This window comes from Lepus europaeus, chromosome 12 (assembly GCF_033115175.1).
Source record: "Lepus europaeus isolate LE1 chromosome 12, mLepTim1.pri, whole genome shotgun sequence".
In the NCBI taxonomy this organism is placed as follows: Eukaryota; Metazoa; Chordata; class Mammalia; order Lagomorpha; family Leporidae; genus Lepus; species Lepus europaeus.
Window position 1 is genome coordinate 41,720,653 of NC_084838.1, and position 64,429 is coordinate 41,785,081.

At 46.1% G+C, this 64,429-nt stretch overlaps 3 protein-coding genes across 3 annotated transcripts; 1 reads left to right on the top strand and 2 right to left on the bottom strand.

The window, feature by feature from the left end:
• Window positions 1–7,716: 7,716 nt before the first annotated feature.
• Window positions 7,717–9,698, bottom strand: LOC133771247 (DNA-directed RNA polymerase II subunit RPB9-like). Its single transcript, XM_062206998.1, has 2 exons — window positions 9,601–9,698; window positions 7,717–8,546 (listed from the first exon to the last, which is right to left on the bottom strand). Exon 2 carries the CDS (start codon window positions 8,164–8,166, stop codon window positions 7,789–7,791), a length of 378 nt encoding a protein of 125 aa, XP_062062982.1. The 5' UTR covers window positions 8,167–8,546; window positions 9,601–9,698; the 3' UTR covers window positions 7,717–7,788.
• Window positions 9,699–9,776: 78 nt separating this feature from the next.
• Window positions 9,777–37,034, top strand: SMU1 (SMU1 DNA replication regulator and spliceosomal factor). The gene is made up of 12 exons (XM_062208090.1): window positions 9,777–9,891; window positions 12,771–12,981; window positions 14,967–15,119; window positions 17,934–18,044; window positions 21,621–21,749; window positions 23,045–23,164; window positions 25,007–25,123; window positions 26,045–26,172; window positions 26,969–27,095; window positions 32,825–32,992; window positions 35,431–35,583; window positions 36,525–37,034. The coding sequence occupies exons 1-12, from the start codon at window positions 9,866–9,868 to the stop codon at window positions 36,621–36,623; spliced, it is 1,542 nt and encodes a 513-aa protein (XP_062064074.1). The 5' UTR covers window positions 9,777–9,865; the 3' UTR covers window positions 36,624–37,034.
• Window positions 37,035–42,004: 4,970 nt separating this feature from the next.
• On the bottom strand, window positions 42,005–53,329 carry DNAJA1 (DnaJ heat shock protein family (Hsp40) member A1). Its single transcript, XM_062208091.1, has 9 exons — window positions 53,214–53,329; window positions 51,908–52,052; window positions 51,614–51,791; window positions 49,823–49,927; window positions 49,054–49,281; window positions 45,549–45,663; window positions 43,880–43,995; window positions 43,481–43,581; window positions 42,005–42,619 (listed from the first exon to the last, which is right to left on the bottom strand). Exons 2-9 carry the CDS (start codon window positions 52,037–52,039, stop codon window positions 42,401–42,403), a joined length of 1,194 nt encoding a protein of 397 aa, XP_062064075.1. The 5' UTR covers window positions 52,040–52,052; window positions 53,214–53,329; the 3' UTR covers window positions 42,005–42,400.
• Between the last annotated feature and the right edge of the window lie 11,100 nt (window positions 53,330–64,429).

The window sequence follows — 64,429 nt, forward strand, 5'->3', positions numbered from 1 at the left end:
AAACATGGGAGACCCAGAAGCAGCACCTGGTTCTGGCTGTCATGGCCATACTCAGCCTGTTTACCCATCTGTCAGATGGGATATTACAGTCTCTACCCACATGGAGTTTTTGTGAGAAGAAAAGCAATCAGAAATCCAGACAGCACACTCTGGCTCTCATCTCCCTTCGCCCTATCCAGCTGGCTCCATTTCTTCTCTGTTTCCCAAGCTCTCAACACAAAGTGATGACTCAGCATATCAGGGCATTTAGAACTACAATGTTTTGGTCCTTGTTCTTTCTTTTTTTTTTAGATTTATATTATTTTATTTGAAAGAGTTACATGGTGAGAGAAAGAGAGAGAGAGAGAGAATCTTCCATCGGCTGGTTCACTCCCCAGGTGACTGTAAGAATGAAGGCTGGACCAGTCTGAAGCCAGGAGCCAGGAGCTTCACCCGAGTCTTCTAAGTGGGTGCTAGGAGTCCAAGCACTGGGGCCATCTTCCACTGCTTTCCCAGGCCATTAGCAGGGAGCTGGGTCAGAAGTGGAGCAGCCGGGACTCGAAGCAGGGCTCATAGTGGCTGCTGACCTCTCAGATGGTGGCTTTACCCACTATGCTACGCCAGCCCGGGTCCTAATTCCTGATACTCAGGAGAGATAATCTAATCACTTACCTTGGTTTAGCCTCCACCCTAGGGTATCCTGCAGGATAGGAAGACAAATGCCTGAAAAAACATGGCTGGGGGGTGCTTGGAGCAACGCCAAAGGGCAAAAGGAGGATTGTGTGCACCAGCCCAAAACTGGCGGGTAGGTGGGGACAACTGCCCTGCTGACATGAGGCATGCGAATTAAGAACTCACAGAGGCCCTGTAGGTTGTCAGAAAGGGGTGGGGGGAGTGCAGGGGAGGAATGCAGAGATGCCATGAAAGAAAAAGGACAGCAGAGGGAAATCCCTGTGGGGAAAGCACAGGAAGTTGCTGGGGCTCCTTGTGGCCCAGCCCTGCGGATTCTGTTTGCACAGATCCCAGATCAAAGGTGTGCTGGAAGAAGCCTCTGGAAACCACAAGTGGGGACAAGTCGTGGTGTGGGGGAATGAATGGCTTTGCATCCAAGCCGCAGCCTTGTGGGAAGAACCTTTTCTGGGCAAATAAAGGAGCTGCTCGTCCCACACTCCATCGTGGCTTCGTGTCACAGAGGCTGAACTGACCAGTGGCCAGCGGGACACAGGGATTCCTGGTGTCAGGGTGTAGATTGCGCCATAGATAAAATTGCACCATTTTTCTAACACCTGGGGTCAGGACAAAGTGGAGGCCCACAGGAAGAGCAGCCGGCTACCACCAGGTGGTGCCGTGTAGGGGATGAGCCTATCTGTGAGAGCAGTGTCACGCTAAAGGGGAGAGCAGTCCCTCACTCCAAAACTAACCAGTGTAGACTTTATTTTGACTTTATGATATGTATTTTCTTACTGTGTTAAGAAACCCAAATAGGGGCCGGCGCTGTGGTGTAGCAGATAAAGCTACCACTTGTGATGCCGGCATCCCATATGGGCACTGGTTCCTGCCCTGGCTGCTCCACTTCCCATCCAGCTCCCTACTAATGTGCCTAGGAAAGCAGCTGAAAGACGGCTCCAATGCTTGGGCCCCTGTACCCATGTGGGAGACCTGGATGAAGCTCCTGGATCCTGGCTGTGGCCTGGCTCAGCCCTTGTCATTGTGGTTACTTGTGTGGTGAACTAACAGGTGGAAGATCTCATGTTCTCTCTGCCTCTCCTTCTCTCTCTGTAACTCTTTCAAATAAAATAAATAAATTTTTTTTGACAGGCAGAGTGGACGGTGAGAGAGAGAGACAGACAGAAAGGTCTTCCTTTTTTTCCGTTGGTTCACCCTCCAATGGCCGCTGTGGCCCACGTGCTGTGACCGGTGCACCGGGCTGATCCAAAGCCAGGTGCTTCTCCTGGTCTCCCACGGGGTGCAGGGCCCAAGCACTTGGGCTATCCTCCACTGCCCTCGTGGGCCACAGCAGAGAGCTGGACTGGAAAAGGAGCAACCAGGACAAAATCCGGCGCCCCGACTGGGACTAGAACCAGCAGTGCCGGCGCCACAGGCGGCAAAACAAATAAATCTTAAAAACAAAACTAAAAAGGAACATAAACAACAGAGGGACATTTAAAAAGTTTATTTAGGGGCCGGCTCTGTCTCTCACTTGGTTAATCCTCCACCTGCGGCACCGGCATCCCATATGGGCACCGGGTTCTGTGGCCCAGGAAGGCAGTGGAGGATGGTGCAAATGCTTGGGCCCTTGCACCCGCATAGGAGACCAGGAGGAAGCACCTGGCTCCTGGCTTCAGATCGGCGTAGCTCCGGCTGTTGCAGCCATTGGGGGATGAACCAATGGAAGGAAGACTTTTCTCTCTGTCTCTCTCTCACTGTCTGTAACTCTACCTGTCAAATTAAAAAAAAATTATTTATTTATTTATTTTTTATTTGAAAGACAAACAGGGAGAGAGCAAGCTCCAGGGCTGGCAGTTTTACACAGTGAGTTAAGCCACCAGCTGTAATGCAAGCAGCACAAATCAGAGTATAGATTTGAGTTCCAGATGCTCTACTTTTGGAATCCTGTTCTCTGCTATTGTGCCTGGGAAAGCAGCAGATGCTGGCCCATGTCCTTGGGCCCCTGCATCCACCTGGGAGACCCAGAAGAAGCTCCTGGCTCCTGGCTCTGGATCGGTGCAGCTTTGGCCATTGCAACCCTTTGGGGAGTGAACCAGCAGATAGAAGACCTCTCTCTCTCTCTGTCTCTCTCTCTCTCTCTCTGTCTCTCCTTCTCTCTGTCTGTAACTCTACCTCTCAAAGACGTAAATAAAATCTTAAAAAAAATAAAAAATAAAAAAGAAACTTGCCTACGCAGGCAATACAGTCTCAGCCACTCTCAGTACTGCTACTGTCTAATGGTGTGTGTGGCGCTCAAACTCTTTCAGAAACAAGAAACAGAACCCCCACAAGCTACCACAAGACAGAAATGGGGCTAAAAGGAAGAGACGGAAGCTGTGGAACTCTGGGAGTAGAGGGTCTCCAGGGCTCAGCGGTCACGCCAGCACCCCAGGCGTCTGCTCCGCACCCCGCGCAGTGCAGGTTCTCGTGCTCGGCATTCCTTCTGTCGGCTCAGGATTCTCTTGGCCAAAGCTTCCTCATGCTTCTCTGTCACTCACCTGTCGCCCCGGGCTGCCCCCTGAGGACCTTTGGGTTGGTTCTTGCTCCTTGATTGCCCCACAGGCTCAAGGGCATCATTCGAGGCAGAGAGAGGAGCTGACTGCCTTACCTCTTTTTCTTTTCTTTTCTTTTCTTTTTTTTTTTTTTGAGCCAGTTCAGACTGCAAGAGGTGCGTCAGTCTATGGTTCACTGCAAGAGGTGGGTCAGACTATGGTTCACCTGTTCTTGGGTTTCATATCCACCTGTGATGCAGTCAGCTGGGACTCCTGGGGATTGGAGTCACCTGGTAAAACACACGGCCTTTTGGGCAGAGAGGCAGTCTCTGTGGACAGTGCCTCTGGGATTGGCCTGGGCAGCTCAGTGCTGTCCGGGCCTGGCATCCTCAGATGAGAACTACCCTCTGTGTTCCCGGCTGGTTTGGTTTCTTTCCCCTTGGGGATGGTGCCTTTCCACTGCCTCCCTCCAGTCCTATGAGGCTGTGTGCTTTCCTCCTCCTTATCCCCTGAGGTCAGGTTCTGTAGCCACGGCTTCAGAAGTTGCTCAGAGAAGGAAGGCAACTGGCTTCCACCGTCTTGGGACTCCCTCGCTAGGAGAACTGGGCGGGGCCCTTCCCATCCTCCTCTTGGCTTTCTTGTCTTCATGATGGGAGGCCTCGCTGTTCCTAGACCTCCTAGACCAGACCACGCCCACACAGTCCTGCCACCTGCTCCACAGCCAGTAATTTGCCATTGTGTGTGGATGCTCAGGGAAGTGGTCCATTCAGAACCCAACATGTGTGTATTCCGGCTAAACACGGTGATTCCATCCCCCTTGCTAGAGATGGCTTCAGCCTGACAGTGCCCATAATGATGCCACCTGGGCCAATGTGTCCACTCAAGTGGGAGGGACTTCCGGGAAAGCTTTTTGTCCTCGATAAAAATCGATCCACGAGGAGAAAATCCTCTTTGGACTGGGGACCGAGGCCACATTGCACTCTCTGAAGGGAACAGGCTTGTTCTTCGGCAGTTACCAGAAAGCTTACGCCATTCCAAGTCGGCAGGTGTGACGTTCGTCCGTGTGGAAATAAAAAAAAAGTGCAGATTCTTTTTCAGGGATGATACCCCGATGCCCGATTCCTGCGCTGGGGTGGGAAGTGGGGAGTAGAGAGAAGAGCTCTCACTGAGGACACTTTGCCTTATGTTCGGTGAATTTGGCCTTGTTTAACAAGAAGTGAAGCCAACCTTTCACCCCATTTCGGCACTCAAACATTGGCCCTGCTATCTCTGAGATCAAGGCTGTCTCTCCCCGCACCTCTCCCCCCACACACCTGCAGGCTGCGGTTGGGATGTCAGCTTTTCTGTGACTGTGCTGCCCTCTGCTGGATTTAGGCGTTGGGTTGCGGTTACATGGACTTCTGGGAAGTGACATCTTACCCAAAAGGGAACATAATCAGGAAACCAGATTTCTCTAGGGGTCACTCCGGGCTGTTTGTTCCCTAGAATTCAGGTCAGGGAGGCTGTGAAGCAGCCTCTGAATGTGGGGAGAGAAGATTCTTGGTGAATACAACTGCCTGGTTTAGTTAGAAGTTGTCTGTATGCCCGTGTGAGTTTCTTTATCCATATATGGACAGAGAGATGTAGTTTTAACAACAAAAATGCCTAGACAAATGGATCTTTAATTCTTGGCAAAATTGATCAACTTGCTGACAAGGGACTGGCAAGGTGGCAAAGGCTTACATTTTTGGGCATGGAAACGGCGTGGTTATTGATGGGATATATGGTTGGGATGCAGATTTATATAAACCAACTAATTTAGGGGAAAAATACAGAATACAGTTTATGCCCCTTGCTTTGTCTTTTCTTTCCTCTTTCTTTTTTTAGTATTTATTTTATTTATTTGAAAGACAGATACAGAGAGTGGTAGAACCAGAGAGGGAGAATGGTTTTCCATTCTGCTGGTTCACTCCCCAAATCACTGCAACGGCCAGAGCTGAGTCGATCCGAAGCCAGGAGTCAGGAGCTTCCTCTGGGTCTCCCACACGGGTGCAGGGGCCCAAGCACTTGGGCCATCCTCCACTGCTTTCCCAGGCCATAGCAGAGAGCTGGATCGGAAGAGGAGCAGCCGAGCCTCGAACCAGCGCCCACATGGGATGCCGGCACTGCAGTCTGGGGGCTTAACCTGTAATGCCACAGTGCCGGCCCCTTCTTTCTTCTTCCTTAGAGGCATTTTTTTCCCTCTGCAACTTGATCAAGGATGGGATTTTTCCACCTAAGTTTACTTTTCATGTAGCTGATATTTGCAACCTTAAGTATGGTGACTTTTTTTTTTTTTTTTTTTTTTTGACAGGCAGAGTGGACGGTGAGAGAGAGACAGAGAGAAAGGTCTTCCTTTTTGCCATTGGTTCACCCTCCAATGGCCGCCACGGTAGGCGCGCTGCGGCCGGCGCACCGCGCTGTTCCAATGGCAGGAGCCAGGTGCTTCTCCTGGTCTCCCATGGGATGCAGGGCCCAAGGACTTGGGCCATCCTCCACTGCACTCCCTGGCCACAGCAGAGAGCTGGCCTGGAAGAGGGGCAACCGGGACAGGATCGGTGCCCCGACCGGGACTAGAACCCTGTGTGCCGGCGCTGCAAGGCGGAGGATTAGCCTAGTGAGCTGCGGCGCTGGCCAAGTATGGTGACTTTTTAAAAAAAATTTTTTTAAGGGAAAAGGTTTATTGATAGGGAAATCCAACAGACCAGAGGGAGAGGGTGAAGAAGGTGGTGGTGGTGGGGGTGGGGGGTCGAGAGAGAGATCAGGAGAGGTCCAGAGAGAACAGGTGTGTGGGAAGCAGGTCCTGTTATACTCTTGCAGGCAGGGAAGTAGGAGAAAGGAATCCCGTTGGGGTGGGGGTGCAGCTGACACTTGCGGTTGGGCCATTTGGTGACTTTTCTATTTGAATTTTAGGACTTTATTTTTACATGCTCTTGAAAAAGAATTTAATGGGGCCAGTCAGTGTTGTAGTGCAGTGAGTTGGGCCACCGCTTGCTATGCCAGCCAGCGTCCCAGTGCTTGTCTGAGCTGTTCTGCTTCCTATCTGGCTCCCTGGAAAAGCAGTGGAGGATGGCTCAAGTGCTTGGGCCCCTGTCACTGATGTGGGAAACCTGGATGGAGTTCCAGGCTCCTGACCTCTGCCTGGCTCAGGCCTGGCCATCGTGGCCACTTGGGGAGTGAACCAGGGGATGGAAAACCCCCCTCTGTCTCTCCCTCTCTGTAACTCTTTCAAATAAATACATTAAAAAATTAATTTTAATGAAGCAGAAAAGTGAAGAGGATAAAGTTTTGGTCCAAATCCCAACACTCAGATGATGTTAACACCATTTCCAGCTATCCTTATATATATATATATACAAAAGATTAGATGGGTGTTTATCTCTAGCCATAGATACCTTGTAACATCTCCCAGCAGGATCCAGCGAATCTATTAACATTTCTGCATATGACCCTTCCCAAGAAGATGTTTAAAAGACTACAAATAGCCTCACTTTTCTTCAGGGGAGGTTTTGTGAAAGCTTATTTATAAAATGCTTTTGCTGTCCCACAGATTTTTACATATTTAAAAACACAGAAATCAGAGATCTTCCATCTGTTGGCTCACCTCTCCTAATGCCTGCAACAGCTGGAGCAGGGCCAGGACAAAGGCAGGATCCTGAAACCCAGTTCAGGTCTCCCATGTGGGTGGAAGAGACCCAGGTATTTTATATTCATTTTCTCAGCTTCTTAAGATTTCAGAATTGCAGGTCAGAAACTGTGGATCTGGGGCAGGCACTGTGGCCTAGCAGGTAAAGGCGCCACCTGCTATGCTGCCATCCCATATAGGTCCTGGTTTGAATCCCAGCTGCTCCACTTACAATCCAGCTTCTTTGGAAAAGCAGAGGAAGATGGCCCAAAGTACTTGGGCCCCTGCCACCCGTGTGGGAGACCCAGATGAATTTTCTGGCTCCTTCCTGGCCCAGCACTGGCCATATTGGCCACTTGAGGAGTGAACCAGTGGGAAGACCTCTTTCAAATAAATAAATATTAAAAAAAAAAAAAAAAAAAAGATGGAAAGAAACTGGGGCTGACACTGTAGCACAGCAGGCTAAAACCCTGGCCTGCAGCACCAGCATCCTACACGGGTGCCAGTTTGAGTCCCAGCTGCTCCACTTCCAATCCATCTCCTGGCTAATGCACCTGGGAAAGCAGTGGAAGATGGCCCAAGTCCTTGGGCCCCTGCACTCACGTGGGAGACCTGAAGCAGCTCCTGGCTCCTGACTTCCGATTTGCTCAGCTCCAGCGGTTGTGGCTATTTTTTGGGGATTGAATCACCAGATGGAAGACCTCTCTCTCTGTTGCTACCTCTCTCTGTAACTCTTTCAAATAAATAAATCTAAAAAAAAAAAAAAGTGGATCTGTGGGTTCAAAAATAGGATCATATATAATACATGCTATTTTGTAGAGAAAAAGCATTTAACTACATCTGTAATTGATTAAAAGGGGACGTAAAACCAAAAGAACCGCTTAACTTCGCACCAGCGTTTATCACGAGATTTTATTATTTTTTTCACAGGAGCTGGGGCTTATTACGCGCGGGGGAGGGCGGGGGTCACTCTGTCCAGCGGTGGCCGCAGTGTGGGGCGGTGCACACGTAGTACAGGCGCATGGCGTCCTCGGCCCGGGCGCTGTGGGACTGGAAGAACACGGCCTCCTTGTGGCCGCACTTCAGGCACGGGTGGTCCTCGGTCCGCGGCAGCGTGGGGTCCTGGGACACGTCGGCGATGATCTGGGTCAGCTCGTCCACCTCGTGCGTGATCTTGTTGACGTAGATGCAGCTGTTGTCGGCCTCCTGCTGGTAGTCGCAGTTACGGCAGGCGTACAGCAGAATGCGGTTCTCCTTGTCTTCCTTGGGGTACAGCATGTTGTTACACTCCTGGCAGAACCGGATCCCCACGAAGCCCGGCTCGTAGGCCCCTTCTGGCTCCATAGCGACTCAACGGCCGTGCCCACCCTCCGCGCAGGCTCCGCCGCACTACGGGTCGCGGCAAGGGTCAGGTCTGGCAGCTTCGCCAAACGAGGGGCGGAGCTGCGCGCACGTCCCCGCCCTCCGGGGCCCTGCGCGCCGTCCCCTTCGCGAGGAGCTTTGAGTGATGGCGTCAGTCTTCACAAAGCCTGCAGCCACTGCTTCCGGTGTCCGGGCCTAGCCGCCTGCGAGCTGTGGGGGTCTAGGACCGACAGCGTGGTCCGCGGGGCGCTGCGCGTCAGTGGAAGAAGCCACTGCTCCTTGGGTGGTGGAAGCCCACGGGGATAATGCTTCGACCTCCGCCCTCCCCAAGAGGTTTTATTTTCAAAAAGCTCTTTCTGAGGCTAAAAGAAAACAGTAAGGAGAAAATATTAAGAAATTGAGGTCGCTATGTGGGAGCCATTTTAGATGGGGATCTCTCCAACTTGCATGTTCTCAGTACTGTTACCCTTAACAATCCTGAGACTCACAGGTCATATGATCTACTTGTTCAGATAATCTCAAAACCCCATAGAATGCCTAATATGTAGGAAAACGAAGTTAATGGAAAACAGCCACATGCATTTCAATGTGGAAATCCCCGCCCTTACACTGGAGGCACGACGAAGCGACACAGGGCTTGCATCCGCATCTAATGAACAGGCTCGGGGTTAGCAGGAGCCATCAGAAGAGAAGCCACTCCATTCAAAATGAAAGCAGAGGTGTGCAAGGCACGAAGAAGACCTGCGTTGTCAATGTAGATGTATGTGCACGAGCAAACCACAGACGTAACTAACAGACTGACAGTGTAACAAGAACGAAGACGTACGATACTGTTGCAAAATACATTTTCAAAAAACGTTGATGGGAGGATGATGAGAAAATGAGCAGTAATTCAGGAGGCTACAGAGAAGCAGTGTGACAGACACTGTGGACAGAATCCGAGGAGACTGGATGCCAACAGGAAATCCTCCCATACGCCATTTGGAAATGTGATTTTATGGCAGATATTTTACTGTGCTGTCAACTTTTAAAATTTACATAGAATTGAAACAATATTTAAAAATAGCCTTTATGGAATGTATTGCTCTATCATCATTCCATGTATCTGTCCTGATTTAATAATGTATGATTTAAAGTCTATTAAAAAGAATATCAAATCTCCTGGTCCACGTTACGTTTGGCTTCATTGCTTTTCCAATAACTGTACCACTGCGGTGAAACCCTTCTGGTTGGAAATGCTGTATGTAATTTACCTTTTTCTAAGGTCCCAAACATTTCATAGGTAGTTTAATCAAACTGTGTTTTGGCTTCAGAGGTTTTTTTTTTTTAAAAAGTCAAATTACTCTGCCTACAAACGTTGACTAGTGTCCCACTGGTTTCGAATATAGTAAATATATACTGTAAATTCAGCCCTACCTTTGACGCTAATGCATCAAACGAGAGCCAAACCTCCACCCCAGCGGTTCGGAGCACACAGGCGCCTCGTGGACCGGAGCAAGTGCACCGACGCCGACTTCGGGCGGCCCCGCCCCACGCAGCCCCGCCCCCCACGCACGCCCCGCCCCTCCGGAGCGCGTCGGACGCCGAGCGGAAGTGACGTGAAGCCACCGGAGGTGTCGTTGCTGTGTTGCGCGACTGGGCCTGAACGTGCAAGGGGGCTTGGACCCGGGAAGCTATCACCATGTCGATTGAAATCGAGTCCTCGGAGTGAGTGCTGCGGCGGCGGATGTTGGCGGCGTGGCGGGGGCCGGGAGGTTAAGGGTGTGGCGTGGCAGGGTGTTCGGGGGGAGGCGTCCGAGAGGCTGGAGTGGAGGGCCCACAAAGAAGCTGCTTGGTTCCGGCTCCTCGGAGGTGGGCCCCCGAGCAAGTAGCAGCCCTGGGAGAGCGGCGGCGCAGGGCGGGGGAAAGGCACACCTCGCAGGCCTTCCTTGCACTCCTCTGCCTAGCCCTCATCACGCGGGATTGTCACCGCCTCCCCTGCTAGCCCGGGTAGGTGTCTAGGGGCTCCTTTCCTTGTAGTCCCAGTGCCCAGCCCCACCGTGGAGCTCAGTTGCTGCTTTTGGGGTGAATGAACCACAAGCAGTTTCATCCTGCCCGATCTGGCGGCGCAGTTTGGTTTTCCTGTGAGCTCTGTGTAGCCGCACGGCAGGGACAGGATCCATAGCCTGGGCCCGAGGAATGATCGGGTGGGAGGGGAGCAGGGCAAGCGGCAGATAATAAAATGCGAAGCGTAACAGGTCAGTGTCGTGAAGAGAAATAAAGCAAAGAAGAATGATAGGGGATGCTGGAGATCCAGATGACTAAGTCCGGGCGGGAGTTGGAAAGGATTCCTGCTTTGGGACTTGAATGGCAGCTCTAACAATCATTCTCTCGGCCTTGAAGACCCTGTCTGTAGCAGCAGTATCGGCTGCATGTTTTTGTTGAGAATAATACCTACTAGTTACTAGGGAATTATTTATTTGAGAGGCAGAGAGACAGAGACAAACAGAGAGCTCCTATCAATTGGTTCACTTCCCAAATGCCCAGAGTGGCCGGTACTAGGTCAGGTTGAAGCCAGGAATCAGGAGCACAATCTGATTCTTAGATGGGTGGCAGAGGCTCAACTACTTGGGTCCTCAACTACTTGGGTGTGCATTAGCAGTGAGATGGAATTGGGAGTGGAGCTGGGACCCACTCTCAGGCACTTTACTATGGGATGCGATAAAGTCCCAGGAGGTGGCTTTGCTGCTCGGCCAAATGCCTGCCCATTCTTTACTAAGGACTGTCTGTGGTGAGCCTTGCTCTAAGTAATGTAGTCAACACTTTAGTCACCCCTACAGGGTGGGCAATAGGCAGGAGATGTTCCCTGACTTGTCTCAAGGTCAGACTGAGTGACAGCTCTGATTCCCATGCCAGCACATCTCCAAAGCTGTTAGCTCGGTGTGTATTTCACTGTGTTGGAAGGCAGTGTTTTGATTTTGGCTGTGACAAGGTCTTTGGGAGGCAAGGAGTGTGTCATTCTGGGCACGCACAGTGGAAGTCGTGGGAAGTGTGCTAAGGCAGATCACACAGTGCTAAGCCTGGGTGCCTCACTACAGGGCTGTGAGAACAAGACAACAGCAAGTAGCAGGAATCAGTTCCCTTTAGCAGGAGTTTTTAAGAAGATTGTGTTTGCTTTCCTGTCACTGCTAGTTTGTTTGTTTTTTTTTTTTTAATTTTTATTTTATTTATCCTGAACGAGTTAAACACAGACAGAGAGCTCTCTTCCATCCATTGGTTCACTCCCCCAGATGGCTGCAACAGCTAGCACCGGGCCAGGCCAAGGTCAGGAGCCAGGAGCTTCATTTGGGTCCCCCTTGTGAGTGGTAGGAGTCCCAACACTTGGGCCATCTTCTGCTGCTTTTCCCAAGCCATTAGCAGGGAGCTGGATTGGAAGTGGATATGGGATGCTGACATTGCAGGCAGCAGCTTTATTTGCTATTCCACAATGCCGGCCCCCACACTCTTCGTTTTAATCCTCACCTGTTAACTGTTATTGGTGAAATCCTCATCTATAAATTGGGGATAATAAGACATCTATGTTGTAGGTTTATTTTGGGCATAATAATCACATCTAAAATGCTTAGAGCAGTATCTGTTAAGATGAAGCACATAATAAATGTTGATTATTTTTTATGATTATTTCTCTGGGAAAGGGAATTGATTAAATTTGAGTGTGAGGTCCCCTACAGCCAGGAGAGTCTGACCCTTTACACTAGCGCTGTCTGTACATATGTGGGTCACATATGTACATTAAGGGAAGAGAAAGAAAAATGTATCACGGCATCATCAAGTGAATTTGTGCAGTTATATAAACAAATTCTTCAACAGACTTATTATTAAGCCCAGGATCAAGAAACTTTAACTAGGAATAAATACATATATTCAGTTATAAATAAATTTTAAAAAATACCTTGTAAGCTTTCTGTCACATGTAGAAAGTGATTGCATAGTGTCTGAATATTTGAAAATTATCTAAAATCCATTTTCCCTTGGGAAACTGACTCCACAATGTTTTTATTTCACTTGTCTTGAAAATTTGATAGCAAAGCCAGTGGGTGAGTGTTTGCAGATGGAGAGGCAGAGCCTTGTATCCTTTTATATACAGTGCAGCTGTACTGTATACCCACTAAGGTGATCTCAATTCATATTTTTTTGTTTGTCATTTAAAAAAGGATGCAACCATCCTGCAATCATTTTTTTTTTTTTATCAATGACTAGACTAGGCTTAAAATATTTCACTGAAGTATGTAACATGCGATCAAAAATTAATCAGAAATGGCTCAGGCTTAGGAAATAAGAGTCACCTTAGTACCAACTCCCTTTCTAGCTGATGGTGAGACATTGGGTAAATGCTTTTCCCCTTTCTGAACCCCAGATCTCCTGTCTTTGGGATGGAGATGCCTTGTAACTTAGATTGTGGAATAATTGGAAAGTTTTACCCACATGATAAGAAATGGAAAGTAGGTAGAGGAAGGTGGATGACTGGGAGCAGTAAGCTGACGGGGTTTTATTTGGGGCTTTGGGTGAGTGAGGATCCCTGAGCTGAATGACTTGCTTTCTTTCAGTGTGATCCGTCTCATCATGCAGTACCTGAAGGAAAACAGTTTGCATCGGGCGTTGGCCACTTTACAGGAAGAGACTACTGTGTCTCTGAATACTGTGGACAGCATTGAGAGTTTTGTGGCTGATATTAATAGTGGCCATTGGGATACTGTTTTACAAGCTATACAGTCTCTGAAATTGCCAGACAAAACCCTCATTGACCTCTATGAACAGGTAAGAGTGGAGGTGATGATGGTCCCCATGGGTTGGTTTATTGTGGGCAGGCCCCCTGACTGGGAAGTATCAGTGAGCATTCCTTCAAGACCTGTAGGCCCATAACATCCCTTCAAGCTTATATTGTCAAGGTGTGGCAGTATGTGTAGAAGTCTCCTCCCTCGCCAGTTGAAAATCTTCTGAATGATCATTACATGAAGGATTCTGGCAATTGGAATTAACCACCTCGAACTGGTGCTCAGTTCTCCACAAGTTGAATGCTTAGTTCTCTGCAAGACGGTCCTGACTTCAGATACTACCTGCAATTTGGAGTCTTCATCACCCACACTTTTGATTAACTGACTACAAATTTGGGGGTTCCCATGGCCCACTGAGGTTTGATAATTTGTCCAGATGACTCAGAGAACTCAGGGAAGCTCTATACTTACAAATTCAGTTTTATTATCAAGAATACACATCAGGACCAGCCAAATGAAGAAAACACAGAGCCAGTTCTGTGCTGTCCCTCAGGAATTGGGGTGTGCTACCCACTTGCTGTGTCAATGTTTTCACCACCCTGGAAACTCCATTGAGGTTTTTACTGAGGTCCATTAGGTAGGCCTGATTGATAATTTGATCTTCAGCCCCCTCTCTTTGTCCCCTCCCCATTCTGCCCTTGAGAACCTCAAAGCCTCAAGCACCTAATCAGATGGGTTGGTGTTTCTGGTAACAAGTCCCTGTCCTGAGCCATCCCCTTACTAAAAACTTGGGTGTGATTCAAGGAATTCATGAATATATAATAGACTCCTGTCACTGGAAAAAATCCCAAGGGTGTTAGGAGCTGCAAACCAGGAATCTAGAAAAAAATTAGATAAATTGGGGCCAGTGCCGTGGCATAACAGTTAGAGCCACCACCTGCAGTGCCGGCATGTATGGAAGCATCCAGTGCCGGCATCCAGTATGGAAGCTGGTTTGAATCGCAGCTGCTCCACTTCTGATCCAGCTCTCTGCTATGGCCTGGAAAAGCCATAGAAGATGGCTCAAGTCCTTGGGCCCCTGCAGCCACGTGGGAGACCCAGAAGAAGCTCCTGGCTTTGGATCAGCACAGCTGTGGCCGTTGCAGCCAACCGGGAGTGAACCAGAGGATGGAAGACCTGTCTCTCTCTGCCACTTCTTCACTCTGTAACTCTGACTTTCAAATAGAAGAAATCTTTTTTCTTTATTTATTTGAAAGTCAGAGTTAAACAGCGAGAGAAGGAGTAGCAGAGAGAGAGACAGGTCTTCCATCCGCTGGTTCACTCCCCAATTGGCCACAGCGGGTGGAGATGTGCCGATCCAAAGCCAGGAAACAGGAGCTTCTTCCAGGTCTCCCATGGGGGTGTAGGAGCCCAAGGACTTGGGCCATCTTCTACTGCTTTCCCAGGCCACAGCAGAGAGCTGAATCGGAAGTGGAGCAGCCAGACTTGAACCAGCACCCATATGGGATGCTGGCACTGCAGGCAGCAGCTTTACCCGCTACGCCACAGCACCGGCCCCAAATAAATAAATCTTAAAAAAAAATTAGATAAATTATTTTTATAAAACAGAAGGGTGAACTTTCTGGAAATAAGATTGTAGTGTAGTTTGAAGTAAAAATAGGGAAGTTAATTTGTGTCTGTATAGTGCACAAGAGTTCAGTAATTACGCAAAGAAAATTTTGGTAACCAGAGAATGGTTTCCCTTGAGCCCGTGGAGATGTTCCCATCTGTTGTTTTCTTCAGTATCTGTGTTCTGAACAAGAGGCAAAAGATGAGGAGAGAGTGGTAGAGAAAAATAAAGGTTAGGGCTTGAAGTTTTAAAGTTATTATTTACAATTACTTCTGTTGTCCACCTGAAATTGCTAGTGAAAAGGAAAAGCATTTCTCAGTATTGGAAATCACTTTGGCAGGACATATACTGTCAGGAGTTTTACTGAAGAAAAAAAAAAAAGAATGTTTTGAAGTAACCATTTTCTTTTCATTGTCCAGGTTGTTCTGGAATTGATAGAACTGCGTGAGTTGGGTGCTGCCAGGTCACTTCTGAGGCAGACTGACCCTATGATCATGTTGAAGCAAACACAGCCAGAGCGGTACATTCATCTGGAGAACCTCTTGGCCAGGTCTTATTTTGATCCTCGTGAGGTATGAGTGTGATACTGAAAAGAAGATTTTCTTAACTTTGGAAATGTGTAACAGTATGATCTTTTTTGCCATTTTGTTGGCCACTTAAAAAGGTTATTGAATTAGTTTCATTTTACTTGAGAGGCAGACAGAGAGTGAGTGAGATCTTCCACCCATGGTTCACTGCCTAAATGCCTACAACAGCCAGAGCAAAACTAGGCTGAGGCCAGGAGTCCTAAACTCAATCGGGGTCTTCCCAGGGTGTGCTTTAGCTGGAATTGGAAGCAGAGCTGGCGCTTGAACCAGACATTCCACTATGGACACAGGTATCACCTGCCCCATTGTTGGACAGATTTTGTTTAGGATAACATTTTTTTTTTAAAGATTTATTTATTTGAAAGTCAGTTACTCAGAGAGAGAGAGAGGTTCACTCTCCAGATGGCCACCATGGCTGGAGCTGCGCCGATCCGAAGGCAGCAACCAGGAGCTTTCCCATGCCACAGCAGGAAGCTGGATCGGAAGTGGAGCAGCTGGGACTGGAACTGGTGCCCAAATATGGGATGCTGGCACTGTAGGCAGCAGCTTTAACCCGCTACGCCACAATGCTGGCCCCTCATTCAGCTTTCTGAGTATTTGAAGGTCTTCTGTACATACCCCATTTTAGAGGATTCTGTATAAATTAATAGAGAATTAGAAATGTTATTCTGATGTCATTTCCACATTAGCCCAATACTTACCTGGCCCTGTAGTACAGCCTGACTGCCTGACATATTCACTGAGCATTTGTGTTCCTTGGCCCTAATAGTTAACAGTTTCATTCCAGTCCTTTGAGTCCCTAGAAACTTGTGCTTTAGTTTGTTACTGAGTATATTTACAAGTAGCTTGTGGTGACTGGTATTCTTTTATTTTTCCAAAGTTTTATATACTTTAATCCATCCATCTTCCTCCCCCTTTTTTTTCTTTTTTAAAATACTTATTTTTTACTTAAAAGGCAGTTACAGAGAGAGATCTTTTATTCATTGATTCACTCCGCAAATAACTGTAGTGGCCAGGACTGGGCCAAGCTGTGAAGCCAGGAGCCCAGAACTCCATCTGTGTCTCCCACATGGGTGGCAGGAGCCCAAACAGTTGGACTGCCTGCTGCTTTCCCAGGCTCATTAGCATGGAGCTGGATTGGAAATGGAGCAGCCAGGACTTGAACTGGTGCTCATGTGGGATGCTGGTGTTATCGGGTGGTGCCTTTTTTTTTTTTTTTAAAGATTATTTATTTATTTGAAAGAGTTACAGAGAAGTAGAGACTGAAAGAGAGAGAGAGAGAGAGAGAGAGAGAGAGTGAGGTCATCCATCTGCTGGTTCACTCCCCAAATAGCTGCAGTGACCAGGCTAGGCCAGGCCAAAACCAGGAGCTGGGAGCTTCTTTGAGGTTTTCTACATGGGTGCAGGGGCCCAAGCACTTGGGCCATCTTACACTGCTTTCCCAGGTGTGTTAGCAGGAAATTGGATTGGAAATGGAACAGCCAGGACTTGAACTGGTACTCATATGGGATGCTGGTACTGCAGATGGCAGTTTAAAATTTTTTTTTTTTTTTTTTTTTGGACAGGCAGAATGGACAGTGAGAGAGAGAGATAGAGAGAAAGATCTTCCTTTTCCGTTGGTTCACCCCACAATGGTCGCTGCGACTGGCATGCTGCAGCTGGTGCACCGCACTGATCCGAAGGCAGGAGCCAGGTGCTTCCTCCTGGTCTTCCATGCGGGTACAGGGACCTAAGCACTTGGGCCATCCTCCACTGCCCTCCCGGGCCACAGCAGAGAGCTGGACTGGAAGAGGAGCAACCGGGACAGAATCTGGCGCCCCGACTGGGACTAGAACCTAGTGTGCTGGTGCCACAGGTAGAGGATTAGCTTATTGAGCCACGGCGCTAGCCTACAGACGGCAGTTTAACCTGATGTGCCACAGTGTTGGCCCCATAACTGGCTTCTTTTTTTTTTTTTTTTTTTTTAAGATTTCTTTTATTTGCAAGACAGAGTTACAGAGAGGTAGAGACAAGAGAGAGAGAGGTCTTCCATCCGCTGGTTCACTCCCCAGATGCCCTCAACAGCTGGAGCTGCGCCGATCCAAAGCCTGGAGCCAGGAACTTCCTCCAGGTCTTCCACATGGGTGCAGGGGCCCAAGGACTTGGGCCATCTTCTACTGCTTTCCCAGGCCACAGCAGAGAGCTAGATGGGACGAGGAGCAGCCAGGATTAGAACTGGTGCCCGTATGGGATGCCAGTGCTTCATGCCAAGGCTTTAACCTGCTGTGCCACTGCGCCGGCCCCCATAACTGGCTTCTTAACTGATAGGCCAAACACCCACCTCAGGAATTAGTTTTTGAAAACTAAATTGAGGGGCTGGCATTGTGGCACAGCAGGTTAAGCCCCTTCTTGCTATGCTGGCATCCCTTATGGGAGCGCTAGTTCAAGTCCCAGCTGCTTTTTTGCTTCTGATCTAGCTTCCTGCTGATGTGCCTGAGAGGGCAGCGGATGATGGCCAAAGTGGTTGGGCCCTGCCACCCACATGGGTGACCAGGATGGAGTTCTTCACTCTGCTTTGGACTGGCCAATCTGGCTGTTGTGGCCATTTGGGAAGAGAACCAGTATATCAAGTCTGTGTCACTGTGCTTTTTAAATAAAAAAAATAAATAAGTCTTAAAAAAAAAAAAGAAAACTAAATTGGGTTAAGCTGCTCTTTAGGTAGTTTCATGTTTGTCTCTTTATTTCTGTTTGTTTTGATTAAGCACATTTAAGTTTTGTGATTACTTCTTGAAAATGATGCTATCTTCTCCCCTTTTTTAGGCATATCCAGATGGAAGTAGCAAAGAGAAGAGGAGAGCAGCAATTGCCCAGGCTCTAGCTGGGGAAGTCAGTGTGGTGCCTCCGTCTCGTCTCATGGCATTGCTGGGACAGGTAATTGAGCACCTGGTACTATGTGTTTAAACCATATGTCTGGGCTAAAGAAACCAGACATCCTAATAACTGTGCTTATACCAACAGCTGGCCAACCTCTCATTTCCCCTGGGAGAGCCTATATAGATGAATGGTTAAGAACGTGAGCTCTAGAATCAGTTAGGATTAGAGTGACCAGGGGTTGCCATTATGCCATGCAGCACATTAAGCCACTGCTTGGGATGTCTCCATCCAATATCAGAGAACCTGTGATCGAGCCCTGCCTCCACTTCAGATCCAGCTTCCTGATAATGCGCTTGAGAGGCAGCAGATGGTAGCCTGTGGAGTTGGGCTCCTGCCACCCACTTGGGAGACCTGGGTGATGGATCCCCATCAACTATTGCAGGTGTTTGGGGGGTAAACCAGTGGATGGGAGCTCACTCTCTTCTCTTTAAAAAGTAAGTAAAATTTTATAAATAGTATAATTACTAATAGATTAATTAAAGATATGGGAGTACTTCAGAGAATTTTTAGGAAAATAGAATTAAAAATACATTTTCTAGGGGCTGGCATTGTGACACAATGGGTTAAAGCTCTAACCTGCAGTGCTGGCATCTCATATGGGCCCTGGTTCACATCCTGGCTGCTCCACTTCAGATTCAGCTCCCTGCTAATGTGCCTGGGAAAGCAGCAGAAGATGGCCCAAGTGCTTGGGACCCAGAAGAAACTCCCAGCTCCTGGCTTTGATCTGGCCCAGCCCCAGCCGTTGTGGCCATTTGGGGATTGAACCAGTGGTTGGAAGATCTTTCTTTCTGTCTCTCCCTCTCTGTAACTGTGCCTTTCAAAAAAATAAATCTAAAAAAAAAAAAAATACATTCTGTGGCTGGCATTTGATTTACCAGTTAAGATGCCACTTGGGATGGTTCAGTTCCCATGCTTGTTCCTAATTCTAGCTTCCTGCTGGTGCATGCCCAGGGAGGTAACAGGTGATGGCTCCAAGTAGTTGGGGCCCTTCTACCCGTGTGGGAGACATGGATTGAGTTCCCTGTTCCTGGCTTCAGCCTGGCCCAGTCCTAGCTGTTGTAGGCATTTGAGGAGTAAACCAGTGTTTGAAAAATCGATCAATCACTCTCTTTCTCCCTTTCAAACACATTTAAAAAAATATTAAAACGCTGTTTTGTTTTGGTGCAAGAATTTTGAACTCTGCATAATAGAAATCTTTGAAAATTTTATGGAAAATACATGTTTTATTTATTTTTTAAAGATCTTTTATTTATTTAAGAGGTAGAGTTACAGAGAGTGAGAGAGACAGACAGAGAGAAAGGTTTCCCTTCTGTTGGTTCACTCCCCAAATGGCCGCAACAGCCTGAGCTGTGTGGATCTGAAGCCATCTTCTACAGCAGAGAGCTGGATTGGGAGAGGAGCAACCATGACTAGAACTGGCGCCCATATAGGATGCTGGCACCACTGGTGGAGGATTAACCTACTACACCACAGTGCCAGCCCTGGAAAATACATGTTTTAAAAAACTATATATGGATTTCAAATCTCTTTGCACCAAAATAAACTTATATTTGAAAAATATCCGGGGCTGGCACTGTGGTGTAGCGGGTAAAGCCGTTGCCTGTAGTCCCGGCATCCCATATGGGAGCTGGTTCAAGTCCTGCTGCTCCACTTCCGATCCAGCTTTCTGCTATGGCCTGGGAAAGCAGTAGAAGATGACCCAAGTCCCTGGGCCCCTACACCCTACGTGGGAGACCTGGAAGAAGCTCCTGGCTCCTGGCTCCTGGCTTTGGATTGGCGCAGCTCCGGCTGTTGCGGCCAATTGAGGAGTGAACCAGTGAATGGAAGACCTCTCTCTCTGCCTCTCCTTCTCCCTCTGTGTAACTCTGACTTTCTAATAAATAAATGAATCTTTAAAAAAAATCATTTATTTTTCTTTTTGGTTGAAAGAGAGAGATCTTCCATCCTCGGATTTTCTCCCCAAATTCCTGCAAGAGCTAGGCTGGGCTAGGCCAAGGCCAGGAGCCAGGAACTTCATCTGGGTCTCCGCCCCATGTGGGTGGCAGGGACCTAGGTTCTTGGGCCATTATCTGCTGCCTCTTAGGGTGTACATTAGCAGGAAGTTGGAACAGGAATCAGAGCTGGACCTCAAACTAGGCACCTTGATATGGGATGTGGATGTTATCCCAAGGGGTAGCTAAAAACTGCTGTGCCAAATGTCTACCCCAAAAACTATCTTTTGTTTTTTCACAAATTTTTTGAAGTACCCTCATATGAGGGGAAAAGATAGCAAGAATGTAGTATATAAAGTGTTAACAGTGGCCTTTTAAGAAAAGATTTATTTATTTGAAAGTTAGAGTGGAGAGAGATAGAAAAGAGGTCTTCCATCCACTGGTTCATTCTCCAAATGGCTGCAATGGCTGGAGTTGGGCCTGCAGGGGCCCAAGCCTTCAGGCCATCTTCTGCTGCTTTCCCAGGTGCATTAGCAGGGAGCTGGATAGGAAGTGGAGCAGCTGGAACTGGAACCAGCACCTATATGGGATGCTGGCATTGCAGGCAGTGACTTAACCCACTATGCCACATGCCAGCTCCAACAGTGACTTGTTTGGGTGTTGGAAATTTCTATGGAAAATTTCTCGTTTCCAAATTTTGTTTCTAACAAAAGAGCCACATCTCCATGGAAAATAGTTACAGATTTATTGGCTTTTGGAGTCCCCTTCTACTTTGAGATCAGCCTGTGTTCTTGAAGGAAGCACAGGTTATGTTGCAATTGTATGATCAGAGATGGTTGGGGTCAGGTTTCTGGATAATTCATGGTTTCCTCTGGATGTCATCCTTTCCAGTTTTTTTTTTTTTTTTTTTTTTTTTTTAATTTTTGACAGGCAGAGTGGACAGTAGAGGGAGACAGAGAGAAAGGTCTTCCTTTTTGCCGTTGGTTCACCCTCCAATGGCCGCTGTGGCTGGCGCGCTGGAGCCAGGTGCTTCTCCTGGTCTCCCATGGGGTGCAGGGCCCAAGCACTTGGGCCATCCTCCACTGCACTCCCTGGCCACAGCAGAGAGCTGGCCTGGAAGAGGGGCAACTGGGACAGGATCGGTGCCCTGACCGGGACTAGAACCCGGTGTGCCGGCGCCGCAAGGTGGAGGATTAGCCTACTGAGCTACGGCGCCGGCCTGCAGTTTGGTTTTTGTCTGAGCAATTATGACCAGATTGGGGCTGGTGCTGTGGTATAGTAGGTAAAACCTCCACCTGTGGCACTGGCATCCCATGTGGGTGCTGGTTCGAGTCCTGGCTGCTCCATTTCCAATCCAGCTCTCTGCTAATGGCCTGGGAAATGGAAGATGACCCAGGTGCTTGGGCTTCTGCACCCATATGGGAGACCCGGAAGGAGCTGCTGGCTTCTGGTTTGGGATTGGCTCAGCTTTGATTGTTGCATCCATTTAGGGTATGAATCAGGGAATGAAAGCTCTCTCTCTCTGTCTCTTCCTCTATGTCTATAACTCTGCATCTCAAATAAATAAGTCTTTAAACAAAAAAAATCACGACCGGATCTTAAAAGCACCTGACTAAACTACTGTACTTTGTTTTTCTGCTAGGCACTGAAGTGGCAGCAGCACCAGGGGCTGCTTCCTCCTGGTATGACCATAGATTTGTTTAGAGGCAAAGCAGCTGTTAAAGATGTGGAAGAAGAAAAGTTTCCCACGCAGTTGAGCAGGCACATTAAGGTAGGATCTTTAGACACTTGGCCAGTCCGTAGTCATTTGTTGAAGACTCATCGTGGCGTTGACCAGGATGTATGCCTGAAACTTGGATACTTGGGAAGGAAAACTCATTCTCCAGCTCCGACAACATTCAGAGTTGCTCTTGGTGTCCGCCAGTGTCCTGCTGTTGCCTAACAGTGGCACAGCTCAGTTAACAGAACTGACAGGTGAACATTTGCCCTTTGGGCCATCATCTGCCCTATACTTCCTCCCAAGAAGCTTGCGTTTGAAAGAATGGGTACTACTTCTTTGGATCAGCCCTGCATTACCTGAACTTCCAATATATTTGTCCTGTTCAGCGACTGTGTTTTTGCCTGCCATGTGTCAGGCAAGGTGCTAGTGATGGATTATAAAGAGGACTCATGTAAAGTTTGGGAAAAATTATTTTTCTATTTTAGGGCTGTGTTTGTTTTTTTTTTTTAAATTTTCAGTCTGAGACTTTTGCAGGAAAAAGCACAATTCAATAATTGCTGCAGTTCCCAGAATTACAAGTATATTTGCTACTTTAGTGTCTCCTTTATATTACAGATTCTGTCAGGGTTTGTGTTCTGATTATACATAGATTTTACAATGTTTGAATTATGTGTTCTAACTTGCAGCATGTTTATTTACCCTGGCTGAAGCCTTGAGACCAATAGAAGTCCATTATAATTGTGCTACTGTTCTCAGCTTTTCTGTTATAAATGCTTTCCTTTTGTTTCTTCCCGTCTGTCTGATTTCCTGTAATTCTCATCTGTTCCTGGGAGCATCCTCACTGGTGAAGGCTTAGGATGCATTACCAGGCACTCTGTCGCTCTGGCTAGTTCTCCTAGATTTGGTCAGCCACATGTTACCATTTGATGAAACAAAGGTTATGAAACAGTTATGGAAAGTTTATTTACAAAATTGTGTGGGGAACATACATTTATTTTTCAAAAATTAGCTTTTTTACCCCCCCCCCCCCAGATGCACAATAAGAGCATACTAGGCTGTATTGGGTGTAAAAGGTGGTTAATTCTATTTGTTCTAAGTCTCTTGTTAAAATACTTCTTTAGCTTTTTTGCAATAGCCACGTCACATTTGAAAAACTGATCTCAGCTACACATAAAACTGATCAGAGGACATGCATCCACCCGCTCCTGTGTCCAGGTGTAGAAACGCTCCTGCAGTCCCCTGTAATAAGGCCAGCTGTGACTATGCCAGGGCAGAGTTTGTAAAAGGGTAAATGGAGCTTGTTTTATGGATAAAATGCATCTATTCCATTGTTTCGTTTGAAACAGTTTGGTCAGAAATCACATGTGGAGTGTGCTCGATTTTCTCCAGATGGTCAGTATCTGGTCACTGGGTCTGTTGATGGCTTCATTGAAGTATGGAACTTTACTACTGGAAAAATTCGGAAGGTAAAGTATTTTAAATACATTAAGTTTCTTAGTGGAAGAATTACTGACTTTGAATTGCTTAATCTTGTCTTATCTCTAAGTCAACTTAGTTAAGGAAGGATCTGTAAGGAACATGTATTACTTTTGTAATTTAAAAACCCATTTAAAGTTAAGCTAAATTCTAATCTATTATTAGGCAAGGGAGAACCCTTATTATTTATTATTTTTATTTATTATTTTCAGGCTTTATTTATTTGAAAGGCAGAGTGACACAGGGGAGGAGAGGGAGGGAGGGAGAGAGATGTCTTCCATCTGTTGGTTCACTGCCAAATGGCCCCAACAGCTAAGTCTGGGCCAGGCTGAAGCCAGGAGCCAGGAACTGTACTCTGATATGGGATGCCAGCGTTGTACGCAGCAGCTTAACTTGCCACACCACAACACTGGCCCCTCTGTTATTTTTATAATCAAAATGTGTTTTATAAAATAAATCCATTAATTAGTGAATGGGTAAATGGTATATGTATGTAACAAACACTAGTTACTCACAAAAAAGGATGAAATCCTGTCATTTGTGACAGCATGGATGGAACTGGAGGTCATTATGTTAAGTGACATAAGACAAGCACAGAAAGACAAGTACCACATGATCTCACCTCATGTGTGAAATCTAAAAAAAGTTGATCTTGTACAAGTTGACAGAATGGTGGTTACCAGAGGTAGGGGAGAGCAGGGAGTGGGGAAGGGTGGGGGAAGTTTGCTTATCGGGTTCTGAATCATAGTTAGATAAGAGAAAGAAGTTCTCATGACCTGTTGCACGGAGGGAGACGGTGGATAACAATACTCTGTGTGTGTGTATTTTTTTAAAGATTTATTTGACTTGACTTATGGTATTGTTTTTTTGTATTGTATTTATCCATCTATTCTCCTACAATTTCTCATGGTACTTTTATGTTTCATTATGTTTAATTGTTGATTCATCTGGCGTTTGTTTAGGAGAAAGTTGGCATGGATCTAACTTAATTTTTTCCCAGACTACTATTTATTGACTATCTTGTCCATGGATTAAAAATGTAATTTTCATCATAGAGAACTAAATTCCACTCAATGATAATGGATTTATGTTTTTTTTTTTTTTTTTAAGATTTATTTATTTATTTGAAAGAGTTACAAAGAGAGAGGGAGAGACAGAGAGATCTTCCATCTGCTGGTTTATTCTCCAGATGGCTGCAGTGGCTAGGACTGGGCCATGCCAATGCCAGGAGCTTCATCTGGGTGATCCCAGGGATGGCAGGGACCCAAACGCTTTGGCTATTCTGCTGCTTTTCCCAGGCCATGAGCAGGGAGCTGGATTGGAAGTGGAGCAGCCAGGACATGAACTGGTGCGCATGTGGGATGCCTGCATTGCAGTCTTTACCCACTATACCACAGTGCTGGCCCCTTAGTTGTCCTTTTTTTTAAACCACGAAGCAGTTTCATAATTAGAATTTTTTATAATTAGGAAAACATTGTAAAGATACTTTATTTTTGAGTAGCTGAGAATTTGAAAAAAAAAATGTTTGCTTTCTAATAATACTTCAAGAAATTCAAATTTATTACAGTTGTAAAATGGAAAACTGTAGAGAAATAGTGCCTTGAAAAGATTAGTGAGTAAAACATCTAAGCTGTTAATATTTTTACACTATTAATTAGAGTTGTGTGAAATTATTCCCAGCAATGTCAGTTGTCTTTAGGAACATGGGAGTGTGTCACTGGTTTCTGCTTTGGAAGTATGCACAGTCCATATCCTGCTTTCAGTGGTTTTTTGGGGCCCTGTGACCTTGGTTTTGTGGTGTCTTGATAACTGCTAACTGTTGTTTCCTGTAGGATCTTAAGTACCAGGCCCAGGATAACTTTATGATGATGGATGATGCTGTCCTCTGCATGTGTTTCAGCAGAGATACAGAAATGTTAGCAACTGGGGCTCAGGATGGAAAAATCAAGGTATGAATTAGAGACATTTACTCTTTTTTTTCTTAACTATTTATTTATTTGTATTTATTTATTTGAAAGAGCTACAGTCGCTTCCATTTGTTAGCTTACTTCCCAGATGGCTGCAGCAGCCAGGGCTGGACCAGGCTGAAGTCAGGAGCCTGGAATTCCATCTTGGTCTCCCACATGGGTGGCAGGGTCTCATGTACTTGGCCATCAACATTTTCTGCCTTCCAGGCACATTAGCAGGGAGGTGGGAATTTGAACCTGCACTCACATGGGATGCTGGTGTCACAGGTGGCAGTTTAACCAGCGCCACGGTGCCGGCCCTGGGACATATGCTATTAGATGTAGACACTTTGAGAGTTCCTGTAATGGAGTAGTTTCCTACAGGTGATATTTGGTATAATAATAGCTAGTGTTTGTTGAACATCAACTTTATACTGATCACTACTTTTTCTCGTTACATCCTAATAATAACTCTGCCTTGGGTGGTCCAGTCAAATGGTTCAGGTCACACCATTGGCGAGTGATAGATCTAGGACTTCAGACCAGGTTTGCTCTCCTCTTTTTCCTGCTGGCTCACTGTATGATGTATTGTACTTTGATTTTAGGGAATGGTCTGTAGCCTGTTAGCTGTGGTTTGTATTTAACTGCTGGTAATACATCCTTGGCTAGATAAAGGACAGAAGTGCTCTCTGCTAAGTGAACTTAGAGTCTGAATATTTGTTTTTAATAATTTACAAGGAAAGAGTTTTAAGTTTCAAAGGATTCGGTTATCATTGTACTGTGTGGGCCAGCTGTATCATATTCATCCATTAGCATGCATTTTTAATGCTATTTTGGTGCATTAGTGAACATTGCCTCTCACTGGGCTTTGTGGGCTATATTGGGACACTGTTATTTACAAGTTTAAACTTTTTTCCTATAAAGGTATGGAAGATTCAGAGTGGCCAGTGTTTAAGGAGATTTGAAAGGGCACACAGTAAAGGCGTCACCTGTCTAAGCTTTTCTAAGGATAGCAGTCAGATCCTTAGTGCCTCTTTTGACCAGACAATTAGGTAAGTAAGAATCCCAAAATTACCCTCACTTGGGTTTGATATAATGAGGCCCCAGAGGGAGGTACTAGTGATTCTTTTATTTATTTGAGAGGCAGAAACAGACAGTTCCCATCCACTGGTTCATTCCCCAGATGTGTAGGGCTGGGGCCAAAGCTGGGAATGCAGTCTGGGTCTCCTGTGTCAGTGGCATTACTTGAGCCATTACCTGCTGCCTCACAGGGTCTGTGGTAATAGGAAGCTGGAGTTAGGAGTCTGAGCTGGAAATCGAACTCGGGCACTGTGCTGTGCGGTACGGGTGTGCTGACTGGGAGGCTAGATGCCCGCTTTCACAGGATATAGAGGATAGGAGAGTGAGGGTATCTGAGAATTCATTTCCCAAAGTGCAGCTGACACAGTGCTGTTCTTCTGTCCCTTTGAGGCTTTGCCCAGAAGAGAGATTAGGAAGGGGTTTTGCAGTATTTCATGTTCTCAGGAATGTAGTCTGTGCACCCACCTACATCTGAATCACCTTAGAGAGCCTCTTCACCAGCCGATATTTGTGACTCTTGTGAACTGATTTTTTAGAGATCCATCCTGAAAAGAAGCTTGTGGTATTATTGATATGTTTTCTTTCAGTCTCTTTCTGTACAAGGCTTTTGTTTGTGTTCCTTGTTTGATATATGAAAATCATAATGTATTCACAACCCTCTCTCTTCCCTTAATAATGTGAGCTTCTATATAATTCATCTAAACTTGATCCTAGCCATAAAATATAGAAGATTAATTGTTCTTTTCATTTGCTTTTGTTTTGTCATAGAATTCATGGTTTAAAATCTGGGAAAACACTGAAGGAATTTCGGGGCCATTCTTCCTTTGTTAACGAGGCAACATTTACCCAAGATGGCCATTACATCATCAGTGCGTCCTCTGATGGCACTGTGAAGGTTAAGTATTTGCTGCTGCTTTCGTTCAGAATGTCTGTTCCATCTTTGTTATTTGAGGAGTTTTTGGTGGTGATAATGGTGTTGATTGTGGTGGACTAAACCACTTTACTATTTTAGACAAAACTGAGGTGAGTTGAGACAGTAATATTCTGTGGGTAATTACTGTTGCTCCAAGTACCCCAAATCTCAAGCCTCTACAGTCCAAACAAACTTTATCATGTGTCAGAAACAGAAAGGACACGGAGTCCTAAACCTAAGTCATGCCCCCTTCACAGATACACCCAGTGGTTAGATCTTACCTTGCCATAGGTAAAGTCCACCTCTAACAGACAAATTCGTAAAGGGCTCAGTGGCCATGTAAGTTGATTCTTTTTTGTTGTGCGTCACTCTCACCTCTGGTCCCCAAATTTAGGGCCTCCGCACGGCATTTATAAAGGGGCGGCAGAAGTGCAGAGTAGAACTAAGCCCCCTCTTATTTACTGCCCGCAGCTCTCAGCCAAGAGTATTGAATCCTCATACTTTCAGAGATTTAGTTAATTGAAGAGTGGGCCTCATTTCCTAGAAAAGACATAAGAAACCCAAACAGAAATTTGTTAGGTGATCTTTGAGACACTCCATTAGCATTCTAGACCTGCTTTTAGAATGCCTTGTGCAAGTGTGTGCTTTGAAGTGCCATTGGGAAATGGCTTGTCCAGGCTTCTTTGCTTTGTGGTCTTTCCCTGATAGGGGGAAGTGGGATGAAGAGGGTAAAGCATCTCACAGATCTTTGAACAGAAAACATTAGAAGCCTTAGAATTTTTTTTTTTTTTTTTAATTTATTTGAAAGGCAGAGTTAGAGAGAAGGAGAGACAGAGATCGTATACCCGCTGGTTCACTGCCCAGATGGTCGCAACAGCTGGGGCTGGGCCTGGCCAAAGCCGGGAGCCATGAGCTGGGTCTCCCACATGGGTGCAGGGGTCCAAGGACTTGGGCCATCTTCCACTACTTTCCAGGCATATTAGCAAGGAGCTGAATGAGAAGTGGAGCAGCTGGGTCTTGAACTGGTGCTCATATGGGATGCTGGCATTGTAGTGTAGTGGGTTAAGCTGCTGTCTGAGACCCCAGAACTCTTTTTTTTTTTTTTTTTTTGAGAGAGAGACAAAGACAGAAAAATAGCTCCCATCCACTGGTTCATTCTCCAAGTGCCTACAGTAGCTGCAGCTGGGCCAGGCCAAAGTTAGGAGCCAGTAACCAAATCCAGGTCTCCCACCTGAATGGCAAGGACCCAGCTACTTGAGTTTTCCATTGCTGCCTCCCTGGGTGCACATTAACTGGAAGCTAGAATCAGGAGAGGAGCCAGGACTCATACCCAGACACTCCTGTATGGGGTGCAGGCTTTAAGCAGTGTCTTAACCACTGTGTCAGACATGCACCCCTTCTTTGGAACTCGTGATCCCTGAGATGTTCATTTTCCTCATAGGCAAATAGGCTTCAGCGAGGAGATGGGGGCAGGTGATTGTTTACATTGGAGCAAGCAATGGGGCCACTGTTTCCTCCTGATAGTGGCTGTTTATTAAACGTCTGTTTTGTGCCAAACTCTGTGGGAAGGTACAGAGGAAACAACAGTATGTGGGCAATGCCATGCAGTGTTTGGTCCATCTCTTCAGTAAGCACATCTCAGATAATCCATGCTGTCTGATTTAACCCCTTCACTTTGTAAGAGCAGAGAAGAATGAGGTGAAAAGCATTAGGGTAGAGAACTACGTCTAGAAGAGATGTTGGGCTAGGGAAAGGAATACAAGTGGCCAATAGTAGCTTCCATTACGCATGTCTGTGTAACACTGTGACTTCTGGTCAGTTGTTGATGGTATAAACTGTGTGTTAGAATCATTTGTGGAACTTCTAAAAAATGCCCATGCCTGTGGTTCATCCCAGACCTACCAAATCAGAATCTCAGGCTAGGGTCCCATGCTAGAAAGCCCCTTTTTAGTTTTTGTTTGTTGGTTTTTAAAAATTTTTTTTGTTTCTTTGAAAGGAAGAGAAAGTAAGAGAAAGTGTGCCCCATTCTCTCGTTCATTCCCCAAAGGACTGCAACACCCAGGGCTGGGCCCGGCTGGGTCCAGGGTCAGGAACTCCATCTGGCCTCCCATGTGGGTGGCAAGGACGCAGGTACTTGTGCCACCATCTGCTGCTTCTCAGGATACGTTAGCAAGAAGTTGGATTGGCAGCAGAGGCACGGCTCTATCCAGCCACTCCGATGTGGGATGTGGGTGTTCTAAGCAGTGGCCTAACCCACTAATGCCACAATACCTGCTGCTCCCCACTGCCCCTCAATTAGTTTTGATATCAAGACAAAGATAGCTTGCTTTTTTCTGTGTTTTATTTATTTACTTATTTAATTTGAAAGGCAAAGTTAGAGAGGAGAGAAAGAACTTTTTTTTAGAAAAAAGATTTATTTGTTTATTTGAAAGAGTTACACAGAGAGAGGAGAGGCTGAGAGAGAGAGAGATGTTTTCCATCTGATGGTTCACTCCCCAGTTGGCCGCAACGGCTAGAGCTGTGCTGATCCGTAGCCAGGAGCCAGGAGTTTCTTCCAATTCTCCCACATCGGTGCAGGGGCCCAAGGCTTTGAGCCATCTTCTACTGCTTTCCCAGGCCATAGCAGAGAGCTGGATTGGAAGTGGAGCAGCCAGGTCTTGAACTGGCGCCCATATGGGATGCTGGCACTGCAGGCCAGGGCAATAACCCACTGCACCACAGTGCTGGCCTTGAGATAGAACTTTGATCTGCTGGGTCACTCCCCAAATGGCTGCAGTGGCTGGGGCTGGGCCAGGCTGAATCTAGGGGCTTTGTCAGAATCTCCCACATGGATGCAGGGGCCTACGGACTGGGGGCATCCTCGACTGCCTTCCAGGCTCATTAGCAGGGAGCTGGATGGGAGGTGGAGCAGCTAGGACTCGAACCATCATCCATATGGGATGCTACATTGCAGGTAGCAGCTAAACCCTCTATGCCATCCTGGCCCCAAGGGTATTTTCTAATTGCTTATGCTGGTAACAGTGTTGATGGGTAGTTTTTTTGTTTTTTTTTAATTGAAAATGTTTTGGGGCCGGTGCCGTGGCTTAACAGGCTAATCCTCCGCCTTGTGGCAATGGCACACCGGGTTCTAGTCCCGGTTGGGGCGCCAGATTCTATCCCGGTTGCCCCTCTTCCAGGCCAGCTCTCTGCTATGGCCCGGGAGTGCAGTGGAGGATGGCCCAAGTCTTGGGCCCTGCACCCGCATGGGAGACCAGGAGAAGCACCTGGCTCCTGGCTTCGGATCAGCGAGATGCGCCGGCCGCAGCGGCCATTGGAGGGTGAACCAATGGCAAAAAGGAAGACCTTTCTCTCTGTCTTTCTCTCTCTCACTATCCACTCTGCCTGTCAAAAAGGAAAAAAAAAAGTTTTTATTTATTTTTAAAGGTTTTATTTATTTGAAAGGCAAAATTAGAAAGAGGGAGAGACACATCTCCATCTGCTGGTTTTATCCCCAGATGACCACAACAGCCAGCACTGGGCCAGGCTGAAGCCAGGAGTCAGGAGCTTTATCTGGATCTCTCTTATGGGTGGCAGGGGCCCAAGCACTCGAGCCATCTTCTGCTGATTTTCCTAGACCATTAGAGGGAGCTGTATTGAAAGCGAAGCAGCTGAGCGGGTGCTGTGGCCTAGCGGGTTAAGCTGCCTGTGGTGCTGGCATCCTATATGGGTGCCTGTTTGAGTCCCAGCTGCTCCACTTCCAGTCCAGCTCCCTGCTAATGTGCCTGGGAAAGCAGTGGAAGATGGCCCAAGTCCTTTGGCCCCTGTACCCATGTGGGAGACCTGGAAGAAGTTCCTGGCTCCTGGCTTTGAAATGGCCCAGCTCCAGCCATTACAGCAATTTGTGGAGTGAACCAGCAGTTGGAAGATCTCCCTTTCTTTGCCTTTGCCTCTCCCTCTGTAACTCCACCTTTCGAGTAAAATAAATAAATCTTTAAAAGATAAAGAAAAGTAGAGTAGTTGAGGCTCAAACCAGCCAAGATGGGATGCCAGTGTCACAGACAGCGGCTTTACCCGCTGTGCCGCAATGCCAGCCCCAACACATAGTTAATTTTAAAGATAATTGGCTGTAATAATAACTGATAGAATTAAAAAGGAGAGAACAATCCAACATGGGAAGCAGGATACACAGCAGATTCATAGAACGGCAGATGCCCTAAACAGCACTCTGGCCTCAGAATCAGCCCTTAAGGCGTTCTGATCTGGCTAAAAAGCCCATGAGAGTTTCTCAGGCATGGAAAGCCAAGACACTGTGGCAAAAAAAAATGACCTAAATGAAAGATCTCTGTGAGTGAGATCCCAGTGGAAAGAACGGGCCATCAAAGAAGGGGTACCTTTCTCTGAAAGGAAGAGAGAACTTCCACTTTGATTATGGCCTTGTGTAAATAAGGTCAGAGTTTGTGAACTCAGGAGGCTTCCATAATCTTGGCAGCTCATGACAAGAGCCTCAGGAGATTACTGACATCATAAATAGTGTGTCAGTTGTTAAATCAACAATGGGAGTCACTCTGCACTTACTCCCCATATAGGATCTCTGTCCTTAATGTGTTGTACTATGTGAATTAATGGTAAAATTAGTATTCAAACAGTACTTTATACTTTGTATGTGTGGGTGCAAACTGTTGAAATCTTTACTTAGTATATACTAAGTTGATCTGTATATAGGCTAATCCTCTGCCTGCAGCGCCAGCACAGCGGGTTCTAGTCCCAGTTGGGGTGCCGGTTCTGTCCTGGTTGCTCCTCTTCCAGTCCAGCTCTCTGCTGTGGTCCAGGAGTGCAGTGCAGGATGGCCCAGGTCCTTGGGAGACCAGGAGGAAGCACCTGGCTCCTGGCTTCGGGTCAGCACGGTGCACCGGCCATAACACACCAGCTGTTGAGGCCACTTGAGGGGTGAACCAACGGAAAAAGGAAGACCTTTCTCTCTCTCTCTCATTGTCTAACTCTGCTTGTAAAAAAAGAAAAAAAAAAAAAAGAATCATAATGAAGAATGGGATGGAAGAGGGAGTAGGAGATGGGATGGTTTGTGGGTGGGAGGGAGGTTATAGAGGGTAAAACCGCTATAATCCAAAAGTACTTTTGAATATTTATTAAATAAAAATTTAAAAAAGATAGTTAGCTATGGTTTTTTTTTTTTTGACAGGTAGAGTTAGACAGTGAGAGAGAGAGAGAGAGAGGAAAAGGTCTTCCTTCCATTGGTTCACCCCTCAAATGGCTGCTACAGCCGGTGCGCTGTGCCGATCTGAAGCCAGGAGCCAGGTGCTTCCTCCTGGTCTCCCATGCAGGTGCAGGGCCCAAGCACTTGGGCAATCCTCCACTGCCTTCCAAGACTAGAACCTGGAGTGCTGGCACCACAGGCGGAGGATTAGCCTAGTGAGCCGCAGCACCGGCCAGTTAGCTATGTTAACTAAGGAAAAAAATGAAAGATCATAGGTTTTAAAAAGCTTTTATTATTTGGTTTGTGACTTTTGTTTTGTTAATGCAAGTTAATCTACAAATAGATGATGAATGTTTACCCATGGCAAGGCTGGTATTTGATTAGACTTAAAATCAAATAAGCAGCTTTTTTCCTCCTCAGTTTTCATTTAAGCAACCTAATTTTATGGGTTTTGCATTTTTAAACTCTAGAAATTTTATGCCCCTCCAAATATTTATGTGTTCAATGTCTTGTGTGGCAGATCTGGAATATGAAGACCACAGAATGTTCAAACACCTTTAAATCCCTGGGCAGCACAGCGGGGACAGATATTACTGTCAACAGTGTGATTCTGCTTCCTAAAAACCCGGAGCACTTTGTGGTGTGCAACAGGTCCAACACCGTGGTCATCATGAACATGCAGGGACAGGTGAGTGTGGAGACAGCACTTGTGGGCCGTTCCTAATCCAGTGTGTCCAGGTCTTGGCTCTCCCAGTAACCAGATATGGGTTCACTACTCTGTGAACTGTGGAAGCTGTATTTATTCCTCAGAGACTTATATAAACCATAACCCTACAAAACATCTTCGGTGTTTCAAAAGTTCCTTCCTTCCCTGGCAGTGCTTACATAGTACTGCTTTTTCTTTCTTATCCTTTGTGTAAATACAGCTCTGCTTGGTCTTTAAGATTCCTTCAGAACCTTGTTGAAGACTTGAAGATAACAGTCTTTGTTTGCTTAGGGAGATACACTGGTGTGGATTTCCAACTTGGGTCATCTCCCAGATAGCACATGAGCTAAACTGGAGCACTACTAATAGGAAAGACAGTGGTGTCCTTGTGAGGTGCATTTGTAATGAGGACACCTGCACGGTTTCCCTGGGAATCTCATTTCTGTGGACTGGGGGCATTCGGAGCGTGCTGGGCATGCATCGCAGTGCGGTGGAAATGCAGGCCTGGGCACTCTCCTGAGCATGAAGAAGACCCGAGGATCGGTGTGCCGAGTTCCCTGCACCTAATGAGCTGGTGGTTCACAGCCCACGGCTGAGACTGCTAGTCTGTAGCGTCCCCTGGGCCACGGCCTAAGAGCCACAGCTGCCTGGTGCATCCTCTAAGCATACCTCCTAGTACACGATTTGAAAAAATAGATTCTTAAAGCCAGGAGCCTACAACGCCATCTGGTTCTCCCATGTGGGTGGCAGAAACCCAGCCATCTTCCACTGCTTTCCCACGTACATTAGCAAGGAGCTGGATCAGAAGCAGAGCAACTGAGACTCCAACCAGTGCTCATCTGGGATGCTGGCATCATAGGCGGCATTGCTGTGCTACAAGGCCAGCCCCACCTTGATATTTTTCATCAGAGTTTTGTAGTTTCTCTCATGTAAAATAAGTTTTTTATACTTATTTGAAAGAGAAGAGAGAGACCTTTATTTCTTTTTAAGATTTGTTTCTTTATTTGAAAGGCAGAGTTACAGAGAGTCTTCCATCCACTGATTCACTCCCCAAATGGCCATAATGGCTGTAGCTAGGCCGGTCTGAAGATAGGAGCTAGGAGCTTCTTCCAGGTCTCCCACGGGGGTGCAGAGGCCCAAGCACTTGGACCATCTTCCACTGCTTTCCAAGGCTCAGTAGCAGGCAGCTAAATTGGAAGTGGAGCAGCCGGGACTCTAACCACCACCCATATGGGATGCCAGCGCTGCAGGCTGAGGCTTAACCTACTATGCCACAGCACCCACCCCTGAGAGATTTTATATTCCCTGGTTCACTCCTCAAATGCTGGCAATGGCTAAGACTGGGCTGGCCAAAGTTAGGAGCCAGGAACTCAATCCAGGCCTCTCATGTGGATAGCAGGAACCCAATCACTTGAGCCAGTATCTGCTGCCTCCCAGTGTCTGCATTAGCAGGAAGTAGGAGCTGAAGCTGGGCTTTGCAGCTGGACACGTCAGTGTGGGATGTGGGCGTCCTAATTGGTGACAACTGCTAGGCTAAATGCCTGCCCTGGTTTAGTGCAACACACAGCTGCTGTTGAGTTTTCTGTTATTGTCATTTTGTCCTTTAGAGACTGGTATTATGTAAATGAAATCATGCAGTAGGTAATCTTTTGGCTTTTTGAAATTAGTTTCTAGGGGAAGTGACACAGTGTGGTGGGGTAAGTTTCCCCTATTGGAGTTCAAGTCACGGCTCCTCTGCTTCTGATCCAGCTCCCTATGAATGCACCCTGGGAGGCAGCAGATGATGGCTGAAGTTCTGGGCCCCTGCCACCTGTGTGGGAAACTAGATGGAATTCCTGGCTCCTGGCTTCAGCCTGGTCCATCCCTGGCTGTTGTGGACATTTGAGGAGTCAACCAGGGACTGGAAGATTGATCTTCTCTGTTCTTTCAAGTTGTTGAAAAATCTTAAAAAAAAAAAAAAAGAAATTGGTTTTTTTTCTCAGGTTGGTTTATGTCTTAGAGACAGTTTGATCCTGCATGGGAAGAATAACTCATTCTGTTAGAGGAAACTGGGTATATATGTGTCCAGAAAGCTTGAGATTGGAAGGATTTTGTGTGTGTGGTAATGAATTTGCTTCAGGGTAGCAGGGCTCAGGCTGAAGAGCAGTATTGATGACTTGGGAATGTATAAATTCAGGATCTCTGCCATTGCAGCTCATGGAGTGAGTATTTCCCAGGCAAGAGAATTTAGCACATGAGTGAAATTTGAGATTTAGTTAGAAATCACAGTGAACTGAAGTACAAAATAAGTGTAAAAATATCAGCTAAAAAAATGTCATCTTTAAGTGTAGTTTGTATTAACAAAGGTTTGAAAAAGCTCCAAGAGGTTGAGTACTGGTCACCCATGTTTTGTTTTCGTCTTGGGGGGTGGTGCAATCTAGATCGTCAGAAGCTTCAGCTCCGGTAAGAGAGAAGGTGGCGACTTCGTCTGCTGCGCCCTCTCCCCCCGGGGTGAATGGATCTACTGCGTGGGGGAGGACTTTGTGCTCTACTGTTTCAGCACAGTCACTGGCAAACTGGAGAGAACTTTGACGGTGAGTACTGCTGACCCAGAGCGTCTAAGAGCTTACGGCCAATGCTTGTGCCTCAGTATAAAAAATCTAACGGATGGCCGGCGCCGTGGCTCACTAGGCTAATCCTCCGCCTTGCGGCGCCGGCACACCGGGTTCTAGTCCCGGTTGGGGCACCGATCCTGTCCCGGTTGCCCCTCTTCCAGGCCAGCTCTCTGCTGTGGCCAGGGAGTGCAGTGGAGGATGGCCCAAGTCCTTGGGCCCTGCACCCCATGGGAGACCAGGAGAAGCACCTGGCTCCTGCCATCGGAACAGCGCGGTGCGCCAGCCGCAGCGCGCTACCACGGCGGCCATTGGAGGGTGAACCAACGGCAAAAGGAAGACCTTTCTCTCTGTCTCTCTCTCACTGTCCGCTCTGCCTGTCAAAAAAAAAAAAAAAAAAAATCTAACAGAGGCCTTTATGACAAATTGAGAGTCCATATGTACTTGTATGAAATTACCTCCTTCGTCAGGAAAAGCCATCCTTCAGTGACCGTGCAGCTGCAGGTGGGTAGGATGGTGCACTGTACACAAAGCAGAGAAGGGAGAACAACCCATCTAGCCAGCTAGATTACGTCTTCCTCGTGGGGGCTGGGGATTGATAGAGGCGCTTTCTCCCTGTCTTTCTAGGGGCAGATTACTTGTACGTTACTCTCTCAAATTGATTAAGATGTTTTTAAAACTTTCAGCTCTATGTATGATAAAAGTACATGGAGTAATTCATGCCAGCTGCTGTAACAAATAATCTGCAGATCTCAGTGGCTTACCACTATGTCACCATGTGACGAGAGTTGGATACAGTCCTCCCTCCTGTCTGCTTAGGAACATGCAGCCTCCCAAGACCTCGTCTCTCCCACCTAGTTCAGGCAGGCTCTTCAGAGGGATTCATTACAGGCCCGTGCCACCTAACGCTGCGCTGTTTCCAGGTTCACGAGAAGGATGTGATTGGTATTGCACATCACCCTCATCAGAACCTGATTGCTACCTACAGTGAAGACGGACTGCTAAAGCTCTGGAAACCCTAACTCTCTCAACCAGCTTGGAAGCATGTACTTAAATGAAGACAGATCCATGAGTTGCTCCCCGCTCCCCAGCCCCTGCCCTGAGGCCAGCTTTTCTAAGTGAACAGATCATCTTAATTAGGTACAAGAATACTTTTGTGAAAATTCGTGTTGCAGTAGCAGTAATCCTTTTTTTAAATGTATTTTTAAGGTATTAGTTTATCTGTTTCTAACTGGGGTTGTCACTTATGTTTTCATTAATCTACCTAGAGCGTAAAATACTGGTATTTCTTAGAAAAAGATTGTACCCCTTTGATTATCTGAAATGCTGATTAAAATGTGCCTCCTATATTAAAACTTGTAAATAAGGAACTACCCCTTAATTCAGTAGCTATTTTTTTTAAGATGTTAATAAACTTTACACCTTTCTGGAGACTTGCTTTAAGTATACATAATACTCACCTAGTTAACATATGAATCAAGGGAAGAGGGGATGTCATCCTACCTGAATCTCAAGTCCAACAGGAAGTGGATTCCTGGGCTAGGGTAGACGAACCTGTGGAAAGGCCAGGATGCATGAATCTCATTTCACTGCTCTCACCCTGCCCTATTCATTCTGAACCGTGCCTCTGCCCATGTGCATGTCAACTCCAGGACTGTCTTCTGGAGGATCATTTATAAAAGTTTCAGCATTTCCCTTTCGCAAGTAGAGGAGGATTTGGCATTGAAAATCAGCTATTGTTCTGAAGGAAAATTAGAAAAGGACCTGGGGATTTCGAAGTCTCTTACAAGGTGCAGAACCATCAGTTGGCTTAAGAAGAAAATTTAAAAGCCAACAAAACCTTTGGAAGTGCTTTGCTCAGTGTCTGATTTTCCATCAAAAGATGTATGAAGGTGCTATGCTATGTGCTATTTCAAGAATGTAAAATCTTATTTCTCTAGGCCTTTAATGCCCACTTTTTAAAGTTTGCAGTCTTTTATAATTTACCTCTGACCATGACTTTAAATACTGATCCTGTGCCTGACACGTAATGCTCCACATTGGCTGAATTAATTCTGAGCAGCACTAAGAAATTCCTGTTATCTTATTTTCCTTCTGCCATAAAACCTGCATAGCTTTTTGACGTTTTAAAAATGCTAGGAGGAGCCGGTTTTCACCCAGATGGCTCTGAAGGCAAAGAAGAAAGCTCTGGGTCCTTCCCACAGCTGCTGAAGCTAAAGCAAAGGCTCTCAAAGCCAAGAAAGCAGTGCTGAAAGGAGTTCAGGCACAGAAATCTACACATCACCCATCTTCCACTCTGTCACATTATCTATTACAGAATTTCCTGATACATAATATTCAGGACCAAACGTTAACTGAAGAAGACACTAGGTTCTGGAGGCAGCCCAAATGTAAGTGTCTTCAAAAGGGAACCCCCACAGGAGAAACAAGCTTGGCTGCTATACCATTAGGAAGTTCCCTGACCACTGGTTCCACCACCAAGAAGATTGAAAATGAAAACGCAGTTGTACCCATGGAGGTGCTCAAGACCAACAAGCACCAGCTCAGACTGTGAACACTGATGTGGCCAAGGTCAGGCTTGATGGGAGGAAAGCAAGCCTGTGTTCATCTGGCTCCTGCTTTGGATGTTGCCAATAAAATTGTGATCTGCGTCCAGCTGGCTAATTCCAATGTATGTGTGTCTAAGATGATATATTTCAAAGGTACACTGAAATTGTTCACCTGCCTAACGGACACGACAGGGCTTGGCCAGAATGAAGCCAGGAGCCAGCCCACTTAAGATATTTTGGCTGGCGCCGGGGCTCAACAGGCTAATCTTCCACCTAGCAGCGCCGGCACACCGGCTTCTGTCCCGGTTGCCCCTCTTCCAGGCCAGCTCTCTGCTATGGCCGGGGAGTGCAGTGGAGGATGGCCTAAGTGCTTGGGCCCTGCACCCCGAGGGAGACCAGGAGAAGCACCTGGCTCCTGCCTTCGGATCAGTGCGGCGCACCGGCCACAGCGCACCAGCCGCGGCGGCCACTGGAGGGTGACCCAACAGCACAAGAAAGACCTTTCTCTCTCTCACTGTCCACTCTGCCTGTCAAAAAAGATATTTCGCACGTGATAGGGATCCTTCTGGTTCCTTCCCAAGTGCATCTGCAGGAAACTGGTTAGGAAGCAGAACAGCCAGGACATCAACTGGTACTCCAGATATGGGATGCTGGTGTTGAATGCCATGGCTTAACCTGCTGTGCCATGTCGTTCCAAAGACCCAAATACTTGAGCCATCTGTTGCCTACCAGAATTAAGTATTAGCAATAAGTCGCCTCAGATATGGGATGTGGGCATCCCAAGCAGCAGCATAAAGGCCGCACCAATGCCTGCTCCAAGATGGTACCCATTAGCTTGCTTCAAATTCTCACATCTTCCCCTAGACTTAATTAACAGTAATTAGTGGTAGGGCCAACCAGGCATGTTCAAGTTTTGAGAACTGATAATCACAGGTAGTTTCCTCAGAAACTAGCTTTATTTCAATTTTTGCTATCAGGTTGCTGAGAAATTTAAATCATAAAGGTTGAAGAATCAGCATTTTGATATTGCTGTAGCTTAACACTCATTCATTGGTTTTAGAGCATTTCCCACCATTTCTTTTTTAAAAAATGTTAAAGATTTATTTGAAAGATAGACTTTCCATCCACTGATTCACTCCCCAAATGGCCACAACGACGGGCTGGACCAGGCTGAAGCCAGGAGCCAGGTGCTTCATCCAAGTCGTCTCCCACATGGGTGCAGGGGCCCAAGCACTTGGGTCATTTGCTGCTGCTTTCCTATTAGCAGGGAAATGGGGCAACCAGGACTAGAACTGGCACCCATATGAGATGCCAGTGCTGTAGGCTGTGGCTTTAACCTGCTGTGCCTCAGTGCTGGCCCCATTTCCCACAATTTTAAGAGAAGAAACTGTCATGAAGTACAGTATACACTGAAGTGGGAGCTTGTTTTAGAACCTGCAATAGGGGCCGGTGCTGTGGTGCAGCAGGTTAAAGCCGCCACCTGCGGTGCTGGCATCCCATATGGGCACTGGCTGCTCCACTTCCAGTCCAGCCCTCTGCTTTGGCCTGGGAGAGCAGTGGAGGTTGGCCCAAGTCCTTGGGCTCCTGCACCCATGTGGAAGACCCGGAAGCAGCTCCTGGCTCCTGCCTTCAGATTGGCGCAGCTCCAGCAGGTGGAACACCTCTCTCCCTGCCTCTCCTTTCTCTGTGTAACTGTAACTTTCAAGTAAAATAAACCTTTAAAAAAAAAAAAAAACTTGCAACAGTGAGTTGCTATTATTTGCCTTTCCATAGGCATTCTCTACAGTGGTAAAAGGAGCACTGTGTTGTCCCAGGTGGTTAATACCTGTGTTCCAGATTTAAGAATCAACGAGTGTATGGAGGAAAACATTTGGGAAGCTAATTTCACTACCGGAAATAGCCTACAAGTATGAATGGGCAGAAGCATTATAGCAAAAACAGCCGGTCATTGAAGCCAGAACTTCACTGGTGTGGAATTTACATGTCTGAGGACAATCTTGCAATACCAGGGGCTATCATTAAATAACAAGCAAGCATACCAGTTTCTGCCTTTCCTGGATATGACTGTTTTTAGTCTCCTTTTGGTAAAACAGGAAATAGAAAATTTCCTTTTTCAACTGAACACCATTAATTCCACTATACTGCATAGCCATGACTGTTCCCAAAACTCTGACCGAAACATGAATTCTGTAACCACTATCAACTAAAATTCCTTTTCTCCTCCCACTAGCCTTTGATGATCTGTCGTCTTGAACTTCATTCAGGAGTCAGACACTATTATGTGCTCTTGTTTAATTTCATTTGGTGTATTTTCAAAAGTGTCCCTGTGCTTTGTTTGTTCCTTTTTATGGCTAGATAGCCTGTGTATGCAAAGAATGCTGAAATATGTATGCATTTTGTTTAACCTTCATTTGCTGGTGGACACATGGACCCCTTACTTTGTGATATTGACTTACTAGTATTTACTGCTAGGTTAGGTGGTAACTGTTTAGCTTTCTGAGGAACTGCCAAACTTCCAGAGGAGCCACAACATCTTATATTGACAGGTTCCATTTTCTCCACGTTCTAGCAAATTTTTGGCATTTTCAATTAGAGCTGTGCATCTCCCTCATGAGTTGTAAATGTTGAAACCATGGATTGCTTCTAAAAAGATGAAAATGTCTCTTAAAGACATTTTAAAAGGTTTCACTGCAGACATTTCTAGAACTTTTAAGTAAAACCAGTGAAAATTAGTATCTTTTTCCAACTCTGCCTTTTAAATCAAAATAATGCTTGTGCAGAGATTTAACAGTTTGATCAATCACTTTCAGAACACGTCTCATAAGCAAACATGTTAGGGTAGCTGACTGAAAGACGGCCCATATTGGGAGAGAGCAGTCTAGAATGGCATATAAAGAACACTTTTACACCAGGTTTGTTTCTTCTTTTAAACTCAAAAGTGTTCCCTGGGGGAAACTAAGATATAGGCCACTTCAGGCTGGCCATGCTGAAGCTTCCCGACTGTACTAGATCCAGAACCAGAGGCAGGCTACACAGCCACGAAGTTCTCTTGTGTTCCACACTCTAGTGTCTGCAATTTTCTAAGCTCCCTTTTCTTGGCTCATTACCCAGTCCTCCATTTTGACTCCCCGCTTAAAGTTCAACAGTTTTTGTATTACTAATCTTAACTAGCTAAAATGAAGTTACATATCTTTAAAAAGTTAGAAGGCAATGCTTTGATGGATCTGGGAAAAAAAAGCCTGCAGTGACACACGTTAGAATGCTTTGTTAATCAGTATATTAAGGAGACATTCATACATTTCAAGAATTGCTTAAATTCTGATACCCAGATTTTAAGCGGTGAACATGACTTTTAAACATACAATTAAAGCTATTCATAATTTGCTATACTACCGGCATTAAATGACAGTTACTTTGGAGCATAAGTCAAATGGTTTAAAATAAGCCTGTAACATCTAAGGAATACCTTCCTATATTATACATGCACATTATTTTCTCCACATAAAGGTCTCTTTAATTTCTAAATTATCCAGCTCTAGAAGTCACTACTCAGGGGCTTATCATGGTCCAAAAAGGGGACTGGTCAACATATTTTATATATATGTTTTATATATATATATATACTTAAAAAGATGGCATAGAAGGGAATGCAATTCTAGAAGTACAAGCCCTTAAGAAGCAGCATATTACAAACCCCTTCTTAGAAAGTGATTTCTGCCACTGATATCGCAGGCTAAATTATGTATTATGCCATCTTTAACAGTTTAGGCAATAGTATAAATGCAGAATTGGCATCACAATGAATCCCACTTAATACAAATAACTAGACAGACCAACACTTCTCTACAAGTTAATTTCTGATTGCCAGTTAAATAGTTTTAATTCCATAAGCTTAACAATGAAGGGTCAGACACTAAAGCCAACACATACACCTAGCATTTCGGTCTAAGCTTGTCCATGTAGACAGCTGAAATCAATTACAATGTATGGCTAACAAATGCTAGGGGAACTTTTTTTAAATTAGGTTTTTACAAGTATTTCATCTTGCGCACTGAAGTCGTCATACATACAGGGCAAAGTCAGAGCTTTTATATTTGCGTTTATTCTTCATTCAACTTTTAAAACACTACTATAGTTGAATATTAAAACAAAAACAATAGCAAGTAGTGAGCATATTACGGTTGTAGTCCTTCACTCATCCTTCCACTGCTGCATACAAAATGCCAGCAGTGCCTTCTTCACTGGCCCCATTAGGAGGTCTGACACTGAACACCCCCTCTGGGATGATGTTCATCATCCTCGTATGCTTCTCCATTATAATGGCGCCGTCTTTCCTGATTTGGATCAAAGTCCACAAGTTCTACCTGATCCATTTCATCAGTCTCTTCTACTTCCTTCCTCTCAGGGAGAAGTTTTTCCAGCAAAGAGAGTTTATCAGGAGATAGAAAGCCATTTTCAGGGAAGTTTACCTACAAAAAGAAATTTCAATTTGTAAGTCCAATTTAATTCATCATTAGCTCCTTAGACAAAGTATCATGGACCCATTTTCCAGAGGGAAAAAACATACCATCTTTACTAGACTTTAAGGACTATGGCAAAAGTCAGGTTTTTAAAAACAAGATCCTTATAAAATCTTTAACATAAGAACCATTCTATACCTTTTCAAGAGAGAAAAAAAGACTTTCTCAAAAAGGTCATCTTCATCCAAAAACATTTTAATTAATGTTGTGTTTGTGGGTGAGAGACCTACTTAAAGACTAAGTGGGAGAGGGGCCAGTGCTTTGGCGTAGTAGGCTAAGCCTGTGCCTATGGGGCTAGCATCCCATATATGGGTGCTGGTTCAAGTCCCAGCTGCTCCTTTTCCAATCCAGTTCTCTGCTTATGGGCTGGGAGAGCAGCAGGATATGGCCAAAGTGCTTGGGTCACTGCAGCCATGTGGGAGACCTGGAGGAGGCGCCCAGCTCCTGATTGGCTCAGCTCCAGAGGTTGTGGCCACTGGGGAAGTGAACCAGTGGATGGAAGACCTTTCTCTCTGCCTCTTCCTCTCTGTAGCTCTGCCTCTCCAATAAATAATAGGGGAAACAGTTGGCTTGCTTTATGAATTACCCTATTAAACCGAGCAGCAGTGTTTCACCAAGAAATCAGCAATAGTTATTGCAAAGGTTTTTCTGAACTTTCTAATGCAATAAAATACCCAGTTTCCATATTTTCAACAGTCAATTAACAATACAAATAAACCTAATCTCAATTTATTGACAAAGAATGTTCAACAGAACAGCAGTATTATATCCATGCATGCTCCCTGCCAGGATCTGGAATATATAACTCACCTTGAATTCAATGATTAGGCGACCCTTTTCATAAGGTCTACGATAAATTGGCATGCCTTCATTTAGCACACACTTGATATCTCCATGCTTGACAATCTGACCTAAAAACAAACCCAAGTTCTTCTTTAAATATGGTCACATTTTGATGATATGGGGAAAATAAAAGAAGGCCCTAGCTCACTACCAGGGGTAAACTTACATCATGAAACGATCCTGTTACCTTTTACCTAGGGGGTGGGTTCCCAGGGCTCCCCTAAAAGAACCAAGACTTTGTGACTTCATCTCAGCCCAGGGAGGACACATTACCGAATAAAACGACAGCTTTCACTCAGTGCCCATCACCTCTTAGTTATCAGGAGACAAGAAAACACTGGAGACACACTTGTCTGGTTCTCGTACCTGGATGAGAGGTGATGACTATGGTTCGGTTGTCAAGAGTGGATATTGGCTTTTGGAAACCACATAATGCTTCGACCAGTTGTATGTCCATACACATAAAAAGGTCTTCTCCTCGTCTATCAATACAAATATGGCATAAGTTTAGTTTTCCAGTCACCAAGGATTGAAAGCACCACAGCACACAACTTTCTTTTCCCATTCTGAAAAACCCAGCGCAGCTGAGAACTGGCAAAAGCAAGTACCTGGAATCTAGCAGCCCTATTTCCTGGTCAGGGCTTTTGGAAGGATTCCAAAGCCTCTATCACTAGCTACCCCTGGATTATTTCACTACATAATTATTAGTCTGGTTTCTTACAGGAGGAAAAAAATCCCCACAGAGAGTTGCTTAAAAGAAAAAGAAAAAAAACAAAAAACAAACAAACAAACAAAAAAAACAAAAAACAAACCCCCCATACATTAGAGATAGAATTAGAGATAGAAGACATTATCCTGTAAAACAAAACAAACCTGGGGCTGTTCTGGATTATTTAGGTCCTATGAAATACAACATTGCGCATACGCCAATTCCAAGGGACAGTAAGACTTTCTCTTTTGATAGACATGAAAGTTATCTGGCACACTGTGACTGAACACAATCTTTTGTACTTAATTACAGCTCACTTCCTGTTATCTTCCTCAAGCTTATTTAACCAGGGAGAGTATGCCCCAGGAAAACTCCTCGGGATTGACCTCAAATAACAGCATCAAATCTCTGAAACTGACAGTATTTCTCAATACGTTTTAGACAACCATGAAATATTCCATTAGTAACTAATTCTAAACAGTTCCTGGTTATGTATTGAAAGTAGCAATGGATATAACAGAACATTCACAGTTAACTCTCATTCCTCCTCCTGCTCCAGTTTTAAGTTTCATTATAAACTCGGTATCAACACACATACTTTTGCAACCCTTGTCACCTGCTACTTATTTATGCTCACACAAACCATCTCCTAATCCAAACACCTTTCAAGTTCCAGAGCAGGTAACAGATTTGAGACAGTAAACCAAAATCTAATCTTGTTTTCAGCTTCTTAAAATTGAGACATTACTAGCACCTTAGACACATTATACACAGCCTAATCTTTCTGATAGGTTTTTCTAGAGTGAAGCCTATGAAATTTGACCATACTTCAAAAAAGTTATTGAAAAATGGCATTAAAATATACTTTTCCCATACCTCTTGTATTAAGACAAATGGAAAGCTCATTAAAATAAAACAAAAATAAACCTCAAATATACAAGCTGTTCATTTTAGAGGCTGATTAAAATCTTTACCGGGTAGGCCGGCGCCGTGGCTTAACAGGCTAATCCTCCGCCTTGCGGCGCCGGCACACCGGGTTCTAGTCCCGGTTGGGACGCCAGATTCTATCCCGGTTGCCCCTCTTCCAGGCCAGCTCTCTGCTATGGCCCGGGAGTGCAGTGGAGGATGGCCCAAGTCCTTGGGCCCTGCACCCGCATGGGAGACCAGGAGAAGCACCTGGCTCCTGGCTTCGGATCAGCGTGATGCGCCAGCTGCAGCGGCCATTGGAGGGTGAACCAACGGCAAAAAGGAAGACCTTTCTCTGTCTCTGTCTCTCACTATCCACTCTGCCTGTCCAAAAAAATAAAATAAAATAAAAATCTTTACCGGGTAAAAACAGCATGGTCCTTCTGATCTAACACAATGATAATATCTCCTGGCTCCAGTCCTGGTTCTTGGTCTCCCTCACCATGGAATGTTATCTTCTGGCCATCTTTCATGCCTAAAACACAAAAGATTAATTTTGTACTCTTATTGAATATCGAAGACTAAGGTCAGAATCACAAAAATAACTGTGTAATAAAATGATAGTCTATGCAGGGACTAAACTATCACAGAAATGACCAAACACACACACACCTAATTACTTCAAGTTGCTACAGAAAAAGACTATCAAAGTGAACACCACAAACTCTACAAGCAAACAGACAAGGCTTCAACCTTCAGAGTTATTTTTTGGCAAGATTACCCTGGAGAATCAAGTTGTACAACCTTCCTTAAGTCTCAGCTTTCTCAGACACCTACCTCATTAGAGCTGTTGAAAGGATTAAAGAAAAAGATCCATGCTGGCACCAATCAATGGCTGGCAAACATTACAACCAATAGATGTTAACTATTTCAACTTCATCAAAGTACTTCTACTCAATCTAATAGCAGTGTAAACTGAGATTTTTTTCCTTATTGTACTAGTTTTGATAAACGGGAAACCCATATAAAGCTGACAAAGTTTAGAAATTTGGGACCAGCGCTATGGTGTAGTAAGTTAAGCCTCTGCCTGTAGCACCGGCATCCCATATGGGCACTGGTTCCAGTTCTGGCTGCTCCACTTCTGATCCAGCTCTCTGCTAATGCACCTGGGAAAGCAGTGGAGGACAGCCCAAGTACTTGGGCTCTTGCACCCATGTGGAAGGCTTGGAAGAAGCTCCTGGTTCCTGATTGGCCCAGCTCTGACCGTTGCAGCCATTTGGGGAGTGAACCAATGGACGAAGACATCTCTCTCTAACTCTGCCTTTCAAATAAATAAATATACCTTAAAAAAAATCAGAAATTTAAGAAGAATCATTCTGTTAAGGGGAAGGTGTTTGGCATAGCAGTTAAGATGCTCCCTGGAGGGGCTGGCGCTGTGGTGTAGTGGGTAAAGCTGCTGCCTGCAGTGCCAGCATCCCAGTATGGGTGCCAGTTTGAGACCCGGCTGCTCCACTTCTGATCCAGCTCCCTGCTATGGCCTGGGAAAGCAGCAGAAGATGGCCCAAGTCCTTGGGCCCCTGAACCCGCATGGGAGACTCAGAAGCTCCTGGCTTTGGGTTGGCGCAGCTCTGACAGTTGCAGCCAAATGGGGAGTAAACCAATGGATGGAAGACCTCTCTCTCTGCCTCTCCTCTCTCTGCTTAACTCTTTCAAATACATAAATCTTAAAAAAAAAAAAAAAAAAAAAAAAAAGACACTTGTTGGAAGGGCCTGCACTGTGGTGTAGCAGGTAAAGACTCTGCCTATCGGGCCAGAACTGTGGTGCAGTACGTTAAAGCCCTGGCCTGCATCCCATATGGGTGACTGCCCCACTTCTGATTTAGCTCTCTGCTAATGAACCTGGAAGAGCAGTGGAAGATGGCCCAAATCCTTGGGCCCCTGTACCCACATGGGAGACCTGAAAGAAACTCCTGGCTTCAAATCAGCTCAGCTCTGGTCGTTATGGTCATTTGGGGAGTGAACTAGCAGATGGAAGACCTCTTTGTCTCTACTTCTCTCTGTAACTTTTCAAGACTTTGTTTGAAAGAAAAAAAAAAAAAAAACTCTGTCTGCAGAATTGGCATCCCATATGGGCACCAGTTCGAGTCTGGCTGCTCCATTTCCAATCCAGCTCCCGGCTAATGTGCCTGGGAAAGCAGCGGAAGATGACCTATGTGCATGGACCTTTGCACCCACTTGGGAGACCAATGAGAAACTTTTGGCTATCTGGGTTCAAGTTTTAGCTCCACTCCCGATTCCAGCTTCCTGTTACTGGGCACCCTTGACAGCTCAAATTCCTGGGTCCTAGCCACCCTTGTGGAAGACTTGATTTCAGTTCCGAATTCCTGTCATCAGCCTGACCCAGAGCTAGCTGCTGCAGGCATTTGGGGAGTAAACCAGTAGATGGAAGCTCCCTGCCTTTCAAATAAAATGAAAATGGAAGGAAAAAAACAAAAAACAACAACCAAACAAAAAAAAACCACAACAAACTCTGGTGGCTGGCGCTGTGGCACAAGTTAGGCAACTGTCTATGATGCTGGCCATCGCATATGGAAGCCAGTTTGATTCCTAGCTGGTCCACTTCCCATCCAGCATCCTGCTAAATGTCCTAGGAAAGCAGTGGAAGATGGCCCAAGTGTTTGAGTCTCTCCACCCACGTGGGAGACCTGGAAAATTATCCTAGCTTTGGCCTGGCCCAGCCCTGGCTATTGTGGCCATTTGGGGAATGAACCAGGGATGGAAGGTTAATCTTTACCTATCTAATTCTGCCTTTCAAGCAGCAGCAGGACTGGACTCGGGAAGAAGCCGAGAACTCAATCTAGGTTTCCTGTGTGGGCAGCACGACCCCAATTACTTGAGCCATTGCTGCTGCCTCTGTTGCATTTGCAGGAATGCTGCAGTCAGAACTTGGGAGTTAGTACTGGAGCTAGGGATTAAACTCAGGCACTCTGGTATGGGATGCAGGGACCTTAACCACTAGCTACATGCCTGCCTTGTATGTATATCTCTTAAATAAGGACTTAAATCACAACACCAGCATCAGACACTAGTAAATAATCTTTCTTAATCACTTAAGAGGCAAACTCTCTTGTTACACCAGTAAAACAATTAAACTCAGCCAGGTTTTCCTGGTTGTTCTGTATTACTGTAAAGAGCATCATGAATAAGCACAGCATACACAAATGGCTTCAGCTGCAACAGAGGTCCTATGTATTGGCTAGTGGCAGAAAAGTAGACTTCTGGAAATTATTCTAAGGACAATGCTACCAAACATAGGCCCAATGAGAAAAATACAGATTTGTGAAACTCAAAAAGCAAATTTTGAGAAAATATGGGAGGGGAGGTGCCGGTATCACGATTCCTATGGGAGAATACAGCCACCCCTTGATATCCTTAGAGACTTGTTCCTAAAGACAACAAAACCCAAGAATGCTCAAGCCCTTATAAGATCACAATTCTTTGCCTAAATCCCTCCTCACTCCCAAATCCTTAGAAGTATGCATATCCTTTAACCTAATAATTCCTAAGAAAATCAGTACAAAGAATTTAATCATATTAAAACGTGTAGAAGAACCATGGTTTCACAGGTGACAAGTTTGAAACAAATCATTTATGGTGCAACTGATATCAAAGTCACTGCTATTACATTAGTCCATTAAGTCCCAAATTTTTAATTTTGTGGACATTCCAATATTTATTTCAAAGTTATTGTTGAGCAATAACACTTAATTTAAGTCTTTATATGTGTCTTATATATAGAATGATGGGACGAGGATTTCTTAGGTTTTATTTGTGGCCTAATACCCAATTAATGACAATTTACATAATATTAATAAACCTGCCATAGTACTCCAAACTTCAAAATGGTAAGTGGTTCAGAACTCACCTTTGTCGATATGAACTTCTAGAATTTTCTTCTCTCGAACTATTTTCCTTCCGTTGCAGCTTTTACATCTATCTTTAGGACTGATGCGTTCCCCATGGCCCTGGCACTCCATGCATACAGACTGAATCTGCTGAACCATTCCAGGTCCTATCTGATGAATCCTTATTTGCATTCCAGTACCTCGGCAATTGGGACAGCACTCTACTGCTCCTTTCTTACCGCCTCGGCCTAAACAGTTTAAAAAACATTATGTATGAATTCAGTAGTAGACAGAATAACGAATTTATAGGACAGTTCTTAAATACGCAATACTTAAATATTTTCAAGGTATGATGGAGAGTTGTCCTAAAGAATATGTAACTCGGGGCCGGTGCTGTGGTGCAGTTGGTTAACGCCCTGGCCTGAAGTGCCAGCATCCCATATGGGCACCGGTTCTAGACCCGGCTGCTCCACTTCCTATCGAGCTCTCTGCTATGGCCTGGGAAAGCAGTAGAAGATGGCCCAAGTCCTTGGGCCCCGGCACCCACGTGGGAGACCGGGAAGAAGCTCCTGGCTCCTTGCTTTGGATCGGCGCAGCTGTAGCCATTGCAGCCATCTGGGGAGTGAACCATTGGATGGAAGACCTCTCTCTCTCTCTGCCTCTGCCTCTCCTCTCTCTGTGTAACTCTTTCAAATAAATAAAAAAAAAACTTAAAAAAAAAAAAAAAGACTATGTAACTCATTTTATTTGATAAGACTAAGAATCTGAAATTTAAACAGAAGACCATACCTTCACATTTGTCACAAATCACATTCTTCTGTAATGCTAGTTTCCTTGTTGCACCATTATATAAGTCTTCTAAGGTTACCGAGAGTTGATGAACCACATTTTTACCTGGAACAAGGTATTGCACATTAAAAATCTAAGATGTTGCATCTTACTTGTGAAGGCACCCCAAAACAGAGCAAACAATTAAAGGAGAATCACAGCATACATCTGTTGAACACTTATACACAGAATATTCACATTACTATATAGTTCTCCAAATGACAAAAACTGGGTCAGAAACTAAGTATCTGCCTAAGCATATAGACACGGCAATGAAATACATCAAAAATATTAGCTGAAAAATCACTTGAGAAAAGTCAGTTTTTAATATGCACAATTCACAATAATCCAAACATGTCTGTCAGGACAGTCTGACTTAGTATGTGGTATTAAGCAACCTGGCCTATTACTTCATCCAAACATTATTCAGCACAGTACATTCCCACTAATCAAAATGGGCCAGGGTAACTGATTTGAATTACCACGGAAGAGTACTGATTCCTTCTGCCTGATTTGGTACGAACAGTACATTTACTGCTGTTCTTATACCACCTTATACCCTTTATATGAAGGGCTGTCCAACTTTCTGTAGTATTTGAAATGTTTTATATCTGTTATCCAATATAGCAGCAATTAGTTACATGTTAGTGAACACATAAATGTGGTTACTGTGACAATGAAATTGCATTATTTTTGTTTTACATTAAACTAAAAGAGACCTGTGTGCCCAGTGGCTAAATAGGAGTGCCATACTTCTGGTCAGGATCACATAACGATATTGAGACTACGGAAGTGAAATCACTATCAATGGTTGGTTAATAAGTTCCTAGCTTGTGATCCTTCCACAAGGACTTTATCCACCACAGTATTGCCTTATGCCTAACTGAAAATAAGTTCAGGCTCCTTTCTGTACAATATGCCTATTTTTATTTATTTTTTTACTTTGTAATGAATATGAAGTACCATCAACTGTATCCTTCTACTCCTAGAAAGACAGTTTGCCACTATTACCTTTCAGGTCAATTAGTTATTTAAAAAAAAGAAAAACTGCAACTATTCTTGGGACCAACCATCCTAATGATTTACTGAGCAAGTGATTTGGACTGCTGACATTGAGATAAATTCCTTAATGCTTTCCTTGAAGACCCTTCAAGAAAAAGCAAACAATTTAGCCTGTTAAACTACACTAGGAACAAAGTGAAACTGACTTCTCTTGACCAGAGCACAACAGGAGACTACATCTCCACTAGAGAGTAAATGCATACGTTTTAACACAAGGCAAATCGAGATTAAACAGGTATAGTGGCTACTTTGGAGACAATAAACCCCCGTTTTCAGTTCCAGCTCTGTTGACTTACTATATTAGCTGGAGGAAGTTTTAGGTTTTTGAACTTTAACACATACAATTCAAAAAGAGCACTGTATCTAACAGTGGGTTCTTGGGGGTAGAAGGGATCAAAGACCTCCGAAAAGGGTCTTGAAAACCATGTTGCTAGGCTTTCTCCCCTTAATTAATGTTTGCAAAATCTATAAAGTTGGATGTATCCAAGGTATTTAAAAGCACTGATTTGTTACCACTTGATTGGCTTTGCCATTTTTAGCTATATCAAATCTCATTCTCCAAAACCAGACCATACAGCAAACAGAGGTACTTTATGGTGGGCTTCTAACTTTACATCATCATGTAAGCAAGCGTTTAAAAGTGCTTGGACCAACAGCTATTTTAATTTGCTGTATGCAGACTATTCTTACCTCTCCGTTCTCTCTGCATCCTTCCTCCTCCTCCAAAAAACATATCGAAGATGTCCATGGGGGAGCCAAAACCACCGCCTGCTCCGCCCTCCTTAATTGCTTGTTCTCCTCCTTTGTCATATAATTCCCTTTTCTTTGCATCAGAAAGAACTTCGTAAGCTTGAGAAATCTGTTTGAACTGTTTAAGAGGGGGTAAATTTCATTTTTGAAAATGTGTCACAAAGCAAAGCCACTCTATTAGACACTCAGTTTCACCTAATACCATATACTATGTTTTAGAGGAACACTACTTGCCTTCTCGCCTTCATTTGGATTCTTATCAGGGTGGTACTTTAAGGCCAATTTCCTGTAAGCCTTTTTCAGTTCTTCCTGGGTGGCATTGGGTTTGACCCCCAAAACATCATAGTAAGTGGTTTCTTTCACCATTTTCTACTACAGCCTGAAAAAAGAAAACTGCAATTTTAACCGGTTTCCAACTGCTAATTCTAAACAGTAAAAATCAGAACCGAGCAAGAGCAGTCTGTTCTTTGCCACATCTGATAAGAGAACAGGGCTTTCACTTCACTTCTCTCTCTTACACACACAGGCTAACAATTCCTGCGGTGCTTCAGCTGCAAGTTCTAAGACTAAATGGAAGCGAATCGTTATCAGGGAATCCAAGAGCCTCCTGCCGGCAGCTTGCTCCCGCTCTCCCACACGGAAGCCGGCGTCTGGAATGCCAACATGTCTTCTCAGCAACGGGATTCTCCCTGTCTCCCCTCCCCAGAGGTAGTGCCCGGCGGCAGGAAGCAAAGGAGCAACCGCTTCAGTCTGCCGGTCACTACATTATCCCTGTCTGGGACCTGATCAACGCCATGCAGACGCTCCCCCAGGAACGAGGCATTTGCGCACACGGGGATGAGAGGGTGCTGTTCGAGTCTCGAGGCTGACCCTGACCTCCAGCCCCCGGGAGCAGGCCCTCCCTCAGCCCTTGGCCCGTAGGGGCCACTTCCCGGGAACACGGTCTACAGCTTCCCCGCTTTCACGGCCGAGGCCGGCGCGGCTTACGTGCCGATGGGTCTCCCCCTGCACTTGGGGCCGGCCCGCTACGGTTTCCTTCCTCCCTCCCTCCGCCCCTGCATCGAAAGGGTGGAAGGGGAAGCCCAGCCCTCAACAAAGAGAAGGAGGGGAGACTGGAGAAGCGAAACCCGCAGCACCGCCCGGCTCCTCCCGCAGCCCCTCGCCCCTGCCTCCCTCTGCGCGTGCGCAGCGTTGCCCACCGCCACCTCCCCCCCCAACACACACTGCGAGCGCGGGCGAGGGGCCGCGGGGGCGCGCACGGAGGGGGAAGCCCAAGGCGGCAGCTCCTTGGAGACCTCAGGCTGAGGCAGGAGTGGGGGAGGTCCAAGAAAGGAAGCCGGGGGCCCCATCTCTGCGCGCCGCCGCTGGGTTCCCGGGGCACCACATCAGCCTAACACAGGGGAATCGTGGATCCAGGAACCGACAACCCTCCCGCCCACGCGGAGCCAACCGCCTTCCCGAAGGCGGCTCCATCCGGCTTCCCGGCGATGCCAATGGCGCCAGCCAGGGGACCGGGGGAAGCGTGAGGGCCGAAACTCACCGGTGAGCGGGCTGAGGCCGGCGTAGGGGAGCGGGAAGGAGCGCGTACTGTGCGCAGCTTGGGCAGTCGCCGCTCCTCCGCTTCTCACCGAGCGTTCTGGAAAGTTCCGCCCGGCGCGCCGCAGCCGTCGTCTTTTGTAGCCGAGCCCGGGCGCGTCACCCGCCGGAAGTCCCGCCCCTCGGGGCTGCTGCCACCGCCCCGTGGTTACCTGGGCAACAGCGCGGGGGCACTCGGGCCGGGAAGCGCGGTGCCGAAGGGCCTTGTGGGGGTGGGCGCTAGGCCGGGTTCCCGATGCTCGTGGAATCTTCTGGAGCCGTGTTCTCGGTGCGGCGGTCTCCGTGCGGAACAGGCATAGCCCAGGAGTGGTGCAGTTCGCCGGCAGCTTGGGGCGCTCAGCTCAGTGGGGCCCTGCGTCGCCGCCGTCGCCGCTCGGGGTGGGGTGGGGGACCGGCTCGGGGACGCGGCCCCCGGTCGGAGCGGTGTGCACCAGGGGAAGCCCCGTTCGGCGGCTCTAAGTGCGTGCGTTCTGAGCGCTGAGGTTCTGGGAACCTGCTGGGCAGAAAACGCTGAGCAAGGCAGGCCTAACCCCTTGGAGCAGTCGCGTAGGCCGCGGGTCCTTGGCCTGCTCGCTCACCGAACCGCCAAGTTACTGGGGCGCTTAGGTTATCGGACTTGATGTGTTGGCTCCTGCGTGTGGAGCGCAGGGAGGCAGGCACTGAGCTAAACAGGGAAATGATTGTTGAGTGCCTGCAGGTGAGCTGGGCCAGGGGCCCCCTTCTCGGGCCGGGCTTTGGCTCAGTTTGGCTACAGAGTAGCGGCAAGAGAGTTTAACATTTAAAAAATTAGTTGACCTCTCTTAAGGCCCATGGAGTCAGCGAACATCTCTCTTCAAAGGGAGACCTTGGGCTTTCTAATGTTGGGGTCAGCACGGGATCAGCAGTGGAATCTGCCCCAGTAAGACAGCGAACAAGTGGCATGGAAGCTGGCCCCATTGCTTAGGTTTGGTGGGGGGAGCGGTGCAACTAGTCCCACAAGGGAACCCCAAGGTAGCTGGCCTCAGCAGGAAGGCGCCTATATGAGTGTTAACCCAAGGTAGCCGGAATAGTTTCTTTGGAAACTGGGAGTTGAGCCGAGCTCCTTACAGAAGGGAGAAGACCATGATATTTTTAGGAAAGTAATTGGTTAGATGCTGAGCTAAGGGAGCTGACAGCTGGTGGTGCGGCTTCAAGGGTAGTTGGGGAGTATCTTTGCCTCTTGATACATCTGGCTAAGCGAAGGGTTTTGAAATTTTTCCTGGAAGCATCTTAGTACTATCGGCCTGTCTCTTACATTGATTCTTAAAAAAAAAAAAAATATGTATTTGAACAGGCAAAGTAGCAGGGAGAGAGAGACAGAGAGCTTCTATTTGCTATTTTACTCCCAGAATGGCCACAACAGCCAGGGCTGGGCCAGGCTGAAGCCAGGACCCTGGAACTCCATTCTGACCTCCCACGTGGGTGGCAGGGATCCAAGTGTTTGGGCCATCTTCTGCTGCTTGCCCAGGCATGAGATGGGAGCTGAATCTGAAACAGGATGACTGGGCCTCCCATATATGGGAGGCTGGGGTCCTAAGGGTGATTTAACCTACTCGAGCACACAGGCCCTGTTTCAGTAATTTAAACTGCATTCCAGTCACATTGAACTATCTTTAGGTTCTTTCCTTTGTTTTTTTAACTTTTAAAAAAGTTTCTACCTATTTATTTCAAAGAAGGAGATATAGCGAGATCTTGGATTTGCTGGTTCACCCAGCAAATGGCCACAATGGGTAGAGTTGGCCAGCAGAAGACAAGGAGCTTCATTCGAGTCTCCCACAGGGGTGACAGGTGCCTAAACACCTGTACCATCTCCCAAAAAGTAGTGCGGGAACCAGAACAAATTAGGACATCTGCTAATAAAGGAAGAGTGTAGGGGTGCTGAGTAGGGGAACATTGAACCATCCAGATGAGTGTCACAGACAGAGACCAGCGAGGGTGAGAAATAGAGAACAGTAAAGAATAATATTAAATACTGCTCATGGAGTTCTGTGGTGTTTTTTTTTGTTTTTGTTTTTGTTTTTGACAGGCAGAGTGGACAGAGAGAGAGAGAAAGGTCTTCCTTTACCGTTGGTTCACCCTCCAATGGCTGCTGCGGCCGGCACGCTGTGCTGATCCGAAGCCGGGAGCCAGGTGCTTCTCCTGGTCTCCCATGTGGGTGCAGGGCCCAAGCACTTGGGCCATCCTCCACTGCACTCCCTGGCCACAGCGGAGAGCTGGCCTGGAAGAGGGGCAACCGGGACAGAATCCGGTGCCCCGACCGGGACTAGAACCCAGTGTGCCAGCGCCGCAAGGCGGAGGATTAGCCTATTGAGCTGTGGCGCCAGCCGGAGTTGTGTTCTTAAGTTCTTTTTACTGTAACTGCATTTGTGAATCTAACATTGGCTAAGCATACGAGGGTATTTCAAAAGTTTGGAGAAATGGAATTAAAATTAAGTTTATTTTGGTGCAAAAATTTATTGAAATCCGTTCAGACTTTTTTCTTGATACCCATTTCATGAACTTTGTTAAGATACCTTGTCTGGCAATTCACTTTAACCAAGAGTCTCTACGATAAATATTACCATGTCTTGTGTTTCTTAAACATAATCTTGTTTCTTTTGCCTCAGGAACCCAACTGAATTCCCTCAACCTTGAGACAGATGCAAGTGTGATAGCCTGAAAACATCTCTTTAAGGCTGCCAATGTAAGATTGAAAAATCTGTTATTGAAAATAACTTCTAAAATTTACAAACTCATGGTTTTTTTTTTTTTTTTTTAATTTTTTTTTTGACAGAGTTAGCCAGTGAGAGAGAGAGACAGAGAGAAAGGTCTTCCTTTTTCCGTTGGTTCACCCCCCCAAATGGCCGCTATGGCCGGTGCTGCGCTGATCTGAAGCCAGGAGCCAGGTGCTTCTTCCTGGTCTCCCATGTGGGTGCAGGGGCCCAAGCACCTGGGCCATCCTCCACTGCCTTCCCAGGCCAAGCAGAGAGCTGGACTAGAAGAGGAGCAGCTGGGACTAGAACCTGGCGCCCATATGGGATGTCGGCACTGCAGGCGGAGGATTAGCCAAGTGAGCCATGGCACCGGCCCCGCAAGCTCATGTTTTAAGTGAATTATTTTTTTAAAAAAAGATTTTATTTATTGGAAAGGCAGAGCTACAGAGAGAGAGGGAGACACAGAGAGAGATCTTCCATCTGCTGGTTCACTCCCCAGATGGTTGCAATAGCTAGGGCTGGGCCAGGCTAGAGCCAGGAGTTTCAGCTGGGTCTCCCACATGGGTGCAGGGGCCCAAGCTCTTGGGCCATCCTCCACTGCTTTCCTAGGCACATTATCAGGGAGCTGGATCAGAAATGGAGCAGTTGGGATTTGAATTGGTGCCATGTGGAATGCTGGCATTACAGGCAGTGGCTTAACCTGCTACACTACAATGCTGGCTCCAAAAGGTGATTTTTTTTTTTTTAAGAAGGAAAAATATGTGTTTGCTTGTATTGCATGTCCATAGAATATTTCTGAAGGATACTCAGAAATGTGTAATGTGAGGATACTCTATGGAAGAGCTATGTGCTGGGTAAAGGTAGATGGGATGGAGATGTTACATAATGTTGCCTTTTGTAACTTTTGAATTTTTTTTCAAGGTGATTTGTTTATTAGAAAGGCAGAGTGATGCATCTTCCATGTACTGGTTCACTCCCCCAAATTGTCACAACTACTAAGGCAAGTCCAGGCTGCAGCCAACTGCCTGAAATTCCATGTGGGTCTCCCAGATAGGTGGCAGGGACCCAAGTACTTGGACCATTTTCCACTACTTTCCCAAGTGCATTAGTAAGGAGCTGGATTGGGCGGAATAGTCAGGAATTGAACCTGTACTCCAGTGTGAGACGCCAGCATCATGTGGCTTAACTCCCTGTACCACGATGCTGATGCCATTTTTGAATTTTTAACCCATTTGAATATGGTAGTTGCTCAAGAAATGAAACAAAAAAAATGTGTCTCTCCCTCCCTCTCTGTAATTCTGACTTTCAAATGGATAAATAAAAAAATCTTTAAAAAAAAAAGGGGGGGACTTGAATTTTATTTTGAAAGCTCATGAGACACTGAAGGGTTTGGGGGTCAATATAATCTCTACCAACTGACCTTTTTTTAAGCATCTTCAGGCCCTGTGCTAAACTCTATACAAATGTTGCCATCTTTTAATCTTTATGATAATCCTTTAAAAAAAGAGATTTGTTTATTCATTTAAGAGACAGGAGATAGATCTACCTGCTAGTTAGTCTCTTCCCCTCTCTTTCTGTCCTGTACCTTATAAAAGGAAGTCTTTCTAATTTTGGTAACATTGGCACCAGGCAGGGTATGACATATAAGAGATTATTTGGTAAATGTTTGTTGAGCTGAATTGAGTTGTCATTATTTTGTGAGTCCTCAGAGATGTTCCAACATAATTTTCTCCATTTTATCTTTTAGGTAATAAAAATTTGAATAACTTGCTATAATATTGTGATAATAATAAGACATATTAGTTTTCATCCCTGGCTCTAGACCAGAGTTCCTAGAAACCCTTGAAACTTCCTAAGTGCTAAGAGTGAAAGTGGTATCTTTGGTTATTCATAAGTCTTTCAATCACATCTGAGTTTCTTTTAAAATTTATTTTTGTTTTATTTGAAAGAGAGAAAGAGAAGGATCTTCTATCCACTGGTTTACCCCCCAAATGTCTGTGCCAGTTGAGTGTGGGTCACACTGAAACCAAGAGCCAGGAACTCCACCCAAGTCTTCCACAGGGATGGCAGGGTCCAGAACTCTTGGGCCCGCTTCCTTTGCTTACTCTGGTGCATTCACAGGGAGCTGGAACAGAAGTAGAGTGGTCAGGACTTGAACTGTTTTTTGTGTTTTTTTTTAAACTGTATTTATAAGAAGCTTAAACACAATTCTAACCAAAGAGATTTGGAAAGCTTCCTAGCTGGTAGCACACTGCATTGTTGGGAGGGTGGGGCACCTGGAAGGGCATGGGAGCCTTCCCCAAGCATGTGAACGTAAGTAAAGTGCCTGCCTGAGTTCACTGGGCTGTTCTAGCAAATTACTGAGCATAATAGGAGTGAGTCATGGGAACTTCTGTGCTAGATGCTGAATGTTTGTGTCCTTTCAAATTCATAACTTGAAATCCTAACCCCAGGATGATGGTGTTAGGAGCAGTGGCCTTTGGGAGGGCATTAGGCCATAGGAAGTACCCTCTGCTGTCTCTGAAGCCTGATAGAGAGCTTGTGTATTTCCTTCCAACGTGTGAGGATATGTCTGCATCTATGAACCAGGAAACAGCTGATCTGCCAGTGTCTACAGAATTTAAGAAACAAATGTCTGATGATTGTAATGCCCAGTCAGGGGCCGGAGCTGTGTGGCGTAGTGGGTAAAGCCGCCGCCTGCAGTGCCGGCATCCCGTATGGGCGCTGGTTCGAGTCCTGGCTGCCCCACTTCCAATCCAGCTCTCTTCTATGGCCTGGGAAAGCAGTAGAAGATGGTCCAAGTCCTTGGGCCCCTGGACCCTCGTGGGAGACCCAGAAGAAGCTTTTGGCTCCTGGTTTCAGATCGGTGCAGCTCCAGCCGTTGCGGCCTGGAAGAGGTTCTTCCAGGTCTCCCACGTGGGTGCAGGGATCCAAACATTTGGGCCATCTTTGGCTGCCTTCCCAAGCCCATTAGCAGGGAACTGGGAGCAGCCGGGTCTTGAACTGGTGCTCATCACTGATGTCAGAGGCAGTGGCTTAGCCTGCTACACCACAGTACCGGCTCGGGCCCTAGTTTTATTTTCAGACAAGATTTTTCTTTTGTTTTATGATATATCCCAAGCATCTGCGATACTGGAACAGAGTAGGTGCTCAGTAAATGTTTATGGAATGACTGACTGGCTATGTGAATCTACATCGTGCTGGATTTCATGCCAGGCACTGGGTTTATAGTTGTAAGACTGCAGAGATGTTTCCTGCACTCACGGAGCCCATGGAACAGCACATTCTAGTGAGTTTCCGTCTGTCTAGGCTACCTGTATCCAAGAAACATCAGAGTACCTAATTGCTGAGTACAGAGTGGCCTTTCCTCTTAGCAGTGAGCGCTTTCCAAATAAGCATGCTTTTAAGTTTTAAAAACAATCTAAAAAAGCGGCAAGAGAGCAGAAGAGTAATGCACTCTCTTCAGTTACTCTAAGTTAAAAGCTTACCAAAAAATGGATGCAAGGAAGCCCCGTGGAAATGACTTTAGGCTGCTGTAAACAGTTTCCGTGATATCCCAGTAAATCCATGGTATGCCATCAAAATCCTGGCTGAGTATTTTTTTTTTTATCTTCTTGCTCTTGGCAAGAACTTAATTCTGTGTGAAGGTTGATACATTTTGAGGAAACTGTAGAGCATCCTCAACAAAACTCAGACAACGGGAAAACTCAACTTTTTTTTTTTTGACAGGCAGAGTGGACAGAGAGAGAGATAGTGAGAAAGGTCTTCCTTTTTGCCATTGGTTCACTCTCCAATGCCCGCCATGGCCGGCGCGCTGCAGCCAGTGCACCGCACTGATCCGAAGGCAGGAGCCAGGTGCTTCTGGTCTCCCATGGGGTGCAGGGCCCAAGCACTTGGGCCATCCTCCACTGCACTCCCGGGCCACAGCAGAGAGCTGGCCTGGAAGAGGGGCAACCAGGACTAGAACCCGGTGTGCCAGCGCCGCAGGTGGAGGATTAGCCTATTGAGCCACGGCGCCGGCCTAAAACTCAACTCTTATGTGATCCCTCTGCCAGGTGCTCTCGTGTGCTTTGGGGATTAATAAGCCCTGTCCTGTTCCCATGTTACCCTGTGGATACACCTCTCTCATGGCATTCATGTCAATGTATGTACTGCATAATAAACTTTGGAGGCAATGCCTTCTTGCAGAAGGTTCGCTTCCAAAGATACAACGAACACCCACACATCCAAAGATGCCATAACTGAAAGTGTGGAGAGTGAAGAAATAAAAATATAAGTGGAAACAAAACAGAGCCATAGCAAAAGCTAAAACTACATATAGGAATGGCCTTCACATTTGCTGCTACTGGGCCATAATATTTGCAAACTGATAGTCTAGTTGGTGCTATAATTCCTGGTGTCCTAAGATGAAAAACAAACCCGTTTTTCTGAAGAGGGAAAACTGTTCCTGGAGCTGAGATCAGATTGGAAGGCCTCCCAGAGAGGCTTATGAAGAACACATTGTGTTGTGGGAGGAGCAGGGACCTTGACAGCATCCCTGACCCGCGTCCAGCTCAGAGGATTGCTTCTCACAGCCTGATGGCTGCACAAAGGCAGTTCACTGGGATAGAGTAGTGCTTCCATGGGGGACTGGCTTGCTGATGGTGACTTGGCAGGTTTTTTTTTTTTTTTTTAAATGATTTATTGGGGCTGGCACTGTGGCGTAGCAGGTAGAGCTGGCCCCTGTGGTGCCGGCATCCCATATGGGTGCTGGTTCAAGTTCTGGCTGCTCCACTTCCGATCCAGCTCTCTGCTATGGCCTGGGAAAGCAGTAGAAGATGGCCCAGGTCCTTGGGCCCCTGCATCCATGTGGGAAATCTGGAAGAAGCTCCTGGCTCCTGTCCTCAGATTGGCACAGCTCCAACCGTTGAGGCCACTTGGGGAGTGAGCCAGCAGATGGAAAACTCACTCACTCTCTCTCTCTCTCTCTCTGCCTCTGCCTCTCTGTAACTCTGCCTTTCAAATAAATAAATCTTTTAAAAGAGAGGAAAAGGCGGAGAGAGTGAGAGTGAGAGAGGGAGAGAAAGAGAATCTTCTATTTGCTGGTTCACTCCCCAAGTAGCCACAATGGCTGGAGCTGGACTGATCCAAATCCAGGAGTCGGGAGCTTTTCCGGGTCTTCCACGTGGGTGCAGGGGCCCAAGGACTTGGGCCATCTTCTACTGCTTTCCCAGGCCATAGCAGAGAACTGGATCAGAAGCAGAGCAGCCAGGACTCAGACCAGTGCCCATATGGGATACTGGCACTGCAGGCAGCAGTTTTACCCCCTACACTGCAGTGCTGGCCTCTTGGCAGTGTTTTATGTCCAATACCCAGCATACTAATTGGCATATAACAGGTGTCAAGAAATGTTTGTTGAGTGAATGGCTGATGGAGAAGACCCAGTTAGAAGAGTCCCTCCCTATAGGAAGGTTCTGATTACCTAGACCAGAAGTCGTGCATTTGGAGAGTGAACCAGCAGATGGAAAAATTGCTCTCTCTCACTCTCTCTCTCTCTCTCTCTCTTCCTGTCACTATTTGTTTCAGATAAAAATGAATAAATCTATTTTAAAAGGTAATGTAGCTATTAAACTGAGAGGTCAGCCCAGAGGTGGCTTTGTAAAGGTTGTTGGCTGAAATCTAGACTCGTCTATCCAGGCTGCTCCTCAGAGCAGAGGTGGGGCTGGGAATGGTGCCAAGGTCACCTTTGCCATCAATACCTGTGCTGAGCCACAGGTCATAATAGCACCACCAGAGGGACTCAGCAATGAACTAGTAGCTACTGACTCATGGCTGTTTATAGTCCTGTTGGGAGACTAGGGGTGGGCTTAGCCCACAGGTTGAGACGTTTTAGCAGCCACAGTTGGAGACCTAGGAGTAGAGCCTATATAGGAGCCTTTCTTCCTGGTGATTTTCACCACTCGCTCTAGACTTCATCTTCCTGTTGTCATTGATATGGAAAGGGCACTTTGGGTTAGGAGCTTGGCCCGTAAGGGCAGTCATCTACCTGCCTTATCAGGGTGCTGTCTTCATCTTGAAGTGATGATGAAGACATTCATCTTCTGCCTAACCTTGTCTTTTTCTCACAACAGCAATGGCACTGCTAGACCTAAGACAGGAAACTTGAAAAGGCAGTATAGTCATTAAAAATATTAATTTGGGGGCCTGGCACTGTGGTGTAGTAGGTAAAGCTGCCGCCGGCGGTGCCAACATCCCATATGGGTGCCAGGTGAGTCCCGCTGCTCCACTTCCAATCCAACTGCCTGCTAATGAACCCAGGAAAGCAGCAGAAGATGGCCCAAATGCTTGGGCCCCTGCATACATGTGGGAGACCCAGATGAAGCTTCTGGCTCCTGGCTTCAAACTGGCCCAGCTCTGGCCATTGTGGTCATTTGGGGAGTGAACCAACAGATGGAAGACCTCTCTCTCACTGTAACTCTGCCTTTCAAATAAATAAATGAATGAATAAATAAATCTTTTGTAAAAATGCAAAAAAAAAAAAAAAAAAAGGAAAACAGTTTGAATTTGGAAGCTGACTCTGGAGTTTGAATGCTGGCTGAGCCATGGGCCAGTTACCTGTCCTTTCTGGACCTCAGTTCGCTCATCTGTAAGAGGGAATAATAATATTTCCTATTCCATAGGGTGCTTCTGAGGACTAAATAAGGTTTTGTTTAAGATTTTGTTTATTTATTTGAGAGAGAGTTACAGACAGGGAGAGACAGAGAGAGGCACAATTCAGCATCCATATGGGATGCTGGTGCCACAAGCAGAGGCTTGGCCTACTATGCCACAGCACCAGCCAGGACTAAATAAGTTAATAAGTGTAAAGTGCTTGGAATGCTGTCTGAATGTAGAAAACACTTCTGTGTTTGCTATTAACAACAGTGGTCATACGAATTACTATCCTACTCACACGAGCAAATAATCTAGTTAGTGAATCAGTATGTTGATCTAAAATATCAATCAAGTGCCTTATGTGTACCAGGAGCTTTGCCTAGGTCAGTGAACCAATATTGACCAATCCAGACATAATGCCTTCCCTCATGGAACTTAGCAATGAGCTTAGACACAGACATTAAACCAACAACACTTATGCAAATATAGAAGCCAACTCTCCTAGTAGGGAAGTTGAGCCTCAATTCAAATTTCAGACATTTCAACCTTGGGAATTCCAGTGCATAGTAGGAACAATGCTTTTTTTTTTTTTTTTTAAAGAGTATCTGGTTATTTAATACTGTTTAACAAAGTACCCCCAAAATTGGTGACCTAAAGTAATGACAATCATTTGCTGAAAATTCTGCAGCTGGATCCAGCCTAGCAGGGATAACTCCTTTCTGTTCCAGTTGGCAGTTGCTGAGATGGCTGCTCCAGGGCTGGAGGATCCACTTCCAAGCTGGATCTCTCGAACCATGGCTGTTGGCTGGGAGCTCAGCTGGGCCTTGGTTCTCCTTCATGTGGCCAGGTTGGACTCTCACAGCGTGGCAGCTGGGTTCTTAAAGGGAGCCTCCTCAGAGCATAGGCCATAATGTATAAGCTTATCAACTTACCAACTCGTGCTCCATTGTGCTTGTTAGTACCCTGTGGGCCAAATCCAGTTACTTGGGCAAGTCAGCGTGGAGGGGACGACACAAGGTTTAATCAGTAGTGTTGTCAAGGGAGGGGAACCTCTTTTCTGTCAAGGGCCTTTTGGAGATTTATGACATCATTCTCAGGCCATACAAAATGACCAACTTAAAAATTAGCCTGTGATGGGTTTATTGAATTTGAGTCCTGTCTTGGTCTGGCAGGGCCAGACCAAATGTTTTCAGGGGCTTTATACTGTCTGCAGGCTGGATGTTCCCCACCCCTGATGGAACAGACTGTCACAGAGAAAGGAGCTAGCTACATACTGTCTAAAAATGTAGGGGGTGGGGATTCAGCACAGCAGTTAAGATGCCTTTTGGGGCACCTGCATCCCATATCAGAGTGCCTGGGTTTGAGACCTGGCTCTGCTTCTAATTCCAGGTTCCTGCTAATATGCACACAGGAGGCGGTGGATGATGGCCAAGTACTTGGGTACCTGCACTCATATAGGACACCCAGATTGAGTTTCAGGCTGCTGGCTTTGGCCTGGCCCAGCCCTGGATATTGCAGGCATTTAAGGAGTGAATCACTAGTTGGAAGATCTATGTCTCTCAACATTTCAAATAAGTAAATAATTTTTAAATTTAATTTTTCCCTGAATCATATATGCTACATCTCCTATCATTATTTAGGGAGGGATGGGCCTGTGATGCCACAGTTTAAGATGCAGCCTGGGGCTGGCGCGGCAGCTCACTAGGCTAATCCTCTGCCTGCACCCGGCACTCCAGGTTCTAGTCCCAATTGGGGCGCCGGTTTTGTCCCGGTTGCTCCTCTTCTAGTCCAGCTCTCTGCTGTGGGCCGGGAAGGC

What these genes read in the sequence shown, in the direction of transcription:
- LOC133771247 (XM_062206998.1), bottom strand. Translation starts at nt 8,166, where the DNA reads ATGGAGCCAGAAGGGGCCTACGAGCCGGGCTTCGTGGGGATCCGGTTC.
- SMU1 (XM_062208090.1), top strand. Translation starts at nt 9,866, where the DNA reads ATGTCGATTGAAATCGAGTCCTCGGA. An exon ending in CTACTGGAAAAATTCGGAAG is followed by an intron (nt 23,165 to 25,006) that starts GTAAAGTATTTT and finishes TGTTTCCTGTAG; the next exon opens with GATCTTAAGTACCAGGCCCA. An exon ending in AACTGGAGAGAACTTTGACG is followed by an intron (nt 35,584 to 36,524) that starts GTGAGTACTGCT and finishes CGCTGTTTCCAG; the next exon opens with GTTCACGAGAAGGATGTGAT.
- DNAJA1 (XM_062208091.1), bottom strand. Translation starts at nt 52,039, where the DNA reads ATGGTGAAAGAAACCACTTACTATGATGTTTTGGGGGTCAAACCCAAT. An exon ending in GATGCAGAGAGAACGGAGAG is followed by an intron (nt 49,928 to 51,613) that starts GTAAGAATAGTC and finishes ACCTTGTTCCAG; the next exon opens with GTAAAAATGTGGTTCATCAA. An exon ending in GACCATGCTGTTTTTACCCG is followed by an intron (nt 43,996 to 45,548) that starts GTAAAGATTTTT and finishes TTGTATTGATAG; the next exon opens with ACGAGGAGAAGACCTTTTTA.